The sequence below is a fragment of the Phacochoerus africanus genome, chromosome 11 (genome assembly GCF_016906955.1).
Source record: "Phacochoerus africanus isolate WHEZ1 chromosome 11, ROS_Pafr_v1, whole genome shotgun sequence".
Taxonomy (NCBI): domain Eukaryota; kingdom Metazoa; phylum Chordata; class Mammalia; order Artiodactyla; family Suidae; genus Phacochoerus; species Phacochoerus africanus.
Genome location: NC_062554.1, coordinates 55,379,898 through 55,441,151, shown reverse-complemented (window position 1 = coordinate 55,441,151; position 61,254 = coordinate 55,379,898). Strand labels below are relative to the sequence as shown.

At 50.6% G+C, this 61,254-nt stretch overlaps 1 protein-coding gene across 1 annotated transcript; it reads right to left on the bottom strand.

Annotated features, from left to right (window-relative positions):
• Positions 1-24,153: 24,153 nt before the first annotated feature.
• KCNJ5 (potassium inwardly rectifying channel subfamily J member 5) lies at positions 24,154-52,678 on the bottom strand. The gene is made up of 4 exons (XM_047753676.1): positions 52,406-52,678; positions 31,779-32,717; positions 30,769-30,831; positions 24,154-28,647 (listed from the first exon to the last, which is right to left on the bottom strand). Exons 2-4 carry the CDS (start codon positions 32,713-32,715, stop codon positions 28,388-28,390), a joined length of 1,260 nt encoding a protein of 419 aa, XP_047609632.1. The 5' UTR covers positions 32,716-32,717; positions 52,406-52,678; the 3' UTR covers positions 24,154-28,387.
• Between the last annotated feature and the right edge of the window lie 8,576 nt (positions 52,679-61,254).

The following is a 61,254-nucleotide window of genomic DNA, read 5'->3' as shown; positions in this document are numbered from 1 at the left end:
GAATTGGCTGATGAATTGACAGAACATTGTAAATCAACTATAATATAAAAAAATTTGGGGACTTCCCATCGTGGCTCAGTGGTTAACGAATCCAACTAGGAACCATGAGGTTGTGGGTTGGATCCCTGGCCTTGCTCAGTGGGTTAACGATCCAGCGTTGCCATGAGCTGTGGTGTAGGTTGCAGACGCAGCTCGGGTCGGATCCCGCGTTGCTGTGGTTGTGGCTTAGGCGGGCGGCTATAGCTCCAGATTAGACCCCTAGCCTGGGAACCCCCACATGCCACGGGAGAGGCCCTAGAAATGACAAAAAGACAAAATAATAATAATAATAATATTTTTTAAATTTAATTAAAAAAAATAATTGGCTGCTGGCCTTTCTTACAGAAGGCACTTTTACTGAAACTTCCTCTGTTTGCAGCATCAGAGCCTTGGTGAAGAGCATTCACATTCGTCTGCTTCACTTGAACTCTGGCTGATGATACAGCCATTCTCCTGTCCATCTCACCCTCTCCCCTGCCCCAGCTAGAACATTTAACACTGGTTGTTTCGTTTATCTCATTAAATGTATTAAATAGCCTGGGATAATACTTGATTGTATTTACCAGTCACTACCTACCCAGACATTCTTGTCTTGTTAAACTTTAAATTACTTTCTCTAATAATAAGCCCCATTCTTTGGGAAATTTTTTTCTGCCTAGCCCTTTGCCATTAATATTCCTGAACGTTTTGTCCCCAGGCTTTTTCTCTGCTCTCACGTTCTTCCTGAGAAATCACACCCATACCAGGGATTTCTTTCCCTACCTGCTCGTATCTTTGGTTCAGCACTTCCTCCTGAGCCCAGACTTCCACCCAACCTCTTGCTGGATCGTGCCCCTCAAAGGCCCCCCCAATCTCAGTACCTCTAAAGCAACTAAGAATTTTCCTCCCCAAATTACACATCTTTCGAAAACTTCTACTTATCCTTTCTAGACACAATCATTCAAGCCAGAAACACCAGAGCTGACCTCTTCATACAGCTGCGGCCCCACTGCTGATGGCTCAGTTCTCACCCAGAATATTATCATAACCACTGTCTGGCCTCTTAAAAAAATGTCCTATAAAGTGACCAATCCGATTATGCCATTCCTCAGCTTGGGTTCTTGAGTGAACATTTCAGTCAATCGTGCCACTGTCTTCAAACTAAGGTGTGCATGAGGACTGCCCAGGCTTCTTGAGAATATGTGGAGTCCTGGGCCCACTATGAAGAGTCAAAGCCAGTAGACCTGGGATGGAGCTGAAGAATAACACTGAGGAGTTCCTGTTGTGGCACAGTGGTAACGAACCTGACGAGCATCCATGAGGATGCAGGTTTGATTCCTGGCCTCGCTCAGTGGGTTAAGGATCCAGTGTGACTGTGAGCTGTGGTTCAGGTCAGACATGGCTTGGATCTGGCATTGCTGTGGCTGTGACGTAGGCCAGCAGCTGCAGCTCTGATTCGACCCCTAGTCTGGAAATCTCCATATGCTTTAGGTGTGGCCCTAAAAAGCAAAAAGAAAGAAAGGAAGGGAAGGAAGAAGGAGGAAAGAGAGGAGTTCCCATCCTGGCTCAGTGGTTAACAAATCTGACTAGGAATCATGAGGTTGCAGGGAAGGAAGAAGGAGGAAAGAGAGGAGTTCCCATCCTGGCTCAATGGTTAACAAATCTGATTAGGAATCATGAGGTTGCAGGTCCTGGCCTTGCTCAGTGGATTAACGATCCGGTGTTGCCATGAGCTGTGGTGTAGGTCGCAGACGCAGCTTGGATCCCGTGTTGCTGTGGCTCTGGCGTAGGCTGGTGGCTTCAGCTCCGATTAGACCCCTAGCCTGGGAACCTCCATATGCCATGGGATCGGCCCAAGAAATGGCAAAAAGACCAAAAAAAAAAAAAAGAAGAAGAAGAAGAAAGAAAGGAAGGAAGGAAGAGAGAGGAAGAAAGAAAGGAAGAAAGAAAAAGAGTAAGAAGAAAGAATAACACTGGTGTAGCCAGTGTGCCATTTGGAGAAGCACGGCTCTGCAGACAGCCCCAACCCCTTGACGTGGCACATGTGCTCGTAACTTTCTGGCAGGTAGTCACCTCTCTAAGCTCACTCGGGTCTGTCCTCCCATTCACTCTTAAAACAGAGCATTCAGGGACAAGGCCCAGACTAGCATTAGGCCAGAAGCCCGGGAATGCCTGGGTCTTGGCCTGCCACGCACTCACTCTCGCTTTGAAGATCTAACAGAGGGAGCTCTACTTCCAAACTGTAATTGGCAAATAGGAGAAAAGTATCACATGATTCATAGAACAGACTATGCGGATACCTTGAGTTCATGGTTTTCTTACAAAAATGGAACTGCTGTGCCTTCCTGAGCCGAGGATAGAAGGAAGGAAGAAAGAGGCCTCGTGCATCATCAACTGTCAACAGCACCTGCATCTCGAAAGCCATCCTGAACTCATTTGCTCACCTGGTGAGCAAGGCCTGTCTGTGCCTGGCAGGCAGGAATCTCAGGGCAGAGGATGATGGATGAATTTGTCCAAGGAGAGAGCCTTTTAAAAGTGTGCTTCTTGCCTGGGAGCTCAAAGTTGAAGGCATGTAGGCATGTACTATTTGTGGCTACAGTCTTTTTCTTTTTCTTTTCTTTTTTTTTTTTTTTTTTGCCTTTTAGGGCAGCACCCTCAACATATGGAAGTTCCCAGGCTAGGGGTCGAATGAGAGCTACAACTGCCAGTCTATGCCACAGCCACAGCAATGCAGGATAGGAGCCATGTCTGCGACCTACATCATAGCCACAGCCATGCTGGATTGGAGCTGCATCTGCGATCTATACTGCAGCTTGTGTCAACGCCAGATCCTTAACCCACTGAGTGAGGCCAGGGATCAAACCCAAGTCCTCATGGATACTAGTTGGGTTCGTTATTGCTGAGCCACAACGGAAACTCTCGTTGCTACAATCTTTAAGCCACAGTGACTGCTCCCTGGTAAAGTCTGGCTAAGCAATTCTCTCTGCTTTGGAAGGGAGAATGAGGGAAAGTCAGAAAGCCTGGGCAGAGGGACGATGGAAGCAGAGCCACTCACAGACAGAGCTCCACACTCCTCACTGGCACAGACTCTTCAGGATACCAGAAAGAAAACATATTTGGGCAAAAGTCATTCTTTGCAAAATTATAACTCTTTTTTTTTTTTTTGGTTTTTAGGGCCACACCTGAGGCATATGGAGGTTCCCAGGCTAGGGGTGGAATCAGAGCTACAGCTGCCAGCCTACACCACAGCCACAGCAACATGGGATCCGAGCCACGTCTGTGAACTACACCACAGCTCACAGCAACACCGGATCTTTAATCCACTAAGCGAGGCCAGGGATCCAATGTGAGACCTCATGGTTCCTAGTGGGATTTGTTTCTGCTGAGCCATTATGGGAATTCCTGCAAAATTATAACTTCTGATTTAGGCAGGGGATAAGGAAAGATGAATTACATCTCTCAGAGACCATAAAAGGATTTTAAAAAAGAAAAGGGGTTATTTCTCAGTCTAAGTTGTCTCATTTGGTCTGATTAAGAGCCAGAGGATTTCTATCCAGTGAGAGTGTTCACGTCAGGGGCTGGAAATTCTCTTTGTGGCTCAGTGGTAAAGAACCCAACTGGTATCCATGAGGATGTGGGTTCGATCCCTGGCCTTGATCAATGGGTTAAGGATTTGGTGCTGCCATGAGCTGTGGGGTAGATCACAGACGAGGCTCAGATCCCACATTGCTGTGGCTGTGGCGCAGGCCGGCAGCTGTAGCTCTGATTCAACCCCTAGCCTGGGAACCTCCACATGCCATGGGTGCAGCCCTACAAAGCAAAAAAAAAAAGAGAGAGAGAACCCCCAAAACGCAAACAACCAACCCACAGTCAGTGAGGAATTCCCCAGAACTGGAAATACAGAGTCCCTCAATATAAGCACCTTTCCAGGAATTTGGAGGTGGAAAAAGGAATTTGTCTTTCTGAAGGTTGGAATCATGTATGGGGGATAAAAATGAATATTGTTCCAGTGATAATGTCTTCAGCGGGGAGTGCCTCATTCAGAATCAAGTGTTTCTTCCTTCCAGGTAGGCACTGGCCTGTCACTGGGTAACTATAAAGTATATTCGAGCTGGTCCAAAATTAGGATTAGCACAACGGGCAGCCCCGGTTCCCAGAGAAAGCAACCGGTTCACCTCCTGCCAGCCTCCCTGGCCTCCTTTGATTTATTTTTATTTTTTATTTTATTTTATTTTTTATTTTATTTTATTTTTTTTTTGGTCTTTTTGCCATTTCTTGGGCCGCTCCCGTGGCATATGGAGGTTCCCAGGCTGGGGGTCGAATCGGAGCTGTAGCTGCCAGCCTACACCAGAGCCACAGCAACGCTGGATCCAAGCCGCGTCTGCGACCTACACCACAGCTCACGGCAACGCCGGATCATTAACCCACTGAGCAAGGGCAGGGATCGAACCCGCAACCTCATGGTTCCTAGTCAGATTCGTTTCCACTGCGCCACGACGGGAACTCCCTTTTTTTGTCTTTTAAGAGCCACACCCACAGCATATGGAAGTTTCCAGGCTAGGGGCCGAATCAGAGGTGCAGCTGCCAGCTGTGTCTGTGACCTACACCACAGCTCACAGTGACACCGGATCCTTAACCCACTGACCGAGGCCAGGGATTGAGCCTGTGTCCTCATGGATACTCATCGGGTTCTTTACTGCTGAGCCACAGTGGGAACTCCTTCCTGGCCTCCTTTTAGCTGATGAGGGTGAGAGGAAGTCCACGGCGAGGGGCAGAGCTGAGTGGGAGCTCCCGGGGCTGGCCAGTAGGGCTGAGGCTGAGCACAGAGCTTGGAAACCGGGCTGCAAAGTGGACACAATATGGTCACTCTCCTGAGGTTGAATGGAGACCCCTGCCTGGTCTACATGTGCCTTCATGGCTGTTTCTGTGGTGCCAGCTTGTACCTGGAGAGTGAGGACAAAGACGGGAGTGGCACTAAAATCTGCCTTCTTGAGAAACCCCAAATGTCCCTTACACATGGGAGGACGATTTGCATGTGGGAACCTGGCCCAGGTGCGAGCTGGTGACCGAGGCCCTGGCAGTGCGGTGACTTGTCCCTGCTGATCCAGCCATTGCCCCCCGCCCCCGGCCACATGACCAGCCACACACTTGGCACTGGTGGTGAATGGAGGGCTGGTGTGCCTGGGTCACCTGCCCCCCAACCCCCAGATCAGTGAGCCAAGAACAGGTGGGGGCTCAGCCAGGGCCCACAGGGCCCACAGGCCTCTCCCTGGAGGCTCCAGGACCTGGTGACTCACTGTGTCACCTTCCTCCCTGGCCACGGCACATTTAAAAAGGTCAGACCTGCACCCCTAGTCAGTTGGGGGACAGTGTGCTTGAGGCCACTTCCAGGGGACCTCCAGATTCTAGGAAGGAGGGGAAGGGAGGGGAGCAGGCAGCGAGGAGGATTGGTGCTTCGTATTGTCTTATATCTAGACCTGTGTGTCTATATTCATATGTCCATGTCTCTATGTCTGCACTGTTGCCATCATGATTGTCCTACTTTGTGCAATCTTATCAAATCCTCGCAACAATTACGTGGATATTTAGGTGAGATACTTTTTGCCATTTGCAGGCAAAGCCTAAGAAGTTAAGTTCTTCCATGTTAGAGGTTCTCAAACTCTTCCACGAGTCTGTCCAAGGAGAGAGCCTTTTAAAGGTGTGCTTCTTGCCTGAGAGCTCAAAGTTGAAGGCATGTACTACTTGTGGCTACAGTCTTTCTCTCTCTCCGCCCCCCCCCCCTTTTTTTTTTTTTTGCCTTTTAGGGCAGCACCCTCGACATATGGAAGTTCCCAGGCTAGGGGTCGAATGAGAGCTACAACTGCCAGTCTATGCCACAGCCACAGCAATGCAGGATCGGAGCCGTGTCTGCGACCTACACCATAGCCACAGCCATGCTGGATTGGAGCTGTATCTGCGATCTACACTGCAGCTTGTGTCAACGCCAGATCCTTAACCCACTGAGTGAGGCCAGGGATCACCTGAAGGACTTGGACAGCATGGAAGGCAGGGCTTCTGATGTAGCAGATTTGGGATGAGGCCCAAGAATTTGCATTTCCAACCTGTTCCCGGGTGATACTGATGCTGCAGGTCCAGGGTCCACACGTTGAGACACAAAGGTAGCCACAGCCCGTGGGGACACAGACAGTAGATGGCCACCCAAGAAAGACAGTGGTAGAGGGGCCATGGCAGGGCCTCTGGATGCCTGCAAGAGATGCGGGGCTCCTGTTCACACAGCTTCTGGGCAGAGGTGGGGGGGTCTTGTCACATCACAGTCGTCACGGTTGACATAAATGGCACCTCCTTCTCATTCCATCTCTACTTTTGGAGACAAACTACTCCAGGTCTATCAGTGTGGGTTCCATCAGAGGCAGAAACCACACATACTTTGTACAGGAAGTTTACTATAAAATATTAGTTTAAGAAAGAAGGAAAGGAAGGAAGGGAAGGAGGGAAAACTGAGTTCTTTCATGGCTCAGTGGATTAAGGATCCAGTGTTATCACTGCTGTGGCTCTGGTTACCGCTGGAGCAAGGGTTCGATCCCTGGCCCTGGGACCTCCGAATGCTGTGGGTGAGGCTAAAAAAATAAAATCAGTAACTCTTTACAGATTAGCTTCAAAGAAGGAATAAAACAGCTCTGAAGCGCATACTAAGGTTGGGTATATTATTGCAGGGGGCCTCGCCCTACCCCCAGCCTGGAATTCCACCTTCTTTGGAGAGGATGTGGTGAAGCCCACGAGATGGTAAGAAGCTGATCAGGGGTTCTGGGCCACATCTGGGCACAACTGCTGAACTGTGGCTGAAGAGCAAGGAAACCCAGATGGGACTGGGAAGCCGTGAGCTCCCCACTGAGATAGCAAGGGGGTGGGCTGGGAATCACCAGCCAAGACTGACAAGTCTTCCTCGGGCACCAGCAGGCCAGGGACCCAGATGGGGACTGGTGATGACATTTGCTGGAGAGTGAGCACCTCGGGGTATTGGGCTCACTCATGTCTGGAAGCCACCGCAAGCAGGAAGGAAGTTCAAGTTCACACTGCTGAGCTGGGGAGTCCCAGGGCAGAGGCACTGCTGGGGGTGGGGGTGTGTGCCATGCCTCCCCCAAAATTGGGGGGAGAGGGAGCCCAGTGGGAAGAGCCCAGCCTGAGAGCCCTGCCCTTGTGAGGAAGCCTGGGTCTCACCTTTTCCTCCTCTTCCTCCGTGTGGTGCTGGGTGACTCTGGGTCTGGTTGTTCCTTGATCACATTGGGAAAGACTGTCCAGAGGACAGGAAGAATGCTGAGAAATGGTCCATGCACAGCACTCAGCACGGTCTTCAGGTCTTCACCAAATTTGGGGTCGCTCTGCAGGGGGATGGAGCGGGGGAGGGGGAGATGGGGGTGGAGAAGGAGAGGGGATGGAGGATAAAGGGAGGAGGGAGGGGAAGGATGAAGTGCTGTCCCTCTGTCTGCCCTTTGGTCTTTTTGACTTTTTTTTTTTTTTTGGTCTTTTTGCCTTTTCTAGGGCCACTCTCAGAGAGAGAGTGGCATATGGAGGTTCCCAGGCTAGAGGTCGAATCGGAGCGCAGGCCCATGCCAGAGCCACAGCAACGCGGGATCCGAGCCGCGTCTGCGACCTACACCACAGCTCAAGGCAACGCCAGATCCTCAACCCACTGAGCGAGGCCAGGGATCGAACCCGAATGGTTCCTAGTTGGATTCGTTAGCCACTGAGCCACTAGGGGAACTCCTGCCCGTTTTGACTTTTGACTTCCCTGCTCAGCCGCCCTCGGCTCCCGGCTCCGGAGGGACTCTTTCTCAGCGCCTGGGAGCAGAGGCCCGTGGAGGCGGCCCGAGGAGCCGGGAGCCCCAGGCCCAGGCTGCAGCGCCGGCTCGGCGCCAGGCTCCTCGGGAAGGGTCCGGGCGTGGGGCGGGAGGCTGGAGGGCAGCGCATCCCAGCGCGAGGGCTGCGGGCGCGCGGCTCGCTCCTCTCCAGGCCACAGCAGGGTTTTCCTCCTCCCGGACCGCCGACGTTAAGGTATTTTTAGCCGCAGGGTCGGGGACCAGAGCGACGCTGGAAATCCTTTCCAAGTGCCGTGTCCCCGCAGCGAGGAGCTCTGCGGCCGCCGCCCCCTCTCCCCGCCCGCGCGCTGCAGGCGGCAGGGGCGACCCGACAGCGACCCCGAGGGTGGCCGGTCACGGGGACAGTCTCCCTGGGCATGCGTTGGCGGCGGGGCAGGCGGCTGCGCCTCGGCACATAGGCCAAGGCTGCGGCCCCGCCTGGCTCGGGTTATCTGGCCCTCATCCTGACACCCCGCCGTCCCTGGGGCTCCCCTGTCACTCACATCCCTCAGTTACCCTGTTGGAAGAGGAAGTCGGTTCCTGGTTGGGAAACTCTGGAGGGAGCCTTGGCCAGAGTTCTCAGGGACGCCTTGGCCAGCCCTTCTTAGGAGAGACTGGGAAGCCAGACTGTTGCCATCAAAATTGTCTCTACCCTCCCACTGTGACTCTGGGCCCTGCCTGTCACTCTTCTAAGCCTCACTTTCTCCATCTGTGAAATGGGCAGGATAATTGTAGTCTCCCTCCTCCCTCTTTCCCTCCTCCTTCCTCCCTTCCCCCTCCCTTGTCTCCTCCCCTCCTTCCCTCCTTCTGCCTCCCTCCTCCTCCTCCTGAACCTCCCCACCTCCAGCCCCAGGAAACAGCACAGAGCTCTCCCTATGCGCATTTGGCACATGGTCTCTGGGTCGACTTGCAGGGAGGTCAGGTTCTGGCCGGTAGATTTCAGCTCTGCACCTGAGCCCTGATGAAGAAATGAGTGTTTAGAGTTGCCACTGTGGCACAGCAGAATCGAATCCCACTAGTGTCCATGAGGATACGGGTTCGATCCCTGGCCTGGCTCAGTGGTTGAGGATCCAGCGTTTGCCATGAGTGGTAGTGTAGGTCTCGGATGAGGCTTGGCTCCTTCATTGCTGTGGCTGTGGTGTAGGCGGGCAGCTGAAGCTCCCATTCAACTCCTAGCCTGGGAACTTCCATATACCGCGGGTGTAGCCCTAAAAAAAAAAAAAGAAAAGAAATGAAATAAATGTTAATCACTCTTACTGTTTGTTTTCTGGAGAATCCTAAGATTTTACAGCTGAAAGCAGCCTTAGAGAATCATCATTTCCACTTTGCAACTGTGGAAACAGAGAGAGAGGGTTGTCGCCCTCCCTAAAGTCACAGGCTACCTGCTGACCGTGCTGCTGCCCGCCCCCACGCCCTTCCCCCAAAGCCTGTTCCAAGCATTTGAGTTTGTATAAGCAACGTCCAGATGTGTGAGTATAGCCCAGCCCCGTGATTTCACTCTGGGTGAATAGTTACCCCACCCCACCCCCACAGATCCAAGGTAAACTGTAGAGAGAGTAACCACTGCTGCTCCCACTGTGTCTGTTTATATTCCCCCCCCCCCGCCCCCCCCTTTTAACCCCTTAAGTCCTGGCCCTAAGGACTAATGAGGAGCAGCCAATCTCAGCAGACAGGGTCTTCCAGGGTGAGCTCAGGGATGCTCAGGCTTTAGATGGTGGGGTCCGAGGGAGGCAGGGCCTGGGCTGGGAAGGAGACCCAGAGCCCCACAATGATGCTGAAGTTGCCTGGCACAATTTGGGGCATAACCAAAACCAGAAGTGACCACTTGGACTTGTCTTTGCCAGTCACTAGTGGAGGATTCTGTCCCCATTAAGTCATTCCATCTCTGACCTCTGTTCCTGGACTCCCAGCCTCACGGGACTCAGTAGCAGGGTCCTCAGGTTTGGTGACCTGTCCCCCCACCCTCATCTCTTGGCTTGGTCAGCCTGATGACAGTGCCAGGGGAATGGCCAGCCCTGCTCTGAAGCCTGGGTGACTGGGAGCCAGGAAGCTCTTTTCCTGAGGCTTTTGAAAGGAAGGAAAACTGGCTGTGGTGTTAAGCGAGGAAGAACTGAAGGAAGTTCCACAGCACTGACACGTGGGAAAGCTTAATGAGGAGAATGCGGGTGGGACAAAGACAGTTCTGCATCCTTCCGGTCCCTGAACCTGTCTGTCCCTGTCACACTCAGCTTTCTGATCAGAGGATCCTCAGAGCCACAGTCCCCAAATCCAGGACGTCTTCTAGAAGCTGATAATGAGGATGGCGCGCTGGAAGCCTCGTGGCTCTGAGGAGGGGAAGGGCACTTGGGGACAATCATTCATCCCCCCAGCCTTGCAGCGAACATCTCCTGGGGACTAGAGGCAGGGCTGCTCCAGCAGGCAAGGAGGAGCAGAGCCCACCCCCAGCCTGGTCCTAGGCTCAGCTGCTCAGGGGCTGCCCAATTCCAGGGGTGGGGGAGTTCCTCTCCCCTCTCCCAGAATTCCACACCCAGTGCCTCAAGGTCGCATTGCTGATGGAAGCCACGTGTTTCAGTGTCGGGGTGATGAGATAGATGGAGGAAGAACGACTGTTCTTTGCTGTCCTTGTCTTTACTCTCCTGTGCTCTGGTGACCTTGAAGAGCCTTCTGTTCCTTCTGTCCCAGTTCTGTTTCCATGGGAACTGGATTGGCAGCGTCATCCCTCTGCTGAGGTGAGGTGCCCCCAGGATGCTGTGAATACCCAGAGCAAAACTCTCAGAGAAGAATAAACCATCTCAGAAAGTACCCCGCAGGGCACTTCCTTGTTTTCTGCTTCCTTCTTCTGAGTTAGGGCTTTTGTTTTGCATCCCCAAGTTCAGGGATGGCAGGGGGAATGGCCATTCTCTTCCGTTTTGTCCAGATCTTTGGTCCTTAGCAGCTGTCCTGCACCTGGTTCGTGTGATAATTACTCAGTCAGTGAATTCCTGGGTAAGGGCCGTGATAAGTTAGGTAATTTGATGTCCTCTCAGTAAATCCAGATAACCACATGTGGCTCCTTGATTTCTGCCCTCTCCTGAAATGTGCCATCTGACAAAATGACTTCAAGACAGAGTCATGAACTGCCGTAGATACGTTTTATTTGAACTGCTCAAAAAGCTAGTGCCACATATAAGAGTGGTCACTTTAGAGCCAAGCTGATTGACAGCCACTGAACTTTCTGGAATGGGCTCTGGGCTGCTTGGCAAGTCCCTAGAAAATGGGACAGATTTGGAATGAGCTGTCTCCTAACTGTAGTTCTTGTAGAGCTGTTGAGAGCACAGAATCCGAAGCCAGTCTGCCTGGGTTCAAGTTCTGGCTCTGCTGCTTAGGAGCTGAGTGAACCTGGGCAGGACACCTAGCCTGTCCGAGTCTCAGTGTGCTCATCCATAAAATGGGATGATAATAGATTCTATGGATCTCATAAATTTGCTGCATTAAGTGAATTAATGCATATAAAGTGCTCAGAACACTACCTGCACATAGCAAGTCCTAGACACAGTATTATCGTTATCATCCTATTTTATTCATTCTGAGATGCATTCCCCCCCCCCCATTTTGATATCTCTGAAACCTGAAGATTTTTTTCCCCTGATTTCTTGGAACATAAAATATGATATGCCTTACAATGGACTGTGTTTCAGATTCAATTCAATTCATTATTATCACTGTTTTCCCATCTCATCATGATATCTGGTCAATAACGAGAACGGCATATACTTTTGCAAAGACTAAGGAAATTCTTTCCTTCCTACGTGTCTCTCTAGGCTTTCCCTTCCTGGAGTCCTAGTAATTAAAGGTTTGCCATTGTGACCATCAGTGTAGGCTCAGCTCAGGCAGACAAATAGCGCTGATGCTAGATATGAAATCATCTGGTTTCCTTCTCCTTAGCATCAGGACAGGCATTCTAGCTGGTTCTGCAGTGTTGGGGAGGTCAGGAGTCAGTCTCAATCCCCATCATTCTGACAGCTAGAGGGAGTTCTGTGTCCATAGGAGTCCTCCAGAGAAACAGAATCAATAGGTCGTGTATTTAGGTTTACTTTAGGAAATTGGCTTGGCGTTCCCGCTGCGGTGCAGCAGGTTAAGGATGCAGCATCTCTGTGGTGGCACAGGTTCAATCTCAGGCCTGGTGCAGTGGGTTAAGGATCCAGTGATGCTATAGTTACTGTGTAGGTCACAGCTGCAGGTTGGATTCCATCCCTGGCCTGGGAACTTTCATATGTCATGGGTGGAAAAAAAAAGGAATTGCCTTATGAGGTTATATGGCTGGCGAGTCCAATATCTGGACTCGCTTAACAGGCTGGAAACCCAGGAAGGAGCCAATGTTCCAGTTCAAGTTTGAGGGCAGAATTCCTTCTGGCCCCAGGAGGTCAGTCTTTTTTTTGTTCTATTCAGACCTTCAACTGATTTGATGAAGCCCACTCGCATTATAAAGGGCGATCTGTTTTACTCAAAGTCCACATTAATATAAAAATTAATTTCTGGGGAGTTAAATTTCTGTGGCTCAGCAGTAATGAACCTGACTAGTACCCATGAGCATGCAGGTTTGAACCCTGGCCTCGCTCAGTGGGTTAAAGATCTGGCATTGCCATGAGCTGCGGTATAATTTGCAGACGAGGCTTGGATTATAGTGTTGCGGCGGCTGTGGTGTAGGCTGGCAACTGCAGCTCCGATTTGACCCTTAGCTTGGGAACTCCCATATGCCATGGGTGCGATCCTAAAAAGACACACACACACACACAAATTAATTTCCTTCAAAGCGTCCTCACGGAAATATCCAGTATCATGTTTGACCCAATATCTTGGCACTGTGGCCCAACTATGTTAACACATAAATTCACCATCACAGTGACTTATGGGGGAGATTCCTGAAGTGAACAGGCTGCATTTGTTAAAGACCCTCCTTGCCCTGGGGAGACTTCGCCTGCTCCCTGTGAAGTCCCCATGTGCTCCGCTAAGCTTTACAACCGCATCTTCTATTATTCTGGCAGCAGTCCTGCCCAGTAGGCAGGGATAACTTTGTTTTTCAAATGAAGAAAAAAAAAAATCCGAGTTTAAATGGCTTCTTGGTAGATAACTCTGGGAAACTAGAAGATATTTATTCAAATCCAGTTTCTCTGACTCAAGGATACAAGTTTTTTGGTTTTTTTGTTTGTTTGTTTGTTTGTTTTTTGGCTGTGCCCATGCCATGTAGAAGTTCCTGGACCAGAGATCAAACCTGCGCCACAGCAGCAACCAGAGCCATAGCAGTGACAATGCCAGATCCTTCACATCCTTAACCTATTGAGCTACCAGGGAACTCTTTAAACATACTAATAGTTTCTACCGTTGCTATTTCACTGTTATATTTAACACTGATGCTTACTATGTTCAGACACTCTTGTAAGCACTTTGTATATATTAACATTCTTTACTCAGTGTCCTAACCTGCCCTTAGAATTCCGAAGGCAGATGTGGCAAACAAGTCATTTGAAGGTGAGACATGCCAGCAGTTGACATTGCCTGGGCAGGGCCCTCAGGGAGGGCTCTGTCCTGCCTGGGGCTAGTTACGGCCTCCCCTCTGCCAATCTTCCCTGCTATTTTCAAGGAGCAACTGATTAATGCCTGTGCAGGGCAGGCATGCCCACCCCGCGGTGTTCTCACCTCATCAGTTCTTAGCACCTTCTAATGGCTTCTGAGATTAGCTCCTATCGTAGTTTGACACAGTTGATGAGGAAGGAGGGACAGATACAAGAACCAGGGATGCTGTCAACACCCCAGGCTCTCCTGGGTCCTCCATCCTACTCTCTTGTTTTGCACTTCTTCTTAATTGCCGGTGGCTCAGCCCTACCACCCTCCTGAGGGACGTGGCCCTTGTTAGCAGGACATCTGTCTGTCTCTGAGCATTCACTTAAGGGCTGGAGTCCTGACATGCAGAAGGGAGCAGGGAAGGGTTCTCCTTACCCGGTTCCTGTATGGGTTCGTTTTTGCACTAAAAGCCCCTTTATCTTTTACATCAAACGAGAGGTTGGTGTCGAGGCAGTCACAATAGAAGAAAGAAAGTGTTGCCTTGGTTGGCGGGCCAGCCGGTAGATGACCCGCATGTCTAGAGGACGTGGGTCATCATTTGATGGGAGGGATGAGGGGCCATAGATCACTCGGTGGGACGAGGAGCACCGGAGTTGGGTTGCGGAAGGAGACAAAGGGGTGCTGACCTCATCTGGACAATGCAGGATGGACGAGATTTTTTTTTTTTTTTGGTCTTTTTTGCCTTTTCTAGGGCTGCTTCCCATGGCCTATGGAGGTTCCCAGGCTAGGGGTTGAACCGGAGCTGTAGCCACCGGCCTACACCAGAGCAACAGCAACGCGGGATCGGAGCTGTGTCTGCAACCTATACCACAGCTCACGGCAATGCCGGATCGTTAACCCACTGAGCAAGGGCAGGGACCAAACCTGCAACCTCATGGTTCCTAGTCGGATTCGTTAACCACTGAGCCACGATGGGAACTCCCAGGATGGATGCGATTTTAAAGGGGTGAAGGGAAGGGAGAAGGAGACGATGGGGAAAGCCTTCGAAGAGTGACCCGTCCCTGTGGTACATTGTCACCAGTGCAGTGTTGCCTTCTCCTTGCCCATGTTCCCCTGGGGTGGTCTGTTGATGATCCCTTCCTGGGCCAGGGTTGGCAGGGGGCAGGAGGCCCTTAGTCAGAGGGCAGACCCTGCTCAGGGCAACATTTGCCAGGTGCAGAAGATGTACACAGGAGGTTCTTAGCAGGTCAGTAATAGGGTGGAAAACGCTGGAATTGGGCGGTCAAGGGAGAGGGTATGGAGGGACTGAGGGGGACATGGGGTAGGCTGGGATGCTCCCATTAGAGGCTGGCTAAAGGGAGGATAAACCTGACGGGAGAGGAAGGTGGAAAAAGAAACTTCCTTGCTCTGCACACAGCCCGCGATTTCAAGGGAGAGGCGCTAGTATTTACAGAGATGCCACTTTGAATGGGGCTCTGCCCATGAAATCTCATGTAATTCTGTGACACTGCATGAGGTATTTACCGCTGTTCTCCAGCAGGGAGCGAGACGTGGAGGTTTAATCTGCGTCTGTCCCACTGAAAAGGCTTTTCTCTTTCCAAGAAGGGGTGCACACTCAGACGAGGATGCTACCTGCATTAGCGCTTCCTGCTCCTGGGCTGTGTGGTACTTGAAGATAATGGTGAGATGTCAGTGCAACTGCAGGAGAGGCATGTTTGTGCCTGGTTTCTGTTTATAACTCTCATCAAAATAATTGTGAGGAAGGCAGTGGTTATTATAATCAACTCAAAAGCCAATAAGGGGAGTCCCCATCATGGCGCAGTGGTTAACGAATCTGACTAGGAACCATGAGGTTGCAGGTTTGATCCTTGGCCTTGCTCAGTGGGTTAAGGATCCTGCGTTGCCATGAGCTGTGGTGTAGGTTGCAGAGGCGGCTCGTATCCTGTGCTGCTGTGGCTCCGGTGTAGGCTAGTGGCCACAGCTTGGATTAGACCCCTAGCCTGGAAACCTCCATATGCCATGGGAGCGGCCCTAGAAAAGGAAAAAAGACAAAAAAAAAAAAAGTCAATAAGGAAGGAGTGAGCTAGAGAATTGTGACTTGATGGCTGTGGACCTCTGAGGGGGGTGTGTCTTGTGTCGTAAATGTGAGCATGAAAGAGTTGCCATCGATTGGGCTTTTTCTAAAACTTGGCTGAAGGATTTTGCTCCAGAGACTTGAAGCACAGCAGTCCTGGAACCGGAAGTCTAATGACGGATGGTCACCCTTTAAGTGAATGAAACAAATACGGTGGAACAATTCGGGACAGTTCATTGAACTGCAACTGAGGCTGCCTCTGGAATATCTTCCAGGACAGGCTACTGTAGGCCCAGTGAATATAAATTAAGGGAGATGGGGTGGAGTGAGGGGCATTTACATAGGAATCAAGTTTCATATTGTCTATTGATAAGATTCTCTGCCCTTTAATTTCTTACATTTTTCCTCCCTGAGGTCTCATGCTGCAAAAGAAGCCTGTCTTTTCATTCAGTACACCTTTCTGCCCACCAGCGATTTCATAGGATTCAACAGTTTTTTCCTCCAGTTGATATGAAAATGCAAATCTGTAAGGAGAATATGGAAATTCACTCTTTTAAGCTAACGACGTGTCAGACATCACAATAGAAACCAAGGAGGTGACATCGAGTTTAAAGGAATGCTTCAAAAATGAAAATAAGGCATTTAAATGGGCAGTGGAAATCAAAAGAAGTGGCAAAGCCACCATGTAAAAAAGAGCTAATTAGGAGAGAAATTCAGAGCAATCTAGATCAGGCGACAGGCAAGAAAGAAAAATAGGCCAGATTCTGAGGCAAGAGAAGAGGGGATGAGCATGAAACCCAGGGCTCCTCTTGTTTGAAGAGAGCCTTTCTTGTTTGGCCTTCCAGGGAGCTGCTGGGCTTGGAAGGCAAGCAGGTTCTGTGGCCAGGACTCTGAAGGATGTGCTCTGCTTAGGGAGTGAATGGGTGTTTGGTCCTGCTGTGTTCTCACCTCATGGTTCTTCCATGCGTTCCTTGTTCAGCAGGCTCTCAGAATCCCAGGGGCTCTAGAAGCGGTATTTGTGTGTGTCTCTGGGAAAGTTCCCTGAAGTTAATATCCTGTGGCATGCTGGAGGCCAGGGGGCATGGAGATCTTCTCTAGTTCCTTTGCAGACTCCTTCTTTCCAGCGTGTGCATTAAATGAAGGAGTTCCTCAAGAGGTTAGCAGGTGCTTTATCCTATCCAAAAAGTCCATAAGACATTTGATCGGTAAGACATTTGGTCCAAGCCAAAAGGTCCTTGTTATTTGGTCCCACTCAAAATCATTTGGCATGAACCAAATTTACTGATGAAAGTTTGGGTAGTACCAAATGTCAAGGACCTTTTGGCATGGACCAGATGTCTTACGGATGTTTCCAATAGGACAGCCCTGGTACAGGTGCTCCATGATTTGCTCAAGGATGGGTATGTGAGTGAGAAGGCTGATGTCACGGTTCCACAGAAAGACCTTCCAAGGGCCATTGCCAGCTTTCAAGGTGTTATACACATGCCAAAGAAGCAGTGCCTTACAGACCAAAACTTCCTTTTTTAACGTGGAAACGTTACAGGTTTTGAAAAGAGACTAAGCGTCCCATTGGGAGAGCTTCCAGCTGCCTCCCTTTGGCCATCTTTAGTGACATGAACCAGAGAGGGCTGTAGGGCAGGGGGGCAGGGTGGGCAGAGTACTTCCAGGTCTGTAGAGGAAAGGCTGTGATTCCTTTTCTTTTAAACTTGGACCATGAAAAGAAAATCTTGAAAGCTGTGTTCCCAATCGTAACATAAGAAAAAGGGCTGCCTGCGTCCAATCTGTGCCTGTGTTTTAGCCAGGAGGACCCACTAGAATCCCAATCCTCAGACTCGTTTTCTGCAGCCTGTGAGCTCTGTACACGTCACAGATGGCAAATGGCCAATAGAACATAGGGCTAAGTGCTGCTGGTCGACCAGTTCTCCATAGATTAAACTCACAATGATGCATGGGATCTGAAAGTGGTTGGTGTGGAGGGTGTGGAGGTTTGGCCTGGAATGCCTTGAAGAGCACATTTTACTAAATCATTATACTGATTTGATGGCAAATCACTGACTTTAGAGACAAAAACCTGCATTTGGGGCTTTTTCTTTCAATCATTTTTCTTTTTTATGAATGTGACCATGTATTTTAACTTATGTTTTTCTCCAGTAACCAACAACATGAGTATTTCTGTGTCTATAAAAACAGATTAAGATGGTCAGTGTCGGGGAGTTCCTGTCGTGGCACAGCGGAAATGAATCCGACTAGGAACCATGAGGACGCACGTTCGATCCCTGGCCTCGCTCAGTGGGTTAAGGATCCAGCATGGCTGTGAGCTGTGGTGTAGGTTGTAGACGTGGCTCGGATCTGGCATTGCTGTGGCTGTGGCATAGGCTGGCAGCTATAGCTCTGATTGGACCCCTAGCCTGGGAACCTCCATGTGCCGTGGATGCGGCCCTGAAAGGACAAAAAGACAAATAAATAAAACAGTAAATAAATAAACTTGTTTAAAAAAAAAAAAGATGGTCAGTGAAATGAATCAGAGCAACCTTCACCCCACTAGGCTACACGCTCCCAAAGGAGAGGGAGTAGGTCTCACTAATCCTGTTTCCCCAGATCCTGGCAGGATGCTCAAAATTCAGGAGCTGCTCATCAGATGTTTGCTGAGGAAGTGAGTGAATGATTACCAGTTAGGTCTGGCCTAAAGTAAGGAACCACCTCCTGAACCTTCTATCCTGTGAAGGTTACAGATTCATTGTTGTTGCTGTTTTAAATACAATCTTATTTTCGTATGCGGTGGTGGGAGGAATCGTTAGGTTTAAGCCGAGGGTTAACATCGTTGGAGGATCCAAGTTAGAGAAAAATTTAGGGAGCAATGAGGCATCTTGCAGCGGAAGGTGGATGGGGAGGGAGGGCGGGGTCTAGACAACTGGGGACTCATGATTGGAACTGGGGAGATCCTGCAGGGGGAGGGGTCTGGAGCAGAGTGAGAGCTGGATTTCTCTGTGTGTCACATAAAGCAATGCCAGCTTTTCGAGGTGTTATACACATGCCATACATAGGGGCGGTGCCTTGCAGAATGAAACTTCCTTTTTAACGTGGAAGCTTTAAAGTTTTTGAAAAGAGACTGATTTCTCTTTCAGATGCTGCCTGGATGTGTTGCAGTGAAAAGAACCTGCAGTATCTGTGAGATGAATGGAAATGAGCTCGAGGTCAGGGCCGTACAGGAGGAAGCCTTTCTCCTTATTCTTAAGGAGCCAGAGCCAGTGTGACAACCCATGTAGGAAGCTCATGAGGCTGTAGCCCAGGGGCAGGTGGGATGTGGGGTGCCGTTTGTGGCACTTACAAGGGTCCTTATGCAATCTGATCAGCATCTGATACCAAAGGGACATGCAGTCTTATTTGGAATGAATTTGCTCACAGTGACTCCTGAGTTTCCAACTTGTTAATGTCAATGAAAAAGCATCCCTGGCTTTTAGACTTAAGGGCCAAAGCTGAGTACCACCAGGCTGAGCAGCTTAGAATACGTCCCATTGTGGCCAATAACCTGTGACCCTGGGGAGCAAGGCCAGGCACCTGAGCCTACACCATCCCTACGGAGAAGCACACTGGGCTGCCCCTGGGATAAAACCCTCTCCACCACTTTCTGCTGTCATTTCTCAGAGCTGCATCTCCCGCATCTCCATCAGGCAGGTCTGCCTTCCTCTGCTCCCCCGGCCCCCAGGGCTGCAGCTCCAGCCTCTGCTCTCAGCACCTTGCACTTCAAGACCCTGTGTGTTTCCTTCACGGGCCTTCCTGCAAAGCCTCATCCTTTCAGTCATGTGTGTGCTTTTGCTCTTTCCCTCCAGCCCCTCACCCCAGATGGTGAGCTCCAGGGGAGCAGAGATATACCAGTCTCATCGCTGCTGAGTCCTTCTAGGTGACTGTTTCTGTTTCTGGCACCCAGAAGGTGCTGGGCGAAGGCCAACTGAAGGAATGTGTGGACACTTGTGGCAATGAAGGTGATGAAGAGTCAGAGACCTTTTGGACGTGGGCAGAGGCGGCGCCGTGTGTTTAACCCTGACTGCTGAGATGTGGTTGGAAGGTCCAGCACAACTTCCGCCAAGCCTGGAGGGGGTGTTCAGGATGGAACCAGGTCCAGGTTCTCCTGCTCTCGTGGACCCCCTGGGATCCTGGGACACATGTGAAGAGGAACAGGTCTCCTTATATATGGGACCCCTGCAGGTGGGCGTGTGTCCCCTTGGCAGAAATCCAGTCTGGGGCTTCCCTGAAGAGGAGGGGGAAGAGGGCTGTACCAATGCTGTTCGCAGATGGGAACCCCAGGCAGGTAAACAGCCACATTTCTGCCCATCAGGTGCATCTGGATTCAGCAAATACCCCTCTCCTCTTCCCCATCTGTCTCTTCCCCAGACCCAGCCAGACTCTTCCTCTGTGAGCGGACAGATGGTGAGCGAATTCCTGAGTGACCACGGTTGATCATTTCATTGGGTTAGGATAGAAAAACAGTCACTGCTGGGAAGAGTCTAGTCACACAGGGCTGACTACAGGCTAATCTGTAAGCAGGGTTTTATCAGACATGACTTGGAATGTGACAGTGACATTCGGTGTGTGCACGCCAAGAGATGCTTAATGTGTATGCACGTATTAACTACTTTCGTACTAAGAAGCCTCACACACACACACCTCCTTCACCCCAGCCCTAGACACTCTTGCCGCTGGAGAGAAGAATGATGCTCAAAGTGATAGGGTTGGGGCAGGATAGTTACACAGTAGTTGTAGGAGTCCCAGTAAGGGACCAGAGATAGAGAGGGAAACCTAGGGGACTTTGGGAGATCCCCGTAGGTTAATAACTGCTCAAGAAAGCCATCAGAGGAGTTCCTGTTGTGGTGCAGCAGAAGCGAATCCGACTGGGAACCATGAGGTTGCGGGTTTGATCCCTGGCCTCGCTCAGTGGGTTGAGGACCCAGCGTTGCCATGAGCTGTGGTGTAGGTTGCAGACGAGGCTCCAATCCCTTGTTGGTGTGGCTGTGGTATAGGCCAGCAGCTACAGACCAATTTGACACGGCCCTAAAAAGCAAAAAAAAAAAAAAATAGCCATGAGAACGAGGCAGGCTTGCTTGACTAGTGGAGACACGAGATGTGCCACAAGTCACTGGGTGGGTAATGGGGTGAGGCCTGCATTCAGGTTCAGACCAAGGACAAGAGTTTAAGGACCACCCTGCTGCTGATTTGAATAAGCACCATGACAGTCTTAGTTTCACCTTATAGGGTCAAATACTCTCTTGCCTGATACCAAGGAGGAGCTACTACTTGAAGAAGAGGTGGTCTTTTCCCACCCCACCCGCCTTGGATGATAAAACTGTAGCCCCCCAATCCTGGGGCAGAGCTTCCTTGCCTGCTCGCTTGCACCTCTCACAAGCATCCTATCTTAATAAAGCTATTTCTTGCCTATCGCTTTGTCTCTCGCTGAATTCCTTCTGCGTGGAGGCATGAAGAACCTGAACCTCAGTAAAAACCGTGGGTTCAAGTCCCAATCTGGGTTCTGGCTAGGTTCAAGCTATAAATGCTGTCAGTTTCAAAAGCACATGCTAATGCCCCCAAATTCTCATTAATTCTTCCCCCATGACTTAGCATTTTTGCCTCCATGAAGAAAGTAGAGGCTATTTTAATAACAACTTCAGAATAAAAGTAAATATTCCCTTAGAGAAAAAGTCTGCAAAGTTTCTGGTTCTGAAACTCCTTCCTAGATATTCATCTGCTGTAAAGAAGTCAATACACTTTGAACACATAAAGAAGTTGAAAGGGATGCCTAGGGCATGTGTCCCAGGTTGGTCCTCTGCCTGTAATAAACAAAGACTTGACCTTCAGGCCAAGGAGGGTTTTCTGAGGATAACATGCAGGTGTTTGCTTTGCATCAGGAACGTGTGCGTAGTTCTCTTCCCCCAAATTGTTATCCAGGCTTGACTGGCAAATATGTCCATTGAAGGACCCCTTTTGTAATTGAGCTAGTGCCCTGTGGGGCTCCTGGGCATATAAGCCTTTCTGTGTGCCCCATTGCTTGTTTTTTAAGGAATAAACTTCAGCCTCCATGACCATCCCTGGGTTCCAAAGGACTGGTTCAAACAGTTGCTAATCAGGGAAAGGAGAGGATGCAGAGACCTGAGAGGAACAATTAAGAAACAACAGTGCCTTTGGAATGGATAGGCAATGGATATAGCACTGGGAACTCTATGTAGTCACTTATGATGGAGCATGATGGAGGATAATGTGAGAAAAAGAATGTGCATATGTTTGTGTGACTGGGTCACCTTGCTGTTCAGTAGAAAATTGACGGAACACTGTAAACCATTTATAACAGAAAAAATAAAATCATTTAAAATTAAAAAAAAAAAAAAGAGGAGTTCCTGTCATGGCGCAGTGGTTAATGAATCCGACTAGGAACCATGAGTTTGTGGGTTCAATCCCTGGCCTTGCTCAGTGGGTTGAGGATCCGGCGTTGCCGTGAGCTGGTGTAGGTCGCAGACGCGGCCAGGATCTGGCATTGCTGTGGCTCTGGTGTAGGCGGGTGGCTACAGCTCTGATTCGACCCCTAGCCTGGGAACCTCCATATGCCACTGGAGCGGCTCAAGAAAACCCAAAAAGACAAAAAAAAAGGCGGGGGGGGGAAACAATAGTGCAGCTTTGGGGGCAAGGGCTTGGTCTCTCCTTGAGGAATATGGATAACCGCAACATCTTTGATTTCTTCTATAGAAGTAAACCCCCCAATGAATGGTAGATGTTAATGAAACATTCTTTATTCTGGAAAGAAGACCACCAGACCACTGAACACCAGCTTTGAAAACAATGCAAGCTTGCTTCTACCCTGATCCTTATCTGCAGCCCTATTTTTCGCTCCCCAAACTATAAAACCACCTCCTAAGGGGGGCACAATCTTTAAGGCGTTAGCTTGCTGTGACCCTCCTTTGCCTGGCAAAGCAATAAAGCTGTCTTTTTCTCCTTCGCCCCAAACTCTGTTTCCACATTTCTATTTGGCACCATTCTTGCCCCCCTGACTTGGAGTTTCCCTTCTGATACCGAGCAGTACTTGCAGTGCAATCCCCAGCCTAGACGCCTCCCAAGGCAAACAGCCAACCTCCCCCTCCGCCACCCCGCCCTGAACTTCCTGGCCTTCACTTGTGTTTGTTTCCCAGCCCCCTTTGTATGGCCAGGTCTTTTTGCCCAGTGCTAATTTAGGGTCCCTGCATCTGCTTTTGGCCTAGGTGACATGCCCTAATCTGCTTATGCTTTGCTAGAGACTGAATGTGTGCACACTCCCCCTGACCCCACCCCCCGCCCTCAGCCCCCGCCCCAATTCTTCTGCTGAAATCCTAACCCCTAATGTCAAGGTCCTAGGAAGTGGGGCCTTTGGCATTGACTGGGCTACGAGGGTGGAGCCCTCACGAATGGGATCAGTGCCTTATCAACAAGACCCCAGGGAGCTCCCTCACTCCTTCTCACTTCCCTCCACACAGCGAGAAGACAGCTGTTCTATGAACCAGGAAACAGACAGACCTCAAATTTGTGGGAGCCTTGATCTTGGACTTCCCAGGCTACAAAACTGTAAGGAAGAAACGTTGGTTAAGCCACCTGGTTTTTTGTTTGTTTGTTTGTTTGTTTTGTCTTTTTGCCATTTCTAGGGCCTCTCCCTCGGCATATGGAGGTTCCCAGGCGAGGGGTCTAATCGGAGCTGTAGCTGCCGGCCTACCCCAGAGCCACAGCAACGTGGGATCTGAGCTGCGTCTCAATCTACACCATGGATCACAGTTGTGGCTGGATCCTTAACCCACTGAGCAAGGCCAGGGATCGAACCCGCAACCTCATGGTTCCTACTTGGATTCGTTAACCACTGAGCCAGGACGGGAACTCCATCACCTGGTATTTTTGTCATAGCCTCCAGACCAGCCGAAGACATGCCTGGTCACCACAGACGGATGGGGCACTGAGCCCACACCTCAGTGCTATCCAGCCCCCCTACCACTTAAAATACTGCTTCTCCTAAATCAAAGCCCTGGAGACGTGTTTTATCCCTCCCCACTGGGCCAAGTGAGGGATCATTTGTTGACCTCTTTTGTCAGTCTGAACTGTTCAATTCGCTCTGGGTTGATGGGAGGGGAAGAGAAGCCAGCTGTAAATCCTCTAAGCGCTTCCCCAGCAGAAACTATTGGCCTTCACTTGAAAATCCCCAAGTCCTTTATCACACATCCCGGCTTCCTCCACCCCTTCCCTATGGTGCAGTAACATCAATCCTTTTGCTAATTAATGCCAGGGTAGGGGCTCTGTCATGTGGATACTTCTGTTACTCCCTATTTAGATTGTACAGATTCTGGATCCTTAATGTGGAAGAATGTGGGAGAATCATCTGGGGGAGGGAATGGAAGATATAACAGGACCGCCTGTGGCTCACATCCTCTGCATGACAATGTCCTCACCCAGCTCTTGAGCTGAGCCCTGACTCCCAGTCCATCGCTCTGCATCCAGTCTTCTCCTCCCCATCTTCACCCGGACTCTCATTGCCACTCTGGTCTAGATATTGATCCTGTGTTTTTAGACTAATGAAAACCAGAAGGACAAGTTCGCTTAAATTGACCATGAATTCAAATGGGAAACGAATGGCCGTCTACTTAAAATGAGAAAGGGGCTCTGTAAGATCAAATCCACTTTATTGGATGACTTTTTAGCAGGGCAATGACGTTCTTTTTAATCAGAAGATTGACAAATTCTACACAGGGAGAAAGAGACTTGACACACAGTTTGAGGAGATGTCGTTAGCAAAAACCAAGCCAAGCAGAATAAGTGACTTCTTCCCGAAAGCAATAATTCCCCATCTAATCTCTTCACAGCTCATTAATTCTCTGGGAATCAGAAAAAGGTGTTTCCCAATTATCCTGCCTCGGGAGAACGTTGCTGGTGGGTGGAAGCGGACAGTTCAGAGTACAGCACACCCCGGGGCGGGCTGAAGAGGTCAGGCGTCCTTATTTCTGCGGGGACCCTGACCCCCTCCCACCCCGCAGGTGCTGCCCAGGGGCGGGGTCGTGCAGGATGATGGCCCATCTGTGTTTGTTTGCGAGGCTCTGCTGGGCATAGAGGCCCTGCCTCCTGATTATTTGTGGCCTTGAGCAAACTAATTAACCTCTCTGAACCTCACTTATCTCATTGGTAACAAGGGGTTACTAAGCCTAACTGCGGTGTTTTGAGAATTAAGGGCAATCTCCCAGGCAAAGACCTAAACCATTGCCAGGCACATAGTAGGTGGGCAGTAAATGCTGTTTGCGCAGAGATGTGTTCAGGGCATATATATATATTTTTTTTAATTTTTTTAGGGCTGCACCTGTGGTACATGGAAGTTCCTTGGCTAGGGGTGGAATAGGAGCTACAGCTGCCGGCCTACAACACAGCCACAGCAATGCCAGATCCAAGCCAGGTCTTCGACCTATACCAGGGCTCATAGCAACGTCAGATCCTTCCTTAACCCACTGAGCGAGGCCAGGGATCAAGCCCCAGTCCTCATGGACACTAGTCAGGTTCTTAACCTGCTGAGCCACAGCGGGAACTCCCTCAGGGTGTATTCTTAGACAACAACAGGCAACTTTTTTTTTTTTGGTTTGGTTTAGCTTTTGGCAACCTCAATACCCCAAATTCCAGCTTCTGTGGCTCCCAGCCCACGGCAGGCACAGAGCTGAGGGGTGCTGGAAGGCAGGGGCGGGGCCCGGTTGTTACTGATTGCAAGGAGGAGGGCTCTCTCTAGACAGATAAGGCTCCATCCCCTCTGGCCAGCTGCTCCAGCCAGGATCTCAGAGCAGCAGCAGGAAATGACTTTGGAAGCAGGAAAGGGGCTCTGACTTCACAGCGAGGCAGCGTCAGGAGTAGAGAGTCACCGGCAGAGCCCATTCCATCTGGCCTGGGAACAGGGCCTTTCAGCATGGCCTGAAGACCTAGCAGGTGGTAGATTGTTGGGGAGAGGACAACTAGGGAGAAGATACTTTCTTCTGGGCTCCCAGATGCTTCTCCTTTACAGGGGACAGTTCCAGAGAGGAAGGTCATGGAAGCTGAGGCAGGAAATTAGCTACCAACTCTTTTAGGGTCTGATCCGTGAGAACATTCTTTGGGACTTTACAGATGACGAGGCCTGTAGGAAGTCACCTTACAGCCTAGCTCACCTCTCTGTGGCCCATCAGAGGTGATGGGTGGGCTCAGAGCCCTGCAGCGCAGGGCTAGGACCCAGGGGTGGCTTGTGGGCAGATATACGGGGTTTAAAGTGATCTACTGAGGCCCTCATCCGACTTTCCATTGAACGAGTCTGTGCTTATATGAGAACATCCAGAAAATGATTTGAAGATTTCAAACTTTAGTTAGAACAACTGGCCACCAAGAAGGATTGCCTTGGTATACAAAGTGGGGGGTCTTCTTTCGATGGAATTTTCTGGAGAGAAAGCAGCTCACATGCACCCTGGATTAATTACTACCTGCCTGATCCCAGTACCAGGGGCTCCGCTCATCACAGGGCTTTGGAGTAGGATCGTACTGATCTCCTCCTCTTCTGTGGCTCCCACGGCTTCTGAAGTTGGCTGAGCCAAGCGATGTGGAGCCAGGAAACAGGAGAGTGGTGCACTCAGCCAGCTGGGGATGCCAAGTGGAAACGGGGGTGACACAGGCTCAGGATCCTGCTGCAGGGCCAGCATCTCCTGTGGTTTCCCATCCTTGCAGAGCTGCCTCCCTGAGGGGGCTACACCTGCAGGCACTGAGCGGTTTTGACTAAGGCAGGATTTAGATCTGCCAAAGGTGAGGAGGAAATAGTCCTGCGGTACAAGCCTTGGATCTGGAGGGCCTGGGCTGACACCTGACAGTGCCGCTGTAGCTCCTCCACCCACTGGGCGGCCAGTCTTGGTAATAGGCTCCCTGCCTTAGATCCCTGACTGCAGAGGTTCCCCCTAGGGTGCTCCAAGCTGCCTGCTTCCCTTTTCCCGGAGGGCAGGATTCCAGCCCACACTCCGTTCCCCTGGCTTCACCATGGAAGGATGCCTGGGGCCAGGACTCAGCACCACACCTCTGTCGGAAAAAGGACCCCTCCCACCTGCTCACTCACCTCTTCTCAGCGCCCACCTCTCCAGATCCAGCCTATGCGCCCGAGGACCAGGGTCCCCCTCCCTTAAGTGTGGCCCCCTGCGTCCTCTTCTCTCCAATCCCAGGACATGGAAAATCTAGCCCGAGACCAAACTCAATCCCTTTTGCTCAGCCTTAACTTCCATTCTTACTCCCAGGAAAGATGCTTCGAGCCCGGCGCAGGAAAAGGCTTCCATTTTCAAAGGCCAGCTGAGAGGCGTGCAGTTGTGAGCGAGGCTGCCCCAGTTCTGTGGCCAGAAGATCTGCCATCTCTCCAGGTCTAGAGCAGCTGATCCGAAGCCTAGCCTCAACACGTGCCTGACATGCCCTGTGGCTGCGACAGGTGCACCGTCTCTCCATCCCCTTCCTGGGCCTCCAGACTGGAAAGGAAGACCCTCTGCCACTGTTGCTTTTAAGGCTTCTCTCCACTTAATGGTCACCCCCTCCCAGATTCTCCATGTTTGCAAGATGGGGGTGCAAGAGGGGGTGGCCTCCCCTCTTGTGGCCACCATCTCTGCTCTCCTGCCCTGCCCCAAGCCCTCATTAGACCCAGGGGGCTCTGCACCAGCTGAGAGTCACTCAGCCTGGGCTCGAAGCTGATGCTGCCCTTGCAGGCACCTCTCACCTTGCACCATTCACATCCACACTTGGCCTGGGAACGAAGATTGGAATCAGCGACAAATGGCAATGATGCTTATTTAAAGATTCTAGCTGCTTGCCTTTCTCTGTGTCTCTTCCCTCCCTCTTCCTGTTTCAGCTCCGACTGGCTCGCCCTACCCTCAGCTTTCACCCTGGACCACCCCGCAGGCTCTCTGAGGCTGTGCAGGAGAGCACGGTGAAGCTTGGCACTTCTTGGAGATTCCTGGGCCAAAAGCACTAGTGAAGACCCAACTGCTGGAGGCCTCGCTTTGGGGGAGGTGTGGGCACAGTGCGGTTGGGGTGGCCAGGAAGGGACCAAGGGCCACTCTGCATGTATCAGAGGTGCCCTGTGGCCCAGGCCCTGCCTCAGGGTCACCCAAAAGAGAGTGATGCTCCCAGGGCTACCTTTGACACACAGAACACGGCAGGGGAAAACGCACGCCTCGCAGATAATGGCAGAGGTCGGCGGGGGCTTTGTGCTCCGTGGCTCTCTAAGTGGGTTATACACTGGGTTCGGGTTTGAAAGGATGTGGCTTGGATCAACTTGAAACCTCAAGGTCTGCAAGCTCCCCCTAGCACCAGCGGGTTGAGCTTCCTGCCCTGAGTCTACAACGAGCCCCGGGATGGTAGGGATTTGGGGGAGGGGGGATGGGGGATGGCCCTCTCTGGGTGTTTGTCCCGGAGGGGCTGCCAGTTGGTCTGTGATACTCAAAGAGAAAGGTGATCCAGGCCAGGTGGCAGAGAGAGATGTGTGAGGACAGAAGCCACTTGTACTTTTCAGTGTGGGGACGCCCCTCTGGCCTGGCCCTCCACCAGTGTGACAGACTGGGAGAGGGGAGGCAGCTGTGTCACAGAGGTCCAGGCAAAAGGCCACCTGCTCGGGGAGGTCTCGAGCTGGGAGGTTCTGGGACTGGGTATATGGCTCCTCCCCACACAGACATAATGACTCCTGCCCCACCCACCCCCCAAACAGCACATTTAGCCATTCACTGCCTCCTCCGCCCCCAGCCCTGCAGTATCTGCACTTGTAAGAAGCCGGTGACGGGGCGGGACGTCATGGGGAGAGTTCAGTCCTCACACTGAGTCCCTGGTCTCCCGGGACCCCCTCAGACCCTCAGGCTCATCCTCTCCTTGCTGCTCAGCCTCTGCTTCCAGCTCTGCTCCAGCACAGCCTCCTGGCAGTGGGGGGCTGGGGAGGGTACTGCAGGAGCCGGCCTTCCCGCTTCATTTCTGCCAGCTCCTTGGCACAGCAGCTGGGTGTGTTGGTTTCATAGGTGTCGTGGAAGGTGTTGTAGTCCACCTCGTAGAAACCCTTTTCCAAGGTGAGGACTGGTGTGAATCGGTGGCCCCAGAGCACCTCGGTGTCCATGTAGGAGCTCCGTGCTTGGCAAGTCATGCCTGGGTGAACAGAGAGCACATGTATTAGGAGTGGCCACAGCCATCCGTCCATCCATCCATCCATCCATCCAACATCATCCAATCTTTTGTTGAACATTTGTTGAACATCTAACTTGATGCGAAGCATGATGGAGATAGAGAGCTAAATAAGACACGTGGTCCTCGCCCTGAAGGAGCTCAAGATGTGACGAAGGCAGAAAATTAGAAATGAGCAATGCAAGACTTTGGAGTAGGTTCCTGGAGACTGGAATGGGTACTTCTGGGGTGGCTGGAGCTATGGACATGGTTCCTGAAAATGCGTTAAGTGCTAGAGGCTTGAGATAAGAAAGGAGGCAGGAAAAGGGTTGGAACAAAGATGCCTTCAGAATGACTGAACCCAGAGAAGCAGATAGGTTTTTAGAACACACAGGGGTTGCTTTGGGTGGATTTGCATGTGCAGAAGCCTACACGTGGGTGCGCCTGTGAGCATGCACACACACGCACACACACACACACACACACATGCAGCGTGGCCCCTTGATTGGGCATGCTCTAATGCCTCTGTTCCCTGTCCGCTCAGCCCTCCCATGCCTGTGTTATTTTTAGGTGCTGTTTTCTCTCCTGAGAAGGCAGCTTTGTTTATGGATGAGGAAGCCTCTATGCTCGGGGTCACAGGGAATCAGCGTTCTGATACTCAATCCTTTGGCCGAGAAAGGTAGTGGCTAGTGCTCTTTGGGAGCTGATGGTGATGCCCGTTCCAGCTCACCACCAACCCCCCTACCCCAGTTTGGATCGTCTCTGGCAGGGGCCTCATGTACACCAGCCCCAGGGTTGAGGCTGCCTCCCACTGGGTGCTCTGGTGCCAGGCAATCCCAACACACCCCACACTCTATGTGCTCTTGGGGTGCTGCCTAGGCCCTGCCTCCCCCTCTGGCATTTGGCCCATCCTCAGCTCAGCAGAGTTGCAGAGGTACAAGCTAGGCACTGACCAGTCTAGACACAGGCCAGATGCTTGCAGGCTCGGGGGTCTCAGGAAAGAGAGTGGCATGGGACCTCTGTGGGAGCTTTGGGCCTGACCTCCTGGGGTCTTCCTGCCCTTCTTTGGTCCCACCTCTTGGGAGCAGGCAGGGGGATGCCTGTGGCTAGAGACCCTACCTATGTGCCTGGCAGCCATCTTCCAGCACATCTGGAAAGGGGGGGGCAGGCACTGGGTATCACATCTGCTACTCTGTTTCCTCATTTAGCCCCCCAGTGAGCCTCTGAGGATTATTATCCTAGTTTTTGCTGACAAGCTGAGCAATCTGCCCAAACTCTCACGGGCAGGCTACCCAGAGCTGTGCTGGTCATACCTCGGCCTGAACTCAAAGCCCGTACGTGGCTCCATGCATGTGGCTACCGGGCCCTTAAAGTCCTGGAGGTCAGAGCCCACATGGGCAAGTGGTCTCCCTCTCGTCTCCCGGCAGATCCAGGTTAACTCAGGTCATGGGAAGGCAGAAGGTCAAGCAGGACCCTGACTTTGAGGAGAGGCCACTAGGTGGCAGTGAGGGTTGTGGGGGCAGTGGTAAGCCACCACTTTCCTGTTGCCCCCACATCTCCGAGCTGACCTCTTCTTTGTGGCCTGGAAGTAGAGCTCTTTTCCCAGAAACTCAGCCTGTGTTCTGATCCAAGCCCAGCACCAAGGGCAGCGTGACCTACAAGCCCCCACTGCTGTTGGAGGAGGATCCCTGCCTCCCGACCATCCGTGGTCCCAAGGGCTCCCTTGGCTGCCACCATATGCTGCCTGGCCGGGTTCCAGCCCCCAGCAGATGGCCAAGCCAGTCCCTCCGCCCCGGCCCCTGGAGCCTGCTCACACCCTAATTTGTCCCGCTGGCTCCCAAGGGAAAGATCTGTGGCTGCCCCTGGCCGAATCTCCCACCCAGCACCCAGCTTCCCCGGAGGCCAGGAAGGCTTATTTGGCCACCTGTGTGCCAGGCCCCCAAATGTTCTAGGGGGCAGTGTGGTGTGGCAGACAAGCTTTAGCTTTGTAAGTGACAGAGCTGAGTATGAATCCTTCCAGCCATCTGCACAAAGCTGCTTCCACATGTAGGAAATGGGATGGAAGCCAGAACCCCAGTGCTGTTGCCAGATTTGAGAAGTATGTACCATTCTGAGCCCAGGTGAGTTTTCTTGGCATGAGCCTTAGGGCCACAGCTGCTGCTGAGACTCCTGGTGAGGGCAGAAAAAGGAGGTCAGGAGGGGCAGGGGGACCAGAGGCAGGGGCAGGGGGACCAGAGGCAGGGACAGGGTTTATGGCAGCTCCTCTGCCCGGTCTGGGTGCAGTAGGGGTGTGGGCTCCCTGAGCCCAGTGCAGAGCTCTCAGTGGCTGGGCACTGTTTTCTGCCTGCTCTGTGTTCACAGAGCCCCTCCCACAGGGAAGCCAAGGGACTGCCTGCTCCAGAGGGGCCTACGAGTCTGGGGCACAGGTGTCTCTGGAGGCTTCGATGACTTTGGGGATCCTTGGGTTTGAAAAAGACCCACCCCGTCCTCTCCTCAGGAGGCAGTTCACCACATGTAAAGACACTGCCAAGTCCTACAGTAAGAAACCAGTTCATCTTTGTTTAGCCCTGTGTTTCCCAAAGTTCTTAGATCACAGAACTCTCTCTGGGTGACCCCTGCTCCGGGATGGGAGGGCGGACAGGCTGCACTGTTAGAAACCGATGATGGCTTTGGGGTCCCCAGGCCTTGACCTGCATCCTGGCTTTAGGACTTAGAAGGGCTTGCTCCCAGGCAAATAACTTGCCTGTCTGTCTCCGTTTCCACATCAGTAACTTAAGGACAACTATCTCATAGTGGGAGGGCATTCAATGGGCTACTGCTTGTCCAGAGTCTAGAATGGGCCCAGATGTTGGTGGTCTCTGTGTACCTTAGCTGCTCTCATCAGGCCATCTTGAACAGCAGTACCACTGCCCACCCCACCCCCCCATCACCTTTTCGGGGTGGGGCTGGTTGAGCGACCATCTCAAAGCTCCAGATGGAGTCTGGAAGATTCTGGAGTCAGGCCTGAGCTCCAGGCGGGGGCGGGGGGGGGGGGGGAAGAAGCGGGGGGAAGGGGGGGAAGGGGGGAAGGAGGAGGGGGGGAGGGGGGAGGGGGGGCAAGGAGGCAAACATCTTACCCGTTGCCTCCACCATCCCTTCTAGGATGACCACGACCTCAAACTCCTCCTGATTCAGCTGGGCCCGCGACATCTCCCAGAAAGGGCTCTTCTCGTTGATCTCGTGCGAGATGATGAGTGGGGACACCAGGAAGAGGCGGTCGTCCCCCGTGTCGAAGCCCACGTTGATGTCGGTCTGGTTCAGGGGGATGAACTCTCCCTCCTTGGTCTGCCGGGACTTGATGAGCTTGGCGCGGATGGAGGCCTCCACGATGTGGGAGTTGCGGAGGTCGCCCACCCGGAACATGAGGCAGAGCTTCTCGTCCCGCAGGGAGATGACGGCGTGGTTGGAGAACATGAGGGTCTCCGCTCTCTTCTTGGGCTGGCTGATCTTCACGAACATGCAGCCCACCATGAAGGCATTGACGATGGAGCCCAGGATGGCCTGCACCAGGAGGAGGACGATGCCCTCTGGACACTTCTCGGTGATCACCCGAAAGCCGTACCCGATGGTGGTCTCGGTCTCGATGGAGAACAAGAAGGCAGAAACGAAGCCGCTGAGGTTTTCAACGCAGGGAATCCACTCCTGGTCCCCGACATGGTCCAGGTCACCCCGGATGTAAGCAATGAGCCACCAGATGAAGCCAAAGAAGAGCCAGGTGACGGTGTAGACCATGGTGAAGACGAGCAGGTTGAAGCGCCACTTGAGGTCCACGAGGGTGGTGAAGAGGTCGCTCAGGTAGCGGTAGGTCTCCTGGACGTTGCCGTGGTGGACGTTGCACTTGCCGCTCTTCTCCATGTAGCGCTGCCGGGGTTTCTTGCCCTCTGCCAGCAGGCGCGTGCGGTCGGTGGCGATGGGGATATAATCGCGGGCCTGTTTGGGAATCTTCTTAGGGTCCCTGGGAGTGACCCCAATCTCCATGTCCTGGTTCATAGCATTCCTGGAATCGCCAGCCATGGCTGGGTACCCCGAATTAAAAAAGACATCATGAGTGAGGTGCACTGTTCTGTTCACAGAAACCCCAAGCTTCAAGGCCACTCTGCTTGTGTGCCCTCAAAGGCCTCTCAGCTAGTGTACAGGGGACATGGGCCAGCAGTGGCCTGGGGGATTCTCAGGGCAGAGACCATAGTTTCTCAAATTATCTGCCTATATCCCTGGTGCCTACCTAGTACAGGAAGCTCAATAGTTGTTTGTTGAATGAATAAATGAACACTTTCTACGTGCAAACTCCACATTAAATGTTTAAAGGATTTAAAGCAACCTTGGAGAAATTTAAAAAATAGTCGTTGCAACTGTTTATGTATTTTTTTAATTGGCCCCGCATAGGGCATATGGAAGTTTCTGGGCCAGGGATTGAATTCGAGCCATAGCTGTGACCTACACCACAACTGTGGCAATGCCATCCTCAACCGGCTGCACTGGGAAGGTAGGGATTGAACCCACACATCCTGAGCCACTGCAGTCTGATCCTTAACCCACTGAACCACAGCGGGAACTCTGCAACAATTTGTTAAATGCCTAGTATCTCCCAAGTCTTGTACATGGCCTGTCACTTATCACAACAACCTGTTGGAGTAAGACCTTGTAATGGCTGTTTTTTGTTTTGTTTTGTTTTGTTTTTTTGTCTTTTTGTCTTTTTAGGGCCGCACCCACGGCATATGGAGGTTCCCAGGCTAGGGGTCTAATTGGAACTGTAGCTGCCAGCCTACACCACAGCCACAGCAACACCAGATCCAAGCCTCGTCTGCCACCTACATCACAGCTCACGGCAATGCCAGCTCCTTGGCCCGCCGAGTGAGGCCAGGGATCAAACCCGCAACCTCATGGTTCCTAGTTGGATTTGTTTCTGCTGTGCCACAACGGGAATTCCTGTAATGGCTGTTGTACAAACGCAGTGTAGCTGGCTCATGCATCATGCTTATTCCTACCGATCTCCCTCCCTCCTTCAAGCTCATCCAGGGCTCAGTTTTGGGTCTTTTCTGTTCCCTGATATATCCCAAGTACTTAGAATATAGCCTGGAACATACCATGTACTCTGAAAGTACGCATTGAATGACTGAATGAAATAAATAGGAAATATGAGTCCCAAAGAGGTTCAGTGACAGCCAGGCTATCAAATAAATAAATAGCAGAGCTGATTTTTAGGCTCTAGCTGGTCAGGCCAAAGTCTATGTTCTTTCCTTTATCCCTCCCTCTCTCCCTCCTTTTTATCTGAAATCTTAGCAACAGACAGAAAGGAAAAAGCTGCCTGTGTCTGATTCATCCTGTGGTCAGTCCTATCGTCTGAGTGGGGAGACTGTGGCCATCTGAGCACGGACCAAAATGACAAATTTCTGTGTAGACTCACCATTTTCGATACAGTAATTCCCTGCCCTCTGAGAAATTGAGATGAACAGGGCATTAATGCCCCGAGGTTTTCGAAAGGGCTATACAATGCGTTTGGAGTCTAGGCCACATAATAAAGAAATGCCCAGAAACCTGTAGTACTCTGTTCACTGTTTTTCTGATATTCTGCTCACACACATTTAAAATGCTCCAAAAGAAAAGGGAACCCTCTGACCCTGTTAGTAGGAACGTAAATTGGTGCAATTACTAGGGAAAACTAAATAGAGCTAACTAGCATTTGATTCAGCAGTCCCACTCCTGGGCATGTATCCGGGCAAAACTACGATTCAAAAAGATACATGCACTCATATGGTCATAGCAGCACTATTCATAATAATTAAGACATGGAAACAACCTAAATGGTCATTGACAGATGAATCGATTACAAAGATGTGGTACATAAACACAGTGGAATATTATTCAGCCATAAAAAAGAATGAAAAGAATGCCATTTGCAGTAACAGGGATGAAACTATAGATTCTCATATTAAGGGAGGTAAGTCAGAAAGAGAAAGACAAATCCCATATGATATCACTTATATGTGGAATCTAAAATATGGCACCAATGAACCTATCTACAGAATAGAAACAGGCTCACAGACATGGAGAACAGACTTGTGGTCGCCAAGTGGGAGAGAGAAGGGACTGGGATGGATAGGGAGTTTGGGGTTAGTAGATGCAAACTACTACATTTAGAATGGGTGGGCCGTAGGGCCCTCCTGTACAGCACAGGGAAGTGTATCCAATCACTTGGAATAGAACATGATGAGGGATGATATGATATGTATGACTGGGTCACTTTGCTGTACAGCAAAAAATGACAAAACATTGTAAATCAACTATACTTTAATTTTAAAAAGGATACAATATTAGATAACATTTAAAACATGCTACAAGGAGTTCCCATCATGGCTCAGTGGTAAGGAACCCAACTAGCATCCATGAGGACAGGGCTTTGATCCCTGGCCTCGCTCAGTGGGATAAAGGATCCGGTGTTGCCGTGAGCTATGGTGTAGGTTGCAGACAGGTTTTGGATGCTTAGTTGCTGTGGCTGTGGCACAGGCTGGCAGCTGCAGCTCTGATTCGACCTCTAGCCTGGGAACTTCTATATGTCACAGTTGCGGCCCTTAAGAGACAAAAAAAAAAAAAAAAGTTCCAAGAGAAGTTCCCACTGTAGTGCAGTGGATTAAGAATCCCACTGCTGCTGCTCAGGTTGCTGTGGAGGTGCATGTTTAATCCCCAGCCCAGTGCAATGGGTTAAAGGATCTCCTGGTGCCACAACTGCAGCGTAGATCCCAGCTGTGGCTTGGATTCAATCCCAGACCCCAGGAAATTCCACATGTCTTGGGTCTGGCCATTAAATAAAAAATAATAAAGTAAATTGCTTCAAGACTCTGATGAAGCTGGGAAGGACCATGAGAACCTCAGCAGACAATACTGTTATCATTCCTCCACAAAGAAAATGAAGCTTGGGTGCTAAGGGGCCGACTTGGGATTCGGATCCAGGTTTGTCTGACTCCAGCCCCTACCAGGCTATGGTCTGCAGACGTTGAGGTTCTGAGGCTCAGGCTTAGACTGATGAGTTGCCCCTTCCAGAAAGTTCTAGGTGCTTCTAGTCCTGGGGATAGTATCATCCAGCCCTTCTTCTTCTTCTTCTTTTTTTTTTTTTTTTTTTTTTAGGGCCATACCCATGGCATGTAGAAATTCCCAGGCTAGGAGTTGAATCAGAACTGCAGCTGCCAGCCTACACCACAGCAGTGCCAGATCCAAGCATGTCTGTGACTTACACCATAGCACAAGGCAACGCTGGATCCTTAACCCACTGAGCGAGGCCAGGGATCAAACCTGTATCCTCATGGATACTAGTCGGGTTCTTAACCAGCTGAGCCACAATGGTAACTCCCTTCTTCATCTTGAAAAGCAAGTTCTTAATTTCACAGGTACTCCCCTTCCCAGGAAACTGCATGCCTGAGAGAACATGCTGGACAAACATTCTATAAGCCACCAGCCCACTGCCTCGTTGATTGAGCGAGGAAGCTGTCTCCCAGCACGGAGAGACAGACCTTTTCTCTGCTGCCTGGGTAGCTGCAGCCATGTCAAGGTAACCTTTAAAATATCATCTTGAAGGGTCATAGGAAGCACCATTTGTCTCAGACATCCGATGGCCATTTCCCATCCTGCAGAGGCCACCTGCTCCCTGTCCCCCGCACGGCAGATACAAAGATAAATGAAAGCAGGAGGGAAGGGTGGGTGCAGCTTTGCAGAATCGCAGCACGATGCTGCTCTGCCCCAGCTAGAAGACTGTTTACTGAAAACTTGACCAGAGATGCCCAGAAATGGGGAGCGAGGCTGCTGATCCTGAGGCTCTGTGTGCTGCTGGGGACCCCACCCATTGGAACCCAGATGGGGGTTCTGTTCAGGATGCTAACCCGGACACTCCCGCCTCTGATGTTGGGCGGGGGCGGCGGGCTCAGTGCCAGCGAGAATGAGTCACTACAAGGTGCCCGGAAAGCACATCCCCTGCCTCTGCTGAAAGCAGCTTTCTCCTGATTTTCTGCACTGTTTCCTTCTTTATTTTTAAACATACTTTCATACATTCTTGTAGGAGAGGGCCTTGTTCTGTACTGGAAACAGGAAAAGGTTTTCTGGGACACCTCAGCCCGGATCTGAAGTCTTTTTGTATCTAGCAGAGAAGGGAAAGGGGCTTGCCTCTGACTTGATACTGGCATGCTGGCACCTGTTCTCCAGGTGAGCTGGACACCTGCATAGACCATCACTCACTCAACCCAGGATGAGATCTGGATTCCAGCTCAGCCCTCACCACGCATGCTCTGGGAGCCAAAGGAAGACGATCTTAGCTTTCTTTGCCTCAGTATACCCCACCGTAAACCTCAGATAATACTGTCCATTCCTCCAAGCCCAGGGAGCCATTATGGGGAAGCAGGGCAAAATATATGAAAATAAACAAAAGTAGGAGTATAAATGTAAATATTTGCAAACTGTCCTTGAATTGAAAGATGATGCAATGTCGCAAGAACCCTCTTTAGGAGAGGAAGACAGAGGCAGGCAGCATTAATTCAAGGTGACTGGCAGGGCAGGTGCCAGGCATGGCGCCTCTATTGCCTAGATTCCGCCTAAGAGTAAGTGCATTGCCCACCCTAGAAATCTTGGCCTTCTGTGCTGTGGGCCCATCAAGTCAAAAGAATTTTCAGGGACAATGAAGATGAGCGTTAATCAGGTTTCCCAGATCCGTTCTATTAATTTATGCATCTATCCAGCCAGCACGAATTAAGGAGCTATTATTGTCCAACTCCTGTTCTAAGGGCTGGTGATAAAGCAGTAAGATGACCACAGACCCAGGCCTTGTAGAGTCTGCATTCTAGCTTTGCCTCTTTGAGCCCCGGAGACTGTGTGGGACCGTCCGTGGAGAGAGAGACAGGGAGGAAGCTTTGGCCCGGCCAAGGCCAGCCGAGTGTGGGAGCTGTTCTCTGCAGGGCCAAGGAAAGGCCCTGACTCGAGCAAATCCTATTAAATCTCATCAAGCCCAACACGGCTCCTCATCTTTTATCCTTTCCTATGACCCTGAATGGACAGCTGTGCTGAGACGCAATTAAAGCTCTTGGGAAAGACAGAGCTTCAAGTCCAGCAAAGTGGTTTCATCTCTTTGATACAGAAACACAAGTGGGGAAAGCCTCGAATGAGGCAAAATCCAAGGCAGCTGGATTTTAGGTGACGCTTTAGTGAATCTGACATCCATTTAAATGGACCTTTGTATTAAGAATTCTGAAAAACATCACCTCCTCCCACCGTGAGGAAAACTCTGTGTTGGGGAGGCGGGGGTTGCTTTAGAAAGTCATGGATGTAGCAGCTTGATAGGCACTGCCCTTGGGGGCCAGCAGGGCTTCCTGAAGGGAGCCCTGGCCGGGGAGTCTTGTCTCAGACTCGGTTCCCTACTGTGAAATGGGAACAGCAGACATCCTTGGAGATTCCCTCCTTTCTCTCTTAGCTGTGCTGGGTCATGTTCCCTGAGATTAGGGATATGGGGTGTGGTTGGAGGAGGAGTAATGGAGGGGGTATATTTATATCTAAGACTGAGGAATTTGTATCCTGTTCTACAGGAATCTAGACCGCTTACCGCTTAAATGTGAAAAGACTGGTTGGTGAATAGGCTGCGCCAATGCCCCCAAAGACCCTCAAGGTGAGCAGGGGGTACAAAACATCTAATCAGTAGAGTGCATTCTAGGAACCGAGAGGACTCGTGGGAATAGGCGGAATTCTTGGGGTCCTCAGGATTCCTGCCCCTAACTCTCCCTGCACACCCCCTGGGACGGCCCTCCTCACTCCCGTGATTGGCTTTGTTCTGGCACAGTTGACTCTAAGAAAGGCAGGTCCTCTGGGCTGATCCAGACCTAGTCAGATAAGCCCTTAAAAGGATGGGGCTTTTCCTAAAGCAGGAGATTAGAAGCGGGAGAGGAACTAGATGGGACAGGCATTCCCTTTGCTGGCTTTAAAGTTGGAGGGGGGATGTGGCAGGGAATGTGGGTGACCCCTAGAAGCTGAGAACAGCCAGCAAGGAAACATAGATTTCAGTCCTATAAGCACGAAGAACAAAATTCTGCCCAAACCACAGGAGTTGGAGGAGGACCCAAGCTCCAGAGGAGCTGCAGCTGCTGACCCCAGGGTTTTAGTCTCATGAGACCCCCAAGGGGAGAATGTAGACCAGAGGTGCCTGGACTTCTGACCTGCAGGACTGTGAAAGACAATATCATATGCTATCCCTTACATATGGAATCTTAAAAAAAAAAAAAAAAGGATACAAATGAACGTATTTACAGAATGGAAACAGACTCACAAACTTTGAAAAAACTTTTGATGGGAGTTCCCGTCGTGGCTCAGCAGAAAAGAATCCGACAAGTATCCATGAGGATGCAGGTTCGATCCCTGGCCTCGCACAGTGGGTTAAGGATCCGGCATTGCCTTGGTGTAGGTTGCAGATGTGGCTCAGATCTGGCTTTTCTGTGGCTGTGGTGTAGACCAACAGCTACAGCTCCGAATTGACCCTTAGCTTGGGAACCCCCGTATGCTGTGGGTGCAGCCCTAAAAAGACAAAAAAAAAAAGAAAAGAGAAGGAAGGAAGGAAGGAAGAAAAGAAAGAAAGAAAGAAAGGGAGAAAGGAAGAAAGAAAGAGAAAGAAAGGAAGGAAGAAAGAAAGAAAAAACTTATGATTACCAGAGGGGAGGTGGTGGGTAGGGGGATGGACTGGGGGTTTGGGGGTGGCATATGCACACTGAGGTATATGGAATGACTGGCCAACAGGGACCTGCTGTATAGCACAGGGAACTCTACCCACTATTCTGTGATAATCTATGTGGAAAAAGAATCTGAAAGAGGATGGATGTGTGGACATGCACAGCCGAATCACTTTATTGAAGAGCAGAAATTAACACAACACTGTATATCAGCTATATGTCAATAAAACTTGAAAAAAGAGAAAAGGAACCGTGAGCTGGTCAATGGGGTTGTTTTAAGCCAGTGTCTGTGGTTAGATGTTACAGTAGAGATTAAAAAAAAAACCAACGACCATAGACGGGGAAGCAGGTGATGAAGAGTGAGGCATCAGATTGTCCAGCTTGCTCTTTGACTTCTGGGGAGGTGACTTTTCTAAGCCTCAGTTACTGTGTAAAATGGAGATGACAATAGTGCCAACCAGAGAGGGAGGGCTGCTGTGACAATGAAAGGAAACGTGTGTGCACAGTGCATGCGTGATGGGAACTCTCCTGAGGGGCAACTCTGTTATCCTCTGCCTCGGGGTGGGGGTGGGGAGAGCCGAGGAGGTAGGAGACCTTCAAGCATCAAGGACGAGGAAGGAGGACCCCTGGGGCCCTGTGCCTGCCAGGCCAGCCCTGTGCTGCCACGTGGCTTCTTTCATTTACTCCGTCAAGAGGGGCCTCATCTTCTCGTCTTCCATTTACAGAGGGGGAAATGAGGGGAGAGCTAAGGGATGTGTCCAGGGTCACATAGCCTGGTCATCAGGCCAGTCTCTATGCTGGATGCCCACTGTGATCAGCTAGACTCCATGCGGATGCCCAGGCCACGTGCCCGGAGGGTCTGGCCCAGGGGGTTCCGATGGGCCCCGGAGACTGAGGAGCCCTGCTCTTTTTTTCTGCTTTCAAGGGGCTCACAGGAATGATAGGGACACACAGGCCATCGGTGCAATAGAGATGGACAGAGGGCCCAAGACTCAGTTCTTTTTTTGTTGTTGTTTTTTTAATGGCCACACCCGCAGCATGTGGAAGTTCCTGGGCCAGGGATTGAATCCAAGCCGAAGCTGAGGCAATGCTGGATCCTTTTAATCCACAGTGCTGGGGATCAAACGTGTGCCTTCACAGTGACTCAAGCCACTGCAGTTGGATTCTTAACCCATTGCGCCACAATGGGAACTCCTAAGGGTTTTTTTTTTTTTTTTTTTTTGCTTTTTAGGGCCACACCCGTCGCATATGGAGGTTCCCAGGCTAGGGGTTGAATTGGAGCTGTAGCTGCCGGCCTATACCACAGCCACAGCAATGCCAGACCCAAGCCGCATCTGTGAACTACACCACAGCTCATGGCAATGCCGGATCCTTAACCCACTGAGCGAGGCCAGGGATCGAACCCTCAACCTCATGGTTCCTAGTTGGATTCGTTTCCGCTGCGCCACAATGAGAGATCCTTAAGGTGCGGTTCTTGATTCAGCTTGGCCTGAGTGGGTTAGGAAGAGTCAGGAGAGACTTGGAGGAGAGGGTGCACAGCTAGTGGGCTGAGGTTAGCCTTCCTAACACAGGATGCAGGAGCTGGCAGCTCTCAAAACTCATGTACTGAACTCCCATTCCAGGCCATCTCCACGCTGGGTGCTTTTCATGCATTGTCTCATTTAATGCTCAGACAGCTCTAGGAAGTCCATCCTAGCAGCCTCACGTATGGACCACAGAAGCAGAGTGTTTGTAACTTGCTCATGGCCGTTCAGTGATTAAGTGACAGGCCAGGCAGGTCTGACTCAAAAGCCTCTAAATGCAGCTCTGGGACACCTGGCCCAGGAGCCAGCCTACGACACAGCCTGATCTGTGAGTGGAAAGCAATTCATGCTTTACTGCCAGGCTTCCCTTGGTGCCCAGGCTGCTGCACAGAGCTGGGGCTGTCCCCCACCTCTGGGGGGGCTGGTATCCTCCCGCCGCCCTCCTGCCGCCCTCCCACTTTCCCACTGAGCTAACCCCCACCCCTGCCCCGTTTGTGTTTACAGTTCCTCCTGGACTTTTTCTCATCACAGCAATACTTGCTCACACAGGTGCCTAATTGCTCCAAGGAGACAGAATGTCCACCAGCCAACATCTGGTACCCTGGTGTAATCACCGAGCATCTTCTTCACTCCCAGAAGCATCACTGTGTGGACATGAGGGCCTTTCCCAAGGCAGAGACCACCAACTAGCTGCCACCAAACTCACCCTGGGTGACCCTGGCTGGACTTCCCTTCATCCCAGGAGTGGGGTGGACATCTGTCCCTCCCGGGCAGGGTGTGCCTGCTGTAGTAACCAGAACCCAGGAGACTGGTACCAAACTCTGCTGGCAGAAGAGTTGGGTACCAAACTCTGCTGGCAGATGAGTGAGGCTGGTGAACAGAGCTGCTGCTTCTACCAACACAGACACACTGCATGTGCGTGTTGATCAGACAGTGTGCTTTCTCTTCTTTTTCTTCAAATATGAGACTTCTCACACCTTCATTTCCATATTTTTGATAAACAAAAGATTTTAAAAGATGTAATTCCTATTCTAGCAGATTCTAGGAAGAGCAGTTATAGGAACACAGGGTAAATGCAATCACAACTTGCTCTGCGTTTTGGGAACACACTAGGGAGCGGAGGGGACTGAGGTGAGCAGAGTCCACAAGGTAAAGGGGGGCAGGGTTACTGGCTCTAGTTCATTATTGTCATGCAAGAATGTGGAGCTGGTGCTTCCAGATCTTCCACTTTCTTTTTCCAGAAAAGCTAGAAATGAAGACTTCCAGACATACAATTTCTTTTTTTTTTTTTTCCCAATGTTGAAAACTAATTCAACAATTTTTGAAACACCGAGCTAGCCAAAGAAAATATATCTGTGAGTCAGATTCAGTCTGTCAGCTGCCAATTATACTTCTGGGCTCCGAGTTGAAGAGAGGCTCTTTCCCCACATGGACAGGTTGGCTTGTACTTTGAGCGATGCCGAGCGTGGTATTGGGTTGTGGTGATGCCAGTAAATTCTCCTCGGAGCTTTCCTGTTTGCACTAATGAGTCTGCCATGAGCTCAGCCTGTCAACCCTCAGTACAAAGGAAGCCAGGAAGCCCATCCCGGACTCACCCGAGAGCAAAGAGACGGGGAAGTGGGCCGCAGGCTCAGTTTCATGGTCCTAACCAACCCTGTCTCCCCTTCCACAGCCCTGTCCCCCCCTTCACCCAACCTCCCCTGTGGTGCAGGCGGCCACCATGCCCCCGCTTCTCACAGGGCCTCCTCTGCCCACCTGGCTTCTCTCTGCAATGATGCCCCTTCCAAAGGCACTGCTGGAAGCATTGGGTCCTCCATGTCACTGAGGGTAGAAGTGGTTCCCAGTGGGAAGAAAAAAGGTGGGGAGCACCCTGGGGGGTGGGGAGGGCTGCCAGGCCAGGAAAGAGGTGGGTCAGATCACCTCCCAGGCTGTTTCTGGCTCGGATATAATGGATGCTGATTACCAAGCATCAGAGGATCCTGGACTAAGAGGGTGGGGGCCTCTGTGAGAGGCGTGGACTGAACCCCAGGTGCCAATTTGTGCCCAGGATGCTCCTTGCTATCATAGGCTCACAAAGGCTCAGAGAACATGTGCTCCTTTTAGCCCTATTCCAGGCTGAACCCCCCAGAGAAAGGGCTTTGCTGAGGCCTGCCACAGCCAAAGTCGGCACCCCTCCATCTGGTATGCAAAACTGTCCCCTGGCTGCATGAGGGGAATATGTGCCAGCAGAAGGGTGAGGGACTCTCAGTGGAACATGGAGCCGGGACCCTGTGGATGGAGGAAGAGGCTGTGCAGGGTGGCACCCTTCATCACTGTGAGGTCCCTGCGCCCTATGGTCCTGACTGCTGAGGTCGCTGCCAGGGAGCCGCTGTGTAAGGTGGCAAGGAGGCTTAGGGGATGAGGGACCTGCTGTGTCCAGCTATTCAGAATGACCTTCCCTGGGGAGCCATCACAACTCCCAGGTCCCACCTGCTCAGGCATCCTGTGGCTCCATTCTGGGATGCCCTTGAGTCTGGTCCCTCAGCTGGGCGGTGTTATTGCTCAGAGCAAAGTCAAGGTGGGGGTTTGGATGCAGGGCTGCGGCTGCTCCCAGAGTGGGTCAGCTGTCCCTAGGTTTGACTTGGACATGCCCTCAACAGAGCAAGCTTGCTAGGGGCATCTATCTCTTGTGCTGCTCCCCCAGACCCTTTGCACTCACTTTGCTTTTGTCTTAAACACGTGTTCAACTTATTTCCCGCACAGAGTTATGCTGATTTATTTATTTTTCTTTATGGAAGAGCCCTGGAAGTGAACTATGTGTGTGTGTGTCTGTGTGTGTGTGTCTCTATGTGTGTTTGTTCTCTTCTCTGAACCAGGTGCCTATGTCTGTTAACTCATCTAATCATCTTGACAACACTGGGGCATAAATGCAATGTGCCCATTATACAGATAAGGAGACTGAGACTCAGAGAAGGTAGGTCATATGGCTGGGAAGCAGCAGAAACTGCTTGCTCTGACACTGGGCTGACTCTAGAACCCAGCACTTCCAGTCTTCCACCTGACATCATTCTAAGTCCAGAGTCTCAGACCGAGTGTGACCTTGGTCTTGAATTATAAGCCTCCTGGCCATAATACCTTGCCTTGAATCACATGTCACTCCATAGGTCCCTACCTCGGGTCTCTTTCCTGTATAAAAGCTGGAAATAGCCCCAGGAAGCGGGGTGTCAATGAAATACCTGTCCTTTTATCAGGAAAATTCTATCTCACCGAATACCAGTAAAAGGCACTCAGCCACCAAATCTGAATTGTTACCCATTGTTACCCATATGTATGAGGTATGAAATGACATCAGTATTATTACTAATACGGAATTATTATGAAATAATAATCTTAATTGGCACCTCTGCAGGGGGTGGCCTTTCAGAACTCTTGGATTGGTTCATGAGAATCCTCCTATCTCAGTCTCACTTTATAGTTTTTGTTTTGTTTTTTAATCTTTTTAGGGCTGCACGCACAGCATATGGAGGTTCCCAGGCTAGGGTTCGAATTGGAGCTCTAGCTGCTGGCCTACACCACAGCCACAGCAATGTGGGACCCGAGCCACGTCTGTGACCTACACCACAGCTCATGGCAATGCCAGATCCTTAACCCACTGAGCGAGGCCAGGGATCGAACCTGCGTCCTCATGGATGCTAGTCAGATTCATTTCCCCTGAGCCTCGACGGGAACTCCCTCACTTTATAGTTGGCTTCCAGTCCAAGGACAACTGGTTGACTCACTCCCATGATGATGACACTATAGACACAGAAACGCAGTTGGTGATGTTTGGGGTAATACCAGCACTGGAAGATTTAACAATAGGTCCAGAGGTGGTTTCACAGAGAAGGGACCGGTCGGTGCCAAAAAGGTAAACCCGGGCCCTCAGAGCCTCGGGCAGCCCAGACCAGGCAGCACACTAGGACCGCCTCCTCACAGGAGTCTCTAAGGCAGGGATAAAGCCTCGTGCGTTATTTTTTGGTATCTGGAGAGAAACATGAACCTTATTTGAAGAGCTGTGGACGAATCCTATGCTGACTTTGTCATGAAAGGCACAAGAACACTGGAAGTTCACAGTACAGATAAAAATCAAGGAGAGAAGGATGAAACGGCATTCCACTGAAGGGCTTTTAAAGACAGCTCTCGCCTGAAAGGAGAGCAGACAGCCCTGGCATTTGCCTGTGGAGTTCGATTCTTGAGAGGAAATATAGAGATGAAAGACCATTTTAATGGTCTTTCAGAGATCTATTTGAATATATCTAAGTGAGTCCAAATACACTCACTAATTTTTAAAAGGGTAAACATCAGGCCGAATTTGAGGTATGAACTATGGAACCAAAAGGCCTCATCACAGGTACTTCTCAAGAAATTTAGCATCTTATAAGTACCTAGTTCTTGAGCAGTGCATCCGTGGAACAGGCCTGCAAGCTTGTGACCAAGGTTCCCAACCCGTTTGGCTCCCATCTGCTTAAGATGGAACGTTGTGTTGCCCTGCCTGGTGGGCTGCTGCGGCTCCTTGTGGGTCCTTGCATTTATGCATCCTAATACTCAGCCAGGGCTTACCCACCACAATCCAGATCCACCCTCCCAGCCCCCCGACAGAAGATGTATGAAAAATCACGAATCAAAGGGCATGAAAATCAAATTAATTCATTTTCCGTTTTCCCCACATTTATATCTGTCTATCCAGTGCTTTTCCCTTTAAGCCGGCTATCTCTCTGAAAGCAAAAGCGTTATAATACCTTCTCTTCATTATAACCATGCCCTGTGAGCATGAATCCTGCATTAAATAATAAAGGAGATTAATAATTACATCAAAATGAAAAACCACTTGTTTCCTCTCTATATCCCCAGGGACCAATTTCCTGGGCTGGTGCCAATTTATCAATGACAATCAGAGACTATGGCATAGGAGGAGGGCAGAGAAGCCCGAATCAAGAAAGCAAGATAATGTGAATACAAATGGACTTTCATACAAATGAAAAAGATGGGATGGTGACAGAAGGTAAGGGAACCCGTGAGAGAGGACCAGAGACTGAGCATGATGGGTAAACTCCAAGTAATTCTAGCAGAAGCCCACTGGGACTACCATGCACCAGACTGCATGCTGGATGCTTTGTCTGTCTTGACTATTTGATCATTTCAGAAAGATGTGAGACAGATGCTGCGTCCCCGACCATAGATGAAGAAAGAGAGGCACAGGGGAGAGTGAGGAAACGGTCCCCAAACTAGGGTTGTGGGTCTGGACTTGAACCCAGGTCCACTGGCCCTGGGTAAGGAAGGAAAATTGCATCCTCCCATGAGATACTATAAAGAGGAATACGACAAATGTGAGAGCAATAGTGACCAGGAGAAGCCGAGAGAATCCGAGAAAGAGGACACGAGTGAGAGTGAGGGGCTGAGCATGAAAGGAGGTTAAGACCACAAAGGGTAAAAAGAAAAAGGCACAGAGAGTTGGAAAGAAGAAAAGAAGGAACAGAGAAAAGACTCATCAAGCGAAGGGCAAGAAGTCTGTCTTATCTGATTTGCTATGCCATTACACCCATTTGACAGAAAGTAAAATGTAGGTCTGGGGAACTGCGAGATACTCCCAAGGTCACACAGTTCGTTCATGGTAAATCAAAAAGAACTGTGTTGGAATTCCCATCGTGGCTCAGCAGTTAACAAACCCGACTAGCATCCATGAGGGCACAGGTTCCATCTCTGGCCTTGTTCAGTGGGTTAAGGATATGGCATTGCTGTGAGCTGTCGTGTGGGTTGCAGACACAGCTCAGATCTGATGTTGCTGTGGCTGTGGCGTAGGCTGGCATCTGCAGCTCTGATTCCACCCCTAGCCTGGGAACCTCCATATGCCGCAGGTATGGCCCTAAAAAGACAAAAAACAAAAAACAAAACAAAAAAAAAAAACTGTGTTAACTACAACATGCCAGTGGAAGAAACCAAAGAACATCTAAAGAAACAGAGACACACTATGCTCAGGGATGAGAAGATGCAACACAGTAAAAAGGTCAGTTCTCCCCAAACTGATGTGTAGATTTCATGCTATTCTTATCAAAATCCCATGAGATTTTTTGGTAGCTACAGAGAAGATTATTCTGAAATTTATGTAGAAAGCTAAAGGAACTAGAATAGGGGAAAACAGTTTTGAAAAAGAATAAAATGGAAGAAATCATCTTTCTCTATTTCACAACTTACAATGCAGGTAGTGACCAGGACTACGTGGTTTTTTGAGCCCCCTTGGGAAGGCTTCCCTGGTCCTCCTGGATGCTCTGCATCTCTTGGTGCTTCCTGATGCTGTGATGTGTCCATGGGCACATCTGTCCATCACCCCGACTCCCAGTCAGTCCTCTGAGACAGCTGGGGGCAGGGCAGGCAGGGTGTGTATATGACCTAACCTTCTATTGCAAGTTCCTACATAAGATCTGGTCCATGACAGGAGCTCCATACACATTTTAAAAGGAGTACATAAGTGACTTCTTAAGTTCATCCCATAAAATGCACTTTCCAAAGTGACTGAGGCAACGGGATGGGGGACCAGGGGGCTTTCGCTCCCTTAGGTCCAGGGGCGCTGGCTGTCACAGCCTAGTTGGTAAGGTCCCTTGACCCTGGGCACCTGTTATCCCTGCTGGATGGCAGCTCCCTGGGGCAGAGGCAGCACCTCGTCCCTGCTGCTCTTGTGACCCTCCTCCCGGCCAAGCTCTGGGCATCAGCGTTCAACAGCCCGGTCTTGGGAGGAGAGAGACTGAACACACGATGCAGGGCACAGGTTCGGCCCCCAGACAGCTCTTGCCTTTGCCCCTCTTGTCCTTTATGAGCTGCAAGAAATCAAAGATGATGGCCTTAGGGTCTACCTGACTTTTAAGTCTGGGAGCCTGGAATGTGAGAGCAGAGATGGGGTGGGCAGCACACGCAGCCCCAGACATCCAGGTCTCAGCAGATGAGGATGAGGGGCTGAAAGCTTGTCCTTGTCACAATCTCCACCCGCCCTCGAGCCTTTTCACCCCCACCTCCACCAGCCTCTCTGGCCACCATATGGGTTGACCCTTGGTGACCAGGAAGTGCCATTGCCACCTGCCAAACTGGTCAGCAATCCCTGACCTCTGCGCCTCAGCCTGCTCTGGTCTAGAATGATGATGGAACTGAACACTGACACACCAGCCGGGATCTCCAGGGTCATGTGTCAAAGTCTGCCTCTGACATTTAGCTCAACACAGCCGTTGGCAAGTGTCGCTGCCGTCCTGGGCTCTGTGGCCGAGAATAGCTCACTTATCAGAATGTCAAGGTAGGAGGAACTGGATAAGCCGAACGGCCCTGGCAGAGGCCACTACTCGGTCCCCTGGCAGCCTGGGCTCAGGAAGGGGAGACTGTCCCCTCTGTGGTAAAATCATTTCAGAGAAAGCCACTCCAGAGGTCTCAGAAAAATACATTCAGGATTCCCTCCGCCCCCCAAATATCTGTCTACAATGCTTTGCGTTTTGAACTCCCATTCTCCTTATCTTGTCTATAGGACAAACAATTCCTCCATGGCCAACCACAGCCTCCTAGACACTGAAGATGGGCCTCGGCTCTCAATAGCCAGGCTGGAGCTCAGCCACAGTGAGCATTTAATCTAAAAATGGCTCCTTTCCACCACCTAATCCATTCCTGAGCCCTGCCCTTCTCCCCATCACTCTCCCATCTGCAGCCAAAATATTCAACAGGATTGCTCAGAAAGCACAGACTACCCAAGAAATCGCAACAACAACAACAACAAAAGACAAAAAAAAAAAAAAAAAGGAGTTCCTGTCGTGGCGCAGTGGTTAACGAATCCGACTAGGAACCATGAGGTTGCAGGTTCGGTCCCTGCCCTTGCTCAGTGGGTTAACGATCCGGCGTTGCCGTGAGCTGTGGTGTATGTTGCAGACACGGCTTGGATCCCGCGTTGCTGTGGCTCTGGCGTAGGCCAGTGGCTACAGCTCCGAGTGAACCCCTAGCCTGGGAACCTCCCTATGCCGCGGGAGCGGCCCAAGAAATAGCAACAACAACAAAAGCCAAAAAAAAAAAAAAAAAAAAGAAAGCGCAGACTTTTGCTAACATTCTCCTAAGTGGGAAGCATATAACCCTCCCTGTGCCAATGATCACATTTCAAGGTTTTCAAAAATTAAATATTGCCACACATGCTAGGAGAGCATATCAATGGTTGCAGAACTAATTTAATAACAAAATAAAACAGAGGTAGACCCAGTTTTCAAGTACATGAAGGCACAGAACACTGCTGGGGGTTTGGACCCCAGGAAGCCCTGAGAGCCTGGCCAGTTGTGGAGCAAACAGGAGAGAGGACAGGATGGTAAGCTGGCACTTCCTGCCCCTTGTACTTCAGGGCAGCATCCTCATCAGCCACTGGAGCACCTCTGGTGCCTCCTGGACGGGAAACCAGGTGGGCGCTGGCAAAAAACCCTCAGGGGGATCTCACAAGGGGATCAGCCTTGATGGGGAGAATTGGGTGATTGAGCCACACTGATTCTGCTGGACCCACAGAAGGAAGAGCTCTGCCTGGCTTGGGACGAGTCTGAAGATTGGGGAATCCCACTGGGATCTGACTGCCAGAGGAGGCAGGGGGGCTCCAGGGGCGCCCCCGTAACATAGACAACTTAAACAAGGAAGGCTGCTGGGGGATGGCCAGCAGAGGACAGAAGGCTCTGGGTCTGAGTGATGCTCTTTCTGTTGGAGAGCTGGGCTGTGGATCTAGAACCTAGTTTGGGGGGACCGGGAACCCCATGTCTTTGTGGAAAGCACAGACCATTTCTCTGCAGGCTGTTTCCTTTTTCAGTGGTGGCCCTGGTGCTCTTCTAATGATTTATGCTGTTGTAACAATTTATTTTTTTTAAACTTCTTTCTTTTTATTTATTTTTCTTTTATTTTATTTTTGTCTTTTCAGGGCTACATTCAAGGCATACGAAAGTTCCCAGGCTAGGGGTCGAATCAGAACAACAGCTGCCAGCCTACGCCACAGCCACAGCAACACACGATCCAAGTCTGCAACGTACACCACAGCTCACAGCAATGCCGGATCCTTAACCCACTGAGCGAGGCCAGGGATTAGCATCCTCATGGATCCTAGTCAGGTTCATTAACCAGTAAGCCACGTAGGGAACTCCTGTTGTAGCAATTTATTATCAATCTCGTAATTAATGAATGGAGCCCTGACAAATAATAAACATTTGATAAATGCCCCCAGATATTCCTCCCAAGGTAAGAGAAGACTTGTCTTTTTCTTGCCTTAGGTTCTAGCTCTCTACTCTGTGAACTTGGCTTTAGATTGTTTGGGTCCAGGGTGGTGTAGGGCAGGATGAGGCAAGGCAGGGAGGAGTGGTGGGAAACACACTGGGTGGGAAAAGAAAAAACAGAATCTCATCACAAGCATAAAATGCCTACCATCCACAGGAAGTGTTCAATAAGTGATGATTTCCCCTAAATTATTGCCAAGAAGCACAACCTCTGCACCCCAACACTTCCTCTCAAGGTGGAGTGAGGCTCTCTCAGGTCGGATCAATAGCTGAAAATCCAAGTCAAGCCAACTAATCTTCTTAAGTCAGAGCTGAGCCAAGGCCCTTTCTCGCTAATGCCCAAGCCACTGGCTCTGCTTGATTCTCCCACCAGATTCTAGGAAGCCCCGGGGGCCTTATTCAGCCAGCTGCTGAGATTTACATCTGGGTTTTGAAGACACGGTGTGAAAGTAGAGAGGCCAGAACACCTTCAGAATACTTCACACAGTGGAAAGACTGGATTTGAAGCCAGAGGACAAACATTTAGACGTTAATGGCTCTCTGGAGTCCTGCTGTGGCACAGTGGGTTAAGAATCCAATCCCAGCAGCTTGGGTTACTGAATCCAAATGAAGAGGCATGGGTTCAATCCCCGGCCCTATGCAGAGGGTTAAAGCCTTGTCACCACCGCAGCTCGTATTCAATCCCTGGCCCAAGGAACTTCTACAGGCCATGGGTGCAGCCATAAATATAGAGTTAATGGTTCTGCCACTTGCTAGTGCTCAGGGCTCTCTAATCTTTCTTCTCATCTATAAAGCGGGTAAGACGGCCACCTGCCTCAAAAGGACTTGTGCCCAGCTTAATGTGCATGAATGTGTCCAGCTCTGTGCCTGGTTTATACATTTTAGCTTCTTTTCCCTGCCTCTCTCCCACATGGAGAAATACTTTGTGATGTGTACTCTTAGTGATAAAAAAGAGGTAGCTTTCAGAGCCAGATCCAGGTGAGAATCTCACTTGTGGGAGCTCTCATTGTGACTCAGCTGAAGTCACATGCGTGAGGATGTGGGTTCGATCCCTGGCCTCACTCAGTGTGTTAAGGATCCAGCATTGCTGTGAGCTGTGGTGTAGGTCACAGACATGGCTTGGATCCTGCGTTGCTGTGGCTGCAGTATAGTCTGGCAGCTGTAGTTCTCATTTGACCCTCAGTCTGGGAACTTCCATATGCCCCAAGTTCAGCCCTAAAAAGGCAAAAAAAAAAAGGAATCTCACTTGTAAGCTGTATGCTTCTGTAAGTTACACAGCCTTGCTCAGCTGCACTCTCTCATCGCAGAACCTGGATGATGAACCTGCTCCAAGAAAAGGATCGGAAGAGAGCAAAGTGTCCTGCACAGTCTGACACAAAGCAGATGTTCACATGCCTGTTGATCTGCTGGGTTTTGAAAGGACCCTCAGGACTGGTGCTGGGCTAGCCTTGCCCAGCCAGGAGCTTGGCACAGACCCCTTGGCCAGAGCTAGTCCAAGGAACCAGCAGTGCTTGGGCTGCCCCAGAACCCGGGGAGGAGAGCCCTGGGTGAGCGGGGGCATCACTGCTCTCCAGGGAGTCACAGGTTTGGGAGCACGGAGTAAGGATGCCATGCCCTAGTCCTCAGCCCTTCCCTTGGAGCTTTGACCCCTGGCCTTTCTGAACAGTTTGAAAGATGTTTAAAGAGATATGGAGGAAGTGACTGGGCAGCAGGAGGGCAGAATTAGCAAGGCCGTGTTTTCCAATTTGGCCAGACTTCAAAGAAAGCAAGATTAAGCCCAGGATCTAAGGCTGGGGGCTGGGGGGTGTGGGGGGGGGGGGAAGCGCTGCCTGCCCTGGCTCTCCACGCCCCCACTTGAAGACAGAGCCGCTGCCCAGGGGAACAACGCCCCCCCCCAACCCCACACCACTGATGGGGGTTTTCGGCAGCCGGGGTATCTCTGCTGTAGAACCAAACAGCGATGATGTTCACAGCCCTCTGAAGGCTAAACTCCTGGCCCGGGGCAGCCTGCTGGCTTTGGGATCTCAGGTTCCCCGGCCGAACTCTGGACCCTCCCCTCCCGAAGAACTTCCCAGTCTCCGTGGCTCCCAAACCGGCAAGTGCCAGGTAAAAGACAGGTGCCAGGGCAACAGGCACCCTAAGAACACCCGTCCTGCCTTCCAGAACCGGTGAGCTGGGGAGAAACGGAGGAGGAAAGAAGACAACTTACTTGTTGAGATCAGAGCTTCCAAGTCCCACTGATGCTAACTTCCAGGGTGTCCCTGAGAGGCAGTGCCAACGCGTTCAGGGCCCCTGAGGGGACCCTCCAGCCTCAGCCATCACAGCAGCCTTGGACTAGAGCCTTTCCCTGCCCGTGAGGTCCTGTGGGCAGAGGCTTCTAAGCCATCCTGTGTCTTCCCTTGCCAGCCCCCTCCAGTCCCAGCCACTAATCACTCCCTTCCTCTAGCGACAGCGGCCAGAGTCTCCGCTGGCTCGCGCTCCCGCGCTCTCTCTCTCTCTCGCTGTCTCTTCCTCCCTCCCTCCCCTCCTCCCTCCCTCCCTCCCCTCCGCCCTCTTCTCTCCCCAGGTTCTCCTCCCCGTCTGCCCCCAGTACAAAGAATCCCTGTGTAATCAGGTGTAAAAACCGGTGTAAAGGACGACAGGCGAAGCGGTGGGGTGTCGGGGCGGGGCAGGGGTTCCTTGTTAAGTGTTGGGGGCGCCTTCAGTTCTGAATGAATCAGAAGGGGAAGGTGGAGAGAGCACCCGAGGAGGGGGGCAGGCATCTCGGTGCTCCCTTCCCCCTGCCCCCTGTCCCTCCGTCCCTCCCCCACCTTCCTGCCGCACCCCCTGGGGGTACTGGAGTGCTTCTAATCGTGCAGGTGACAAGGACGACGCTCTGGGTGCTCTCGCACGCATGTGCAGGTGTGTGAGCGCGTGCACGCGAGTGAGCGCGCCCGCGGTCAGTGGGTGCGGTGCAGCAGAGGAAAAGAAGGAAGAAACTAGGAGAGCAGAAATCTTGGATCAGAGCTTTGAAGGGGCTGCTCAGTCACTCCATGGTGTGTTACCGGTGGCAAATGACAAAATGCAGTTCCTACGGAAGTTGGGGGGCACAGTCTGGGTGCTGGTTCCCCATCCCCAGAGACCCAGCTTCTGTGGGCAAAGTGAGGTTCTAGGGAGCCCTGATAGGCAGGTGCAGATGGAGTGGGTCCAGAGACAGGAAACAGGCCTGCTGCTCACCCGTGGAGTTCTCTCCAGAGCCTGGGGCTGAGTAGGCTAGCAGGAAGTATGCCCTCTGCCCAGAGAAGGCAGGAGCAGGCCAAACACAGAGTCAGCGCCTGGTAGCCACCTCCCTTCCCTCCCTTTGGGATTCTTTCCTGCCTTGGGGGAAAATGAACACCTGCATTTCTTCTCTTTTTTTTCTTTCTTTTTTTTTTTTGCTTTTTAGGGCCGAACCCACAGCATATGGAAGTTCCCAGGCTAGGGGTCAAATCAGAGCCACAGCAACGGCCAGATCCCAGCCACGCCTTCAACCTATGCTGCAGCTCACAGGCAATGCTGGATCCTGAACGTGAGCGGGCCAGGGATTGAACCCATATCCTCATGGATACCATTCGGGCTCATGGCCGCTGAGCCACAGTGGGAACTCTTATCACCTGCTTTTCTTAATTCCCGTGAGTCTAGGGAAGCCAGCTGCTGACATCACACCCCCTGCAAAGGGAGGGCTTCTGGAAGGTCTCTGTTTGTTGCCCAGGCTTTTGGGGTCCATACCCCTACCCTAAGCCCCAAGTGTGTCTCGCCTCAGGGGCCAGTGTATGAGACCAGTGTCCACCAGGGCAGGGACTGTGATTGCAAGGTGCTCAATGAATATTTATCTAGTAAACACTGTGCAAAACAAGAAACCCAGTTTATTAATTACAAGATGACACAAGCTTGTCACCAGGCCCGGGATGCACTGAACTTATCTTCTCCTGTAATCACAGTGACTCAGCAGCGACAGGGCGGCTTAGTATCACGACAGCAACCTGGGGGTTCCTCTGGCTGTGGACCTGTGTGCACACAGCCCACCATCCAGGCACCCTCCCCAGAGACAGAATGAAGAGCAGGGATTGTTTTCCTTCACCCCGTCCCCTCTCTTGGCAGAGGGGCCTTTATTAAAGGCTGCAAGGGCCTGTCCCCCCATGTGTCCACTACATGTTGATGTTATGGTTTAACACAATGAGAAGAAAGTTCTCAAGTCTTTCATTTCCTAGTTTCTGGAGAGGCCTTGGCCATGTAGCTCTGGGGACCATGTGACACACACTACAAGCATCTACTGAGCCCAGGAGAGGCTGAGGTAGCAGGTGCCTCCCGATTCTGGATGAAGATTGTGGAGTTTCTTCTGCCCTGCTGGGAGCAGCCTGGCTGATTTTGAAGCAAAATATGCAGTAACCCAGGAAATGTTATTTTGTAAATATTTCTCACTGTGGTGGACCTTGGACCAGGAGACAGGGAACCTGGGTCTAGTTCTCGGCCTAGACCTGGAAAACCAGGAATAGGCTTCTCTTCCTGCCTGGTTTTTGCAGATATAGGTGAGCCTTGACTTTTTCATGCTCAGGTCCCCCAAGGAGCACAGGTGACATTTGAGCATGGGGGACATGACTGATGAAGGGATCAGGGGGTGTGGAAGGGTAGTTTCATTGTCTGAAAATTGATGAGGCCAGTGCTGGAAAGCCCTGGAGAATTCATGTGTCATCACTGAGAATTAAAACGCAGTGCCGCCACCTCTGTGAGCCCGCCTCCGCTCTTACCTTGCTCCCTCATCGAGCAAGAGATGAATTCACAATTAAAGTTTTCTCTTTAGAATGTGACACACAGGAAATTATTTTTCCTCCTATTTATAGAAATTCCATTTGCATTTATGAGGCTGGTAATGTCTCATAAATATTTCCAGCCAGATAAAATATTAATTAAAAGAGTTTGGTGAGTTATACTCTGAAGATCGAACTAAAACTCTTCTAAGACAAATATTTTAAGTATTTTCTCACGTCAGGAGAATTCCTCACACATTAGTTGTGTGTGTTAATAAGCCCATCTATAAATAACAGATATGGATCAATCAACAGTATTTCTCTTTCTCATGATTTCTCTGCATTGAGACCACACTTCCCACCCACCCACACACACACTACATACATACATATGTACATAATTTATAAATATGCATATATTTAATTGGTGAATATTACCATATATACATGAAGGTCTGTGAGGTTTGTGACACTTTGGCACTGTGAAAAGAACTAAAAAGTATAATAGTGGGCTTTGATCTAAAATGCCTGACAGTCAAATTGGGAGTGTCAGCCTGTGTATAGAAGAAGTTAGCAGACAAATTCACAACTTGAGATTTTAATTTCCAGGTGCTAATTGCTGGCTTGGTGGCCATAGAGTTGGAAGCAATGCTAAGGCAGTTTGGAAAGTGGGAGCTGAGGGCGGACCTCTGACTGCAGCGCAAAGTAGGGTTCAAGGAAGTTTGGAGGGAAACCCTGGTTGGCATATTGAAACTGACAGCACTGATGGCTTGAACCTGGCCAGAATGCAGACCAGGGCTTGAACCCACCTTTTAGATTAGAATCACTCACCAGAGGTCTGGACTTCCTGAGAGGTTCGGGTTCTTCATGCCTCTGCCCAGAAGGAACTCAGCGAGAGACAAAGTGATAGGCAAGAAATAGCTTTATTAAGATAGGATGCTGTTGAGAGATGCAAGTGGGCAGACAAGGAGGCTCTGCCCCCAGGATCTGGTGGGCTACAGTTTTATCATCCAAGGGGAGTGGGGGTCGGAAAAGACCGGGAGTAGTAGCTCCTCCTTGGTATCGGGTAAGGTGTGTATTCAAATCAGCAAAAGGGCGGTCCTCAAACTCCTGCCCTGGGTCTGAATCTGAACGCAGCAGCCCTCATCCCATCCACACAACATCTCATGCCTCCACTAGTCAGGCAAGCCTACCTCGTTCTAATGGCTTTCTTGAGCAATTATTAACTTACAGTGATCTCCCAACAGCCCCTAGAAGTCCCTCTATGATCCTTTATTGGGACTTCGGCAACCATGTGTGCCTCCTCCATCCCTCTCAATATGAGGAGGGGGCTGGTGGGGAGGCAAGTCCTGCAGAGGGGGAGGGGTTGCTGCTGGGACAAAGGGCAGGTTAAAGTGTCAGGCAGTGGTGTCACGTGGCTTTACATAATTCACTGAGAGCCTACTATGTGCTGCCAGGCATGTCACAGAACTCCTTGCTTTTAAGCTTCTTTAACAACCTCGTGAGGGAGGCGGTATGATCACCGTTTCTCAGATGAGAAAACAGAGGCTCAGGCACATGAAACATCCTGTCCTTAACGTGAATTTCAGAGCCCAGTTTTGTGTGATTACAAAATCATCTTCCTGGAGTTCCTGCCGTGGCTCAGCGGTAACAAATCCCACTAGTATCCATGAGGATGTGGGTTCGATCCCCGGGTCTCACTCAGCTGGTTAAGGATCTGGCTTTGCTGTTAAGCTCTGATGTAGGCTGGCAGCTGCAGCTCCCATTCAGCCCCTACCCTGGGAACTTTCATAAGCCGTGAATGCGGCCCTTAAAACAAAGCAAAGCAAAGCAAAGCAAAGCAAAACAAAACAAAACCTAAAATCATCTTCCAAAGTCTTATGGGCTGAACTGTGTTTGTCTGCCCCAACTTCTTATGTTGAAGCCTTAACAACCGTCCCACCAAGTACCATACTGTGACTTTAGAGACAAGGCCTTTAAAGAGGTGATTAAGTTAAAATGAGTCTGTGTACAAATACCATATGAGATCACTAATATGTGGAATCTAATTAAAAAAATGATGCAGAGAGCTTATTCACAAAACAGAAACAGACTCAGATTTTTGAAACCAAATTTATGGTCACCAAAGGGGAAATGGGGGGGTAAATTATCAGGTTGGGATTAATGTATATACGCTACTATGTATAAAATATATAAGTAACAAGGACCTACTGTATAGCCCAGGGAAATCAACTCAATATGGTGTAATAACCTATATGAAAAAAGAATCTGAAAAGGAATGGATACAGGTAGATGTATAACTGATTCATTTTGCTGTACACCTGAAACTAACACAGCATTCTAAGTCAACTACACTCCAATAAATTTTAATTTAGAAAAATGGGTCTGGAGTTCCCGTAGTGGCTCAGTGGAAATGAATCTGACCAATATCCATGAGGACGCAGGTTCGATCCCTGGCCTCTCTCAGTGGGTGAAGCAGATGGACATAGGTCACAGACGCGGCCTTCCCCCCAAGGCTGAGTGAAGACTCAGGGAGAAGACAGACTCTGCACCCCAGGGAGAGAGGCCTTGGGAGAAACCAAACCTGTCCGCACCCTGATCTTGGACTTCCAGCCCCCAGAACCAAGAGAAATCTCTTCTGTTAGTGCCCCATGTATTTCCTTATAGCAGCTCTAGCAAACCCATGTGCTGACATGATGGAGGGAGGGACCTCTGCTTCTCGGAAGGACTTTGCACCCCAAGCTATGGAGCCTGGACTTTAGTCCACAGATGGGAAGTAACTGTAGTTCCTTTAAGTAACCTTTAAAGAAGCAGGATGCTTGGTGGCTACCAGGTTGCACAGTCTAGAATGAGAGGCAGGAAGTCCCTCCATGGGGACCTGCATTGGTGCTGCCCTGCCGTGCGACGAGGGTACAGGAGACAGAATCTGAGGACACGTGGTGTGGTGCACAGCCCAGCAGCATCAGCACAGCCCTGGGACCCTCATAAGAAAGGCAGAATGGAGTTCCTGTTGTGGCTCAGTGGAAATGAAGCCCACTAGAATCTATGAGGATGTGGGTTCAATCCCTGGCCTCAATCAGTGGGTTAAGGATCCAGTGTAAATTGCAGACATGGCCTGGATCTGGCATGGCTGTGGCTGTGGTGTGGGCAGCTGCAGCTCTGAATCGATCCCTAGCCTGGAAACTTCCATATGTCCTAAGTGAGGCCCTCAAAAGCAATAAATAAATAAATAAGCAAACAAAGGCAGAATCTCAGGCTGCAGCCTCGTCTTGCTCAAAGAGAAGCTTCATTTTTACAAGATCCCCAAGTGACTCCCCTGCACGCTGGGGTTTGAGAGAAAGAGAGGGTGTCATGGTGAAGACACAGGTAAGAAAGACCCAGTAAAAGCAAGAGCCCGACTGCGCCTGTGCCTGGGGAGTAGGAGCCCAGCAGGGCTGGGTGACTTGGAGCTGAGTAGGGGCTAAGCTTCCCTTTCTGCTCCCCTCCTGCTGAGTCTCTGATCACCCGTGCTGGGGCATCCATTTCCTGTCTCTCTTCTCTATCCACCAGCTCCCTGGCTCCTTGAGGTGGGGGGATCCTGCTTTTTCACATCCTTGCAATTCCCAGGGTCTGGCCTGTGCTTTCTACTCAGTAAATGCTTATTCATGTCTGATGATGGGAATGAGCAATGCAGGAGGAGCAGGGGCTTGGAAAGGAGCAGGGGGGAGCGTGATTTTAGACATGAGGCATGTGGACTCAAGGCAGGACAGGTCGCCTACATGGTATTGACTGAGAAGAGGAGACCATGGGTGTCTGGAGCTGAGGGGTTAGGGACAGAGGTGTAGATGGTGGGCCTGTTACGGAAAAGATGTTACCAGAATCCGGATTCTTGTTCATGGAGCGGAAGAATGAACTTCTTGAACACACACACTCACAGAGGCAGCAAACAAAAACTATTACAGGAAAGCAAATAGCTCCCAGCGCAGACACGGGGAGGGGGAGGAGAGTCACCCCTCCCTATTGTTCTATGGAGGTTTTTATTTCTTAAGGACAAGGCGGGGATGTACCAACATGGGGTCCAGACATCATTCCTTTTTCCCATTGGCCTTGTCCAGTCACCTGTATAAGGGCTTATCCAATAGGGGTCTTAGAGATAGACATGCCCCATAAGTTTTATGGCTACTTTGTTCTTCTTTCCCCTAGACTGGGAGTTGCCACTTTTTGCATTCTTTTGCTAACAGTCAAGTGTATAGGTCAGGGGTTAATGTCCACTTTGGCATAAAAGAAATGTACTTTCAATAGTTAATCTTCCAACAAGCAAGGCCTGTTTGTCTAGATTTGTTTTTAGAAATCTAAAACCCTGGGTATTAATCAGGGAATATATATATCGAAACCCATGTTCCTACACCAGATACCTGAATTATTATTCTGCCTCAGAATGTCATCTACAGAGAGGAGCAGATTGGGAGCCTAGACAGTCTAGAGGAGGAGAGAGAGAGAGGGGAGAGGTGGCCAGAGCTGGGGGCCATGCTCAGGTCTGGGCAGAGGGAGGAGGAGGCTGATCTGAAACGAGACAGAGTTGTCATCATAATGACCAGTGCAGTTGGCACCACACTGAAAGGACGAGAGTGACAAGAAATCAGAGTGCCGTCATTAATAAAATAGTTCCTTATTGGTCCTTATCTCCTGCATACTTGTGCTCAACACAGCAGGTGTTGCCAAAACTCAGCCTCTGTCTGCTGTTGCCAAATAGAAACTCGGAGACAGGATTTTGGGTGGAGGAGAAAGAGATAGCTTTATTGCTTTGCCAGGCAAAGAGGGCCACAGCAGGCTAATGCCTTAAAGACTGTGCCCCCCTTGGAAGAGATTAGGAGGTAGTTTTATAGTTTGGGGAGCAGAAAATAGGGCCACTGATAAGGATGGGGGGTAGAGGCAAGCTTGCATTGTCTTTTTTTAAATTGTTTTTTTAAGGCCTTGCCTGAGGCATATGGAAGTTCCCAGGCTAGGGGTCAAATCAGAGCTGCAGCTGCCAGCCTACACCACAGCCACAGCAATGCAGGATCTGAGCAGGGTCTGCCACCTACACCACAGCTCACAGCAACGAGTCTGTGACCTACACCACAGCTCACGGCAATGCTGGATCCTGAACCCACTGAGGGAGGCCAGGGATCGAACCCACATCCTCATGGGTACTAGTTGGGTTCTTTCCACTGTGCCACAGTGGGAACTCCTGCATTGTCTTTCAAAGCTTGTGGTTAGTGGCCCAGGACTGGTTCTGGTGGTCCTCCTCCTTCCCGGAATAGGAAGGAAGAATGCTTCATCAAGTAGTTCTTCCATTTGTTGGGGGCTCTAGTTCTGCAGAAAGGCTCAAAGATATTGTTATGCTTATTCCTTGAGGAGGAACCAGGACCCTACCCCAAGGCTCTGCTATTGTCTCTTGACTGTTCCTCCCTTGTCTCTGCATCCCCTCCCTTCCCTCATGAGCAGCTGCCCTTTGAACTCAGGGAAGGTCATGGAGGCTGAGGCTTATTCCCTAAAATCAAGCAATGGAGGATACAGAAAGGCTTGTGTGTCCAGAAGCCTCACAGAGCCCTGCGAGGTGACACAGGGGACAGGAGAGTTGTCCCCACAGCTCCTGCTGACCGCAGAGCCAGAAAAATCAAGGACAAGAGAGCTGAGGGTAAAAGATTTTGCTCCAGCTTTGCAGACGTATAACTTTCCGGGATGAGCTGAATGTGCCTTGGGTCATGCCTGACCACCAGCTGGTCCTCTGCTTCCCAGATAGATAAGCACCCACCTATCTGGTGAGGACCCCAGGTCACCTTTCATGGACTTGTGTGGAATTCCAGCTGCAACACAACTGTAGCTTCAGCTTTCCTAGCACCAGCTTCCCATTCCTGGTCTTCAATTTCCTCTTATTCACAGAACCGGGCCCAGGGGCCGAGGGAGACTTTTACCACAGTCGATTTATTGAGCAGCACCTGTGTGCCAAGGGGCTGGGTCACTCAGCATCCAGTGGACCCTGGATTTTCTCCCCAGCATCTAGCTTTCCAGGACTGTAACACCAGGGGCAAAGGATTTTTTTCTTCCTGTTCCATAAAGAGGGATAATATCTGAAGATAAAAGAACATAAGCCACTTGGTGTCCTTCCTAACTTTATTGATAGAATCTCACTTTATTCTGTTTTCTGAAAAACTCCATCGAATGGCTGATCAGCAAGCACTGGCTGGGCCCTGGCTGTTTCCACAAGTGGCTAATAGCACCATCTAGTGGTAAAAAAGGATTTTTCAGTAGGTAGAATACGTCATTCCCA

Bases quoted from the DNA above. Each gene is read 5' to 3' on its own strand.
- KCNJ5 (XM_047753676.1), bottom strand. From the start codon at position 32,715: ATGGCTGGCGATTCCAGGAATGCTATGAACCAGGACATGGAGATTGGG. The intron at 30,832-31,778 runs GTAAGATGTTTG...TGCCCTCACCAG, and splicing joins AGGGATGGTGGAGGCAACGG to GAGTCTCAGCAGCAGCTGTG. The intron at 28,648-30,768 runs GTACATACTTCT...CTGTTCACCCAG, and splicing joins ACTCACCTGGGCTCAGAATG to GCATGACTTGCCAAGCACGG.